The 72,089-nt window shown below is 34.4% G+C and overlaps 4 protein-coding genes across 5 annotated transcripts; all 4 read left to right on the plus strand.

The window, feature by feature from the left end:
- Positions 1–35,666: 35,666 nt before the first annotated feature.
- Positions 35,667–41,911, plus strand: LOC110780109 (probable LRR receptor-like serine/threonine-protein kinase At4g30520). 2 transcript variants are annotated; one of them, XM_021984535.2, is made up of 11 exons: positions 35,667–35,992; positions 36,082–36,217; positions 36,330–36,401; positions 36,570–36,713; positions 36,805–36,876; positions 37,249–37,308; positions 37,404–37,513; positions 37,605–37,739; positions 38,009–38,356; positions 38,654–39,033; positions 41,091–41,911. In XM_021984535.2, the coding sequence occupies exons 1-11, from the start codon at positions 35,902–35,904 to the stop codon at positions 41,478–41,480; spliced, it is 1,938 nt and encodes a 645-aa protein (XP_021840227.1). In that variant the 5' UTR covers positions 35,667–35,901; the 3' UTR covers positions 41,481–41,911. The 2 variants fall into 2 exon arrangements, with proteins under 2 accessions (XP_021840227.1, XP_021840228.1); XM_021984536.2 differs by having other exon boundaries at positions 38,012–38,356.
- A 447-nt stretch (positions 41,912–42,358) lies between these two features.
- On the plus strand, positions 42,359–45,891 carry LOC130467813 (protein FAR1-RELATED SEQUENCE 5-like). Its single transcript, XM_056836682.1, has 3 exons — positions 42,359–43,627; positions 43,933–45,367; positions 45,450–45,891. The coding sequence occupies exons 1-3, from the start codon at positions 42,828–42,830 to the stop codon at positions 45,669–45,671; spliced, it is 2,457 nt and encodes an 818-aa protein (XP_056692660.1). The 5' UTR covers positions 42,359–42,827; the 3' UTR covers positions 45,672–45,891.
- Positions 45,892–46,492: 601 nt separating this feature from the next.
- On the plus strand, positions 46,493–47,311 carry LOC130467329 (DNA repair protein XRCC3 homolog). Its single transcript, XM_056835813.1, has one exon. The coding sequence runs from the start codon at positions 46,493–46,495 to the stop codon at positions 47,309–47,311; it is 819 nt and encodes a 272-aa protein (XP_056691791.1).
- A 21,307-nt stretch (positions 47,312–68,618) lies between these two features.
- On the plus strand, positions 68,619–69,182 carry LOC130467330 (NAC domain-containing protein 78-like). Its single transcript, XM_056835814.1, has one exon. It carries the CDS (start codon positions 68,619–68,621, stop codon positions 69,180–69,182), a length of 564 nt encoding a protein of 187 aa, XP_056691792.1.
- The last annotated feature ends 2,907 nt before the right edge of the window (positions 69,183–72,089 follow it).

Genomic DNA, 72,089 nt, shown 5'->3' on the forward strand with positions numbered 1-72,089 from the left:
TTTTGTGTGGGCAAAAATGAATACACTGAACTGGCCATGAGTAAAAGGTGGATTATAGTTTATTATGATCGATGCTTAGGTTCACATATCGTCCCTTCACATGTCCAGTTAGCAAGAATTATCTATAGGCATCACTTCTTGTATGTCTTAATCTCTAGCTGTCAAAATATAAATTTATAACTGAATGCTAATTTAATTACTTGATTCAAATGTTTCAAAGTTGTGATTCTATCAAGTTCAAAGTGTTTCTGTAAGGTGATGTCCTTTTTCCCTGGAACTTCCTACAAGACTTGCAGATGAAATTAGGAACTTAGTCACTTATATGTATAATATTGCAGTTTGTGTTGTCTTTATTAATTCTTCAGTGTCAATTTTTTCTTCTCCCATACATAGGCTGAAACACGTTTCCTGAGTTTAACAAACACCTATATTTCCAGGATGATGCAGTGACCTTTGAACAGCTCCAGGAAATGCTCAAGTCCAACCACTTTCTGCTGGAAATCGGTCCAACAGTGGGCCTTTCAAAGAACGGCGTGCTTGAATGGTGCTTGAAATTGATTGCTTTGGAACCAGAGGAGGCCCAAGCAGAAAATGTTGAGCATCACTTTGCTGATCAACAGCCTGAACAGGGACCGAGTGCCAGCCAAGTGCTTGCACAAGCAATGGTCGCTAGGCAGCAGCTTGAACAACCAACACTTCGTAGGAAGCACCCTAAGTAGGCAGTGGTGACTGGAAAGCAGCCAGAGCAAGGAACCATTCCTAAAAAGAAACTGAAGCAGGAATTCATAGCTGAGCTCCATGATGCACAGGGAGTATTGCAAGGCAATCAGACGAAGAAGAGGATGAAGAGGATGACTCCTCTGGTAAGTAATTCAAGTGCATCATTAGTCGTCCCTTTTGCTTAGGATGAAGAAGCTAGATCCTCTGGTCAGTAATTCAAGTCTATATGTCATCCACCCTTTTGCTTAGCTAAGCTTAATCACTTGTAAAATAATTAGTATTGTGGTTGATCTACCTTGAAAACTTGTAAGATATAGGTAGTCTCTGCTTAGCCTAGAATCAAACCCTTTAGAATTTGCGCTTAATATGTTTACGAGCCCTACGCTTCATGCCAACAGAAATAGCTTCTGTTGCAATAGTATAGAAGGTGGGGATGAAGCCTCATTACCTAGAGGTTTTTAAAGGGGACAAGCACGTAGTGCGGTGTTCTCAACAAATACCCCTTAAATATTTTGTAATATAAACATAACTACTCTTGTACATATTATAACTCGGGCACTACGCCGAGTACTTTATGTTTTAATTTGCACGAGTACTTTGTATCTATCTTCCATAGATCAAAATATGATGGTCACCAATTCGTACGATTCCATAACTTCGTGATTGTTTGTGTCATCTTTTACCATTTGTAATTGTTGTTTGGCTTAATGGTTGGCTCGGAGTTTTACGCTACAGATTTTGCTTACTCGCTAATTAAATATACCGAACCGATTCTAATATCTTGGGAGGTAGCGCGCGGTCCAACAACCAGTAAATAATAAAACTATAAAAGTGATCCACGATTGTTGTTGTACTGTTGTGGTAATCGGATTCAGGTGGAAATCAAACTATGCAATTTCTACTTTTTCATCCCTCTAAGGCTTTAGCCTATATATAGGGGGCTCTACTCCTCTAGACTCTCACTTGTGAATCACATAATTAATGTACGTACGTAGATGATCTTTTTAGTATAGGCCTTGCCGTGCCACACATGTGGCTAAATTGAGCAAAGAATATTATTGGAATTTATAGGGTGTTTGATTGTGTATACAGTATACTGTTTAGTGGTTCCGATCCAGAAATTGTTTTGAGTGAGTTTTCTATTAAAAATTATTAAAAATTTAACTAAAATAAGTACTTTTTAATATGAATTAATGAAAATTAAAAAAGAACTTTTGAGGTGAATTAGAGGTGTCCTTTAAAAAAAAAGCTGAATTAGAGGTGTGTACATTTCAAACAGCTAATGAGAGTGTTTAAATACGAGATGTTTGGAAGAGAGTTTTCGGATGAAAAAACTAGTTTTCAAAAAAAAATCTAAAAAACATAATGCAAGAGTTGTTTGCATTAAATGTTTGAAGAAGTGAGTGTAAATCGACAACTTTTGTAAAATGTTGGCAGCTTGTGTATGGTGCAATATCGGTTTTTTATAAAAATTGTCAACTTAAAGGTTAGTGACCTACTCTCTTCTTTTCTTTTTGTTTGTTACGTATTCCTTTTATGGTGTTTCACAATGTTTGTTACGTGGGAGAATCTTTCCTTTTATAAATTTATTATATAGTCATTTTTTTTTTGCCAACTTTTAATTTTAATTTGTCCAATTTTTTCAACTCATTAAATTTCCTTACAATTTCCAAGTATGTTAAGTTAGCAATCTGTGTGCTTTTCCATTATTGGTTCATTTTGGATTGAGGTTTTACTTTGGTTTATTTTTTTTAATAAAAAGAAAAAAGAATATTTATTATACGTTAATAAACGTGCAAAAGTCCAAACGTAATAAACAAAACGAAACGGGGGAAATAGTAGATCTTTTTGAGCATTGCTAGGTTAAAGACCTCAAATTAATTGGATGGAAGTTATACATTCATTTAGGCTTTATTCTCTAGACCACCTGATCTGGTCTAAAGACGTTTCCAGAAATGCATATATTTGCCAAGTGACGCTCTCCCTAAACTCATGCTAGCGATCCACTTTCATTTAAAAAAAAATGAGAAATATGGTTTGGATAATATTTGAACATGCAACCTCCAATCTCAACACTAAAACATTATCCAAATGAGTTATAACCTTTTACGTGTTATATTTGAAAAATTAAAATTAAAATAATATATAATAATTAGCTTGTGAAAAGAAAATTAATATAATTTCATTAAAAAAATATAACAATTAATTGTTATACACATAATAACCCGGGGTATCACCCGACCCCAAATACTAGTTCATTTACAATTAAAATCCTATGGTTACGGAGTGAAAATTAGGAAGGAAAAACAAACAAAAGTGCAACAACCTGGAACAAAAATAAATAGGCCGTAAGATATTAAGGGTTCATCACATCCAATGAGGGCGAAAAAATCAATGTTGCATGGTGAAACTACTCCGTAATATAATGTAATTAAGAGCAAGATTAAGGGGGTCTTATCTTAAGATGTTCTTCATATTCCATGTCAGCATTTTATTAATATTAAATAATTATATTATTGTTAAGACTCCTTAAGATTCAATCAAATTTAGCTCTTCACCCATTAAATTATTTAAGACTTGTAAATTTATGTAAAATATCATTTTATTTTTTAATTTAACTCACATACCAAGTCTTAAATTGAGTCTTAATTTTTCAAGACTCAGTTTAAGACTTTGATAAGACTTGTCTACTTCAATGCTACAATTTCTATTGTCTGATCTTAAGACTGATGAATCATATGTCATGTCAGCACAATTCATGTCTTAAGACTTGAGGCTGATCATGCTCTAAGAGGGCGACGAGAGTGCAATTTGAATATTGCTCTGATCGATAGAATAAAATTACAATATTTACATAGGGGGGGGGGGGGATAGTCCTTAGTTGTGCTATAAAATTCATTGATAGTTTTGATCAAGTTAAATTTTAATTAAAGTTCGGGAGTGTGTTAAATCTTATTAAGGGTTATTAATTTCAAAAATTAGGCCCTAGTTTTTTTTTTTCTTTTTTTTTTAAAAAAATTTGTGGTTGAGTATCCATTGCTTTCGGCCTAGAAAAGCAAGAAGCCAAGAGTCAATAACCTTTAATTTTGCACTACATACATAAGAGTCAATAACCTTTAACTTTGCACTACATACATTATATATTGAGGGGTATCCCTTTATCTTTTGGGTTTCTTTTGTAAATGGGTTCCCCTTCTTTTTTCCCATCTTTGAGTGTAATCTTTATAGCTTTACAGAGCTAATCAAATAAATAATGGCACCCAAGTGTGGACTGTGGAGGGAAGAATTAAGAATATGAACACACATTCCAACGTACTCCTATCTATGTAATGTAGATTTGCACGGTCGGGTTTTGGATTAAACGCCTCCTTTTGCAGTGTTTTGCACCATTATGCATACTTTGAGTTATTTTTGATGGATAATTTTGTGCATAAAATATGGGGGATATGCTTCATCTTTGTTCTTACTCTAGCGGTATCATATTGGATCAACGGTAGTCCTTCGACACTCCAAACAAAAATAACTCGTTGGTTTTTGTCGGTTTTCTCTCGCTTTATACTCTCATTTTCAACTAAGGCTCTGTTTGGTTAGGAGTTATTAGTTGTTAGCTGATAACTGGTTTGACTACCTGCTAGCGGTCAGCTATTTACATTAATTGTTTGTTTAAAAGTGTTTGTAAATTAGCTGATAATTGTTAGTTGTTTAATATGTAAACTATCATTAAATATATTGACATACTTTGTTTCTTATTGATATTAGACAAATAGTTTATTGTGTTAATTTTTTTCTCTTTATTTTTTTTAATAAACATTGACTAAATAAAAAAATTATTTTAAAAAAATTATTTTAAATTTTTTAATAATATATATTTTTCAAATAGAGAATATTACTAATGATATTTCAAAGCATGATTGCAATATATCACTACAAAAAATTGTACTATTAACGACGGGAAATTCCGTCGCGAAAAGCCAATAATCGTTGATTAACGACGGGATTTCCTGTCGCGAACCCGTCATAAAAGGGGTCGTCGTTAATAGAAATTCCGACGTAAATCCGTCGTAAACCCGTCGTAAAAGACATTTGCGACGGTTATTCCCGTCATTGTTTGGTTGTTAGCCCCGTCGCAAAAGGCTTTTGCGACGGAATTTTTGACCCGTCGTAATTAGGTTGTCGTTAAAGATACAAATTCTTGTAGTGTATTTCAATTGATTCAAAGTACTAATATAAAATTTATTACAACAAAAAACGAATCTAGTAAATAAGGTGAAATGAAAAAGAAAGTGTGAGTAATGTTTTTAGGAGAAAAAAAATGTAGGGCACCAAGGTTGATAGTAGTTGTAATTATAAGCAATAGTAGGATGTACAAAATAGTCATTTTCATCCACTTTCTCAAACCTCTAATTGCAAAAAGCTTCTTTAATTTATTGAGCTTTTTCATCCCAAAACTCTCTTCCAAACACTTTCAATTAGATTTTTCTAAAGGTCAAACCTCTAATTCACCCTAAAAATCTCGTTTTCTCTCAAATGTCTCCTAATTAAACACCCCCTAAGTTGCGCTATATTCACCTGATTTTTCACTTATTTTTCTGAACTTATCATATCTGGACTTTTTTTAGTTATAAAGTGCATTTGACCAGCCTTACTTTTTCTAATGCGAATAAAGTGAACAAAACATGATCTAAATTTTATTAGGCTTAATGGCTCACATGTTTCATTTTTGGGAGCTTATAAGGGACGAAGGCACATGTACGCGTACGTAAATGTGTAGCGTTTGTATCCCATGATAGTGCTAGATAGAAAAGTTTGAATATGTATGAGCACATAATTTTTGAACTTTTGCTTTTACTTTGAAATTGTATATGAATGTAATAAATCGTTAAAAGGAAACATAAAAAGCTTGGGATGGGACATGGATTCGAGCATGTTGGTTTAGACCTTACACTAGATAAAGATTAAAGTCATGAGTGTCATTGAATTAAAAGTATTAGAGTTCGTAAATGACATCCAATCAAATTCATCATTTTTTGGACCGACTTGCATGCCTTGTTAAGTTCACCTTATATCCAATTTTTTAGAAAACTAGTTTCGATAAGATAAGTTCAAGAAAAATACTGCAAAGGTTAATCAAATACAATTAATTAATGATTAAAATAATTTGATAGTTACAATTTACTTTAGTTATAAATAATTTTCTGTTATCATACGAATAATTTTGATTTTTACTCCGTATAATTTTTCTTAATAATTATGTCAACTCAAATGTTACAAGTAAAAAAACTGAGGAAGATCCGTGCTTACTGCTTAATAACAATGCACTCGCATAACATACTCCGAAATGATAAAATGCTGAACGTTAAATCAAGATAGAGAAGTCCATTCAATCATCTCATACGAAGTAGTATAATAGGTCTGTAGCCCTATTTGCTATTGGTGACAAACAGGTGAATCATATTGAGCTAGATTGGTCTAGTCTAGTCATATTAAATTCAAATTTTGGTTCGCTAGAGTTATTACCATACTCCATACTCCACACTCGCTAGAGTATTTGTATGGAGATGGTTCAGATAATGTTAATTCGATTAAAGCAAATGTATTCCTGTCAAATCAATTTAAAGTTAGTAAAAAAAAATGGGATATCAAATATATGGGTCAATTTTATGAGATCAAACAGATAAATCCATTGAACTAATTACAAATTATTAAGAAAGACAATATATACTAACCATTGTACCGTCTATTAGTGTAGAAAATGGATAGTACATATTGGGAGTTACAAATATTAATGTGATATCAATATGATATTTATGTGATATTTATGTATAATTATGTATAGGCTCTTGGATTCCAAATTTCAATTGAGCGGTTACATTTCCTTGTAACTGTATATATATTTTGTTGTTGTTACGGAATACAAATCAAGTCTTTCTCCACATTTCCTATAACTTAACATGGTATCAGAGTCAATGTGACGCAAAGGTCACGGGTTCAAATCTCATTCACCCCTCATTTTAAAGTGGAATATTTCGCGCTAGGTATGAGGAGACCTATGTTGCATCCACACTTCAAGCCCAAAGGGCTTTTATGTGAGGAGGCGTGATAGAGTATAAAACTAATCTTAAGGGCTTCAATCATAACATTGGCGCTTTAAAGTACTTTCTTGGTATTGAGGTAGCTCGCGGTGAAAAAAGTCTTTTTCTCTCACAACGTAAGTATACTCTTGATATTCTTACAGAGGCAGGTATGTTGGGTTGTAAACCCATCGATACTCCAATGGAGCAGAACCATAGTCTTGCTACTGCACATGGTAATTCTACGATTGATCTGGAGCAATATCAATGTCTTGTTGGGCGCTTGGTATATTTGACAATCACCAGGCCCGAGCTTAGTTATTTTGTGCATACGTTTGCACAATTTCTCAGCGCCCCTAAGGTCGAGCATTGGGATGTTGCCCTTCGTGTATTGCGGTATTTAAAAGGAAGTTCGGGTCAAAGGTGTTTTGCTTAAAAAATGTAATGATTTGCGCTTAAATGCCTTTTGTGATAGTGATTGAGCCGCTTGTCCTTTAACTAGGCGCTCTTTGACATGCTACTTTGTGCTACTTGGGTCATCCCCTGTTTCTTGGAAGACTAAAAAGCAACCTACGGTTTCTCGTTCATCTACGAAGGCTGAGTATCGTGCCATGGCGGTCACCACTTGCGAGTTAATATGGTTGAAGTCCTTGTTGAGTTCTCTTGGGGTTACTCATTCACGTCCTATGCGATTATTTTGTGACAGTCAGGCTGCTATTCATATTGCGACGAATCCAGTCTTTCATGATCGTACAAAACATATTGAAGTAGACTGCCATTACGTTCGAGATGCATTGCAAGCGGGTACTATTAGTCCTACTTATGTTCCTTCGGGGAATCAATTGGCAGATATATTGACTAAGGCTTTGGGTCGACAACAATTCTACTATTTATTACGCAAGTTGGCATTATTGATTTACATGCTCCAACTTGAGGGGGAGTATTGGGAGTTACAAATATAAATGTGATATCAATATGATATTTATGTGATATTTATGTATAATTATGTATAGGCTCTTGGATTCCAAATTCCAATTGAGCGGTTACTTTTCCTTATAACTATATATCTATTTTGTTGTTGCTATGGAATACAAACCAAGCCTTTCTCCACATTTCCTTTAGCTTAACAGTACACACTGTCATGTTATTCATGTGAGCAGTGTGTTTGTTGTTCTGTGGCAGTCTTTCATTGGCCTTATTGGTTGATGTGTTGTCCTCTTTTAGTTTGTTGTTTTACCTAGGTTAGAATATTCCTAGGGATTGTAATGAGCATATATATATATATATATATATATATATATATATATATATATATATATATATATATATATATATATATATATATATATATGTGTGTGTGTGTGTGGGGGGGGGGGGGTGTGTGTGTGTGTGTGTGTATTCTTGATTGATGTATGCGGCTAACAAGGGAGTTGGTACACAAAATCAGTGTATTAACAAACCAAAATGAATAAAATGCAAGCAACAAGTTTGCTGTAAAAGCTTCCTAAAACTTCTGTCTTTACATGGTATCAAAGCAGAAAATACTCAAAATTCACTAACAAAACCAGTCTTTTCTTGAAAGATTAGATCTTTAAGCAATCAAAATGCTGGATTCTAGTGAATCTGATGCAAACCAAAGTGGAAATGCATATGCAGACCCTTACTGCTTGGCCAATTATGACCATAGTAGATCAAATCAGCAGCTTGAAATTATCATTTTTAATGGTGAGAACTATCTAATCTGGACCAGGAGCATCAGAATGGCATCGGGTTTAAGGAACAAGCTTGGGTACATAGATGGAAAGATTAAGAGGCCATCCGTTGATTTAAGGAAATGGTACATAAATAACAATCCAGCTGTGAGAGGTCGGATACTAGCTTCAATGACTACAAGCCTTGCAAAGAGCCTTGTGTACATGAAAACCTCAAAAGAGCTATGGGATGCAGTAAAAGAGAAGTATGGACAGATTAATGCTCCTCTCTTGTATCAGTTGAAAAAGGAACTCAGTGACTTAAAACAAGAAAATCAAGCAATTGAGAATTTTTATTCCAAGCTGAAGAAAGTGGGATCATATATCTTCTATTGAAGGTATATCCGAGTGCACTTGTGGTGGAATGACCAAGTGTACCTGTAACATGATGAAAAAGTTGGCAGATGCTGAGTCTCTCAACAAGTTGATTCAGTTTCTTATGGCTCTCAATGAGGGTTTTGAGAATATAAGGGGAAGCTTTCTTGCTATGGAGCCTTTGCCTCCAGTTAACAGGGCTTTCATCTTGTCCAACACCAAGAGAAGCAGAAGGAGATCACTGGAAACACGAATATCAACAATGAGATGAGTGCAATTAGTGTGAAGAAGCAATTTGTGAATATTTAGCAGAAGAGGGAATCGAAAGAAGCAAAAATGAGAAAGAAATGTGACCATTGCTCAATGAAGGGACACACTAAGGATGAGTATTTTCAGTTGGTGGGTTACCCAGATTGGTTCAAAAACCCTTCCAAAGCAAAAACAACTCAGAAGACAGCAACAAATGTGAACAAGAAGACCAATGAGTATGTAGGGGAGACTCCTCTTGACAAGAATGTTGAGCAAGGTGAAACCAGTGGATCAAAGACATATGCAACACTTATCTCTACTCTGATGCAAGAAGTGATGAAGGCATTGAGTGAGAAACAACACTTGGCGAACTTTGCAGGTAATCTCTTGGCCTCAAATGTAGGACATTATTTCCAACTTTTTGACCCATAAACTTTGATAATTGATTCAGGAGCTTCTGACCATATGGTTGGAAATAAGAACTTATTTGTTGAGACAAAACCTCTCAAATTTCTTGTGAAAGTAGGTCTTCCAGATGGCCAGGTCAAGACTGTGAAGGAGATGGGTTGAATAAGATTAACTCCTAAAATTATGCTGAAAATATGTTGTTGTTGTCTGATTTCAAACATAACTTAATGTCAGTTAGCAAACTGTTAGAGGATGATGTATGCTTGGTGAATTTTGACAAAAATGGGTGTGTGATACAGGACCCTATGAGTAAGGATGTGATAGCTCAAGGAAGGAGTGAAGAAGGGCTTTATAAGCTGGATTTTGGGAGAAATGAAGTGAAGAGTAGTAACTTGTTTAGCAGTGATATTGTTAGTAATAATGCAATGACTAGTATGAAGCAAAATTTAAGTGTATTACATGCTAGATTAGGGTATGTTTCTTTGTCTAAGATAAAAAATTTGAGTATTTTTCATTGTAAGAACTTGAGTGAATATTTTTGTGACACTTGTTGTGTAGTAAAGCATTACAGACTACCTTTTAAACCCATCAATTCCATTGCCAGCAGAATTTTTGAATTAATCCATGTTGATTTGTGGGGACCTTATAAGGTAAAAAATGTCACAGGTGCAAGTTATTTATTGACTATAGTAGATGAGTATAGTAGAGAAACTTGGACTCAACTTCTATCATGTAAGGAACAGGTTAGAAGTATTCTAAGTAATTTTGTGTTTTGTTGAAACTCAATATGAAAGCAAGGTTAAAACCTTGAGAAGTGACAATGGTACTGAAATTCTTCAGTCCGAATGTGGAAAAATCTTAGTTGAAAGATGTATAATACATCAAAGAAGTATTGCAGGGGTACCTCGGCAGAATGGGAGAGTGGAAAGGAACATAGATTCCTTTTGGAAACTGCAAGAGCAATTAGACTACATGCAGAATTGCCTAGGTATTTTTGGGTGAATGTATGCTTTCAGCCACATACTTGATCAATGTATTACCTAGTTATGTAATAGGGTGGAAAAACCCCTTTAAAAGACTCAATAAAAGAAAGCCAACATGTGAACATCTAATTATAGTTGGATGTTTGTGTTATGGTTCTCCTACTTTGAAGAAAACTGATAAATTTGGAGCGAAAAGGATTAGATCAGTTTTACTTGGTTATCTATATGGGAAAAAAGGATATAATCTTTTTGATTTGGAAATAAGAAAGACATATTTGTGTTAGTTATAAAAGTAAGAACAACTTAGCTGGATATTACGTATATACGAACTAAACAATTTGTCACGTTGTGGCCGAACCACTGCTTTAAAAGACAATTCTGCGCTACCTCCGATGCAGTAGAACACTTGCGGTTGCCCTCCAGGGTTAACACGACACCAAGGTTTGTGTGCACTCACAAGCCTCAGTTGGAGAACAGAATACTTGCCTAGAAAGAACAGAAGAGTGTTTGAGAATTTGAGAGAGAATGTAGAGAATACTTTTTGTGATGTGTGTTTATGAAAACCGGAAGAGAAGTATTTATAGGAAAGCAGTAATACACTTAAATTTTGCTTCATACTAGTCAAATTTTTGCTAGATTAGGGCACTAATACTTGCTTATGTGGATGATCTACTAATTATTGGAGATGATGTAGCAACCATAGAACATTTGAAGCTGAGCTTGCATAATGAGTTCACCATCAAAGACCTTGGTGAATTGAGTTTATTTCTTGGAATTGAGATTGAAAAAAATGATGATGGTCTATTGTTGAACCAGAGGAAGTATATTGTTGACATCCTCAAAGATGGTGGGATAGAGAACTTCAAAATAGAGAGGTTCCTTTTTCCTAAAGGAATTACATTATCCACTGATAGTGGAGAAGTTTTGGAAAATCCAGAGACATACATGAGAATCATTGGAAGATTACTTTACTTGAATATTCAGTGCAACAATTGTCTCAATTCATGCAATGTCCAAGAAAACTTCATCTTCAGGCAACTCTACATGTCATCAGGTACCTCAAGGGTACTATCCATTGGGGTTTATTCTATCCTAAAACTCCCGAGCTATAAGTTGAAGGGTATTCAGATGCAGATTGGGGAAGTTGTGCATTCAGTGCAAATCTCACTGCATATTGCATCTTTCTAGGAAAGTCCCTAGTTTCTTGGAAAACTAAGAAGCAGAAGAGTGTGTCAAAATCTTCTATAGAGGAAGAATATAGAAGCATGTCTCATACCACAAGTGAAATAGTGTGTGTGGATGATATCCTGAAAACTGTGAATGTGAGCATTCCTAAGCCAATCATACTCCATTTTAACAACAAGTCAACATAACACTTAGCTCCAAATTCCATTTTTCATGAGAGAACCAAGCATCTCAACATTGAATGTCATTACGTGAGGGATCATATAAAGAAGGGGTTCCTGGATACCACTCATGTTCAGTCCAGCTTGCAGCTAGCAGACATCATGACCAAGTCTCTCACTCGACATCAGCACAACTTTCTCTCTTTCAAGTTGGGTCTAGTGACAGATCCCCAACTCCAACTTGAGGGGGGGGGGGGGGGTGTAGAAAATGGATAGTACACACTGTCATATGCTATTCATGTGAGCAGTGTGTTTGTTGTTATGTGGCAGTCTTTCATTGGCCTTATTGGTTAATGTGTTGTCCTCTTTTAGTTAGTTGTTTTACCTAGGTTAGAATCTTCCTAGGGATTGTAATGAGCATATATATATATATATATATATATATATATATATATATATATATATATATATATATATATATATATATATATATATATATATGCTTGATTGGTGTGCGCAGCCAACAAGAGGGTTGGTACACAAAATCGTTGTATTAACAAACCAAAATAAATAAAATGCAAGCAGTAAGTTTGCTGTAAAAGCTTCCTAAAACTGTTGTCTTTACAATTAGTTATATTTACTCTATTCCAAAAACCTAAGACAAAGAAGTGTTATCTCAACCCTTTGTTGCCTCCTCTATATGGCTATATACTTAATATTAAGTATTTAACTCAAGCAAAAATATGTGACGATGAAAACTCAAATTCACAACCTCCCACTTGAAAAACAAATGAATTAAGGATTTAATTTTTTCATCTAACACATGCACGATTATTGTTCACCTTTTCATACCAACCTTATTAGATACGTTCTTAATTTAAAGAATAAGGCCCTGTTCTTCTGAACTTTGTTTGGCTGAACTGAACTGAATTATACTGAACTGAACTTAATGGAGCTGAACTGAACTGAACTGGACTGAACTTAATGGAGCTGAACTGAAGTGAACTGAACTAAACTTAATGGAGATGAACTGAACTTAATGGAGCTAAACTGAACTGAACTAAACTAAATGGAGCTGAACGGAATTGAACTGAACTGAATGGAACCTATTGAATAGTAAATAATAAATAATAAATAGTAAATAATAGAGAATAAATAATAAATAATAAATAATAAATAATAAATAATAAATAATAAATAATAAATAATAAATAATAATAATAATAATAAATAATAAATAATAAATAATAAATAATAATAATAATAAATAATAAATAATAAATAATAAATAATAAATAATAAATAATAAATAATAAATAATAAATAATAAATAATAAATAATAAATAATAAATAATAAATAATAAATAATAAATAATAAATAATAAATAATAAATAATAAATAATAAATAATAAATAATAAATAATAAATAATAAATAATAAATAATAAATAATAAATAATAAATAATAAATAATACTCCCTCCGTTTCTTATTGTTGTATCCGTTTGCATTTTAAGCGTTTCATATTATTGTATCCATTTAGAATCTATTCTATTTTTGGACATACATTTTATCCTAAAATACCCTTACATTTCTATCTAATTACCAAAATACCTAAAGATTCTACCCATATTCCCACCTAATTTTCCCCACCCATAATATTTAATTCTTTTTCCCTTCCCCATATACCCACTCTCTCACCTCCTTTATCACCCATCATTATCACTCCTCTCTCTTACCTTATTTCTTTATTATTTTCTCACTCCTTTATTTATTATAATCTCTTACACCCAATAATTACACTTATACCCATACAAACCAATATTCCAATTTTCTTAAAAACCACACCAGATTCCAAATGGATACATCAAAAAGAAATGGAGGGAGTAAATAATAAATAATAAATAATAAATAATAAATAATAAATAATAAATAATAAATAATAAATAATAAATAATAAATAATAAATAATAAATAATAAATAATAAATAATAAATAATAATAATAAAATAATAAAAATAATAAATAATAAATAATAAATAATAAATAATAAATAATAAATAATAAATAATAAATAATAAATAATAAATAATAAATAATAAATAATAAATAATAAATAATAAATAATAAATAATAAATAATAAATAATAAATAATAAATAATAAATAATAAATAATAAATAATAAATAATAAATAATAAATAATAAATATAAATATAAATAATAAATAATAAATAATAAATAATAAATAATAAATAATAAATAATAAATAATAAATAATAAATAATAAATAATAAATAATAATAATAAATAATAAATAATAAATAATAAATAATAATAATAAATAATAATAATAAATAATAAATAATAAATAATAAATAATAAATAATAAATAATAAATAATAAATAATAAATAATGAATAATAAATAATAAATAATAAATAATAAATAATAAATAATAAATAATAAATAATAAATAATAAATAATAATAATAAATAATAAATAATAAATAATAAATAATAAATAATAAATAATAAATAATAAATAATAAATAATAAATAATAAATAATAAATCATAAATAATAAATACTCCCTCCATTTCTTTTTGTTGTATCCGTTTTCATTTTAAGCGTTTCTTTTTGTTGTATCCGTTTCTATTTTTGAACATACATTTTATCCTAAAATACCCTTATATTTCTATCTAATTACCAAAATACCTAAAGATTCTACCCATATTCCCACCTAAATTTCCCCCACCCCTATTATTTAATTCTTTTCCCTTCCCCATATACCCACTCTCTCACCTCCTTTATCACCCATCATTATCACTCCTCTCTATTACCTTATTTCTTTATTATTTTCTCTCTTCTTTTTTTATTATAATCTCTTACATACAATCATTTTTCTTACACCCAATCATTACACTTATACCAATACAAACCAAGATTCCAATTTTCTTAAAAACTCCCCACTTTCTGAAATGGATACATCAAAAAGAAATGGAGGGAGTAATAAATAATAAATAATAAATAATAAATAATAAATAATAAATAATAAATAATAAATAATAAATAATAAATAATAAATAATAAATAATAAATAATAAATAATAATAATAATAATAATAAATAATAAATAATAAATAATAAATAATAAATAATAAATAATAAATAATAAATAATAAATAATAAATAATAAATAATAAATAATAAATAATAAATAATAAATAATAAATAATAAATAATAAATAATAAATAATAAATAATAAATAATAAATAATAAATAATAAATAATAATAATAATAAGTAATAATAATAAATAATAAATAGAAAATAATAAATAGAAAATAATAAATATTAAAATAATAAGAATAATAAAATAATTAATAATTAATAATAAATCATTAATTATAAATATAATGTTAAGATTTATAAAAATACTCATAATAATAAATAATAACTACAATAATCATAATTATTTATTAATAACAATAATTACATATAATATTAATAATATAATAGTAATATTTAAGTAATAACGATAATAATAATTATTATATACATGTATATAAGTAATAAATTTTAATTTTAATTGCAATATCAAGAATAAAAATAATTACAAAGAAAGATGAATCCGATCTTTTGAACTGAACTGAATTGAACTAAATGAAGTTGAACTGAACTGAACTTAATGGAGCTGAACTGAACTGAACTGAACTTAATGGAGCTGAATTGAATTGAACTGAACTGAACTTAATGGAGCTGAACTGAACTGAACTGAACTGAATTGAATGGAACTGCAAAAAAGTCCAAAAGAACAGGGCCTAATACGAAGTATAATTCAAGGGATAATGTAATACCCCGAATTTTTAAAACTTGATTAATTATGCCTAATTATTTTTATTTAGCTTAAAATCGTCTTAAATCCTAAATTCAAATTTTATTTTAATTAATTAACGAATTTTATTGCGATTAAATTTTAATATCGTTACACGCTTTATTTTAAAAAAAAATTATAATTTAATTTTGCGAGCTTAAACTATATTTTTATTTTTATTTCGAATTTTTTTTATAATTTCGGAACATTCTTAATTTACTTGAAAACTAAAATTATTTTATGTTATCGATATTTTATAAAAAATTATTTCAAACTTATTTTAAATAAGGATTCATATTTTTATCAATTTCTAATTATAGCAACAAATTTCAGAAATTTAGCCCAACTAACTGAAATTACCAAAATGCCCCTAAAGAGCAAATTGGCATCTTTCTTCTCTTACTGCTTGTTCCTCACGTATGAAGTTGGAAACAATCTTCCCTTATTTCAGTCTTTGTTCATTCCTTGGACCCCAAGGATTCCAATTTGTTCTTTACTCTACATGTATACAAAAGCATCCATAATTTCAGTTAGATTCCAATAAAAACAAAGTCCCCTTTCAAATTCCACCACCTCCCTTGTTGTGTTCCTGTTTCGGACCACCACTGCCTACCATCAACCACCACCATCAGTGGCTGTCGCCACCCTAAATCACCGGTCACCCCACCTGTCTTCATCGCCGGCAAGAAACCGACCCAAAACATCCACTCCATCTCCCCTGCTTTTCCCTCTTCGCACACCTCTGTTTCTTTCTCTTTTTCTCCTCCGGCGCACCACCAACGGTGCGACCACCACCCCTCAGCCACCTCCCTTGCTATTGCGCTACTAACCTCGCCGGAAAACCACCGCATCCACCCCCCGAAACTACCACACCAACGCACAAAAAAAAATCCCATGTTTTCCCCTGTTTCGCGCGGCCACCCTCCCCCTCCCTTGTTGTTTCTCCGCCGCGGAACCACCTCTGCCACCACCAACTCAGAACCACCAACCTCCTCCGTCCCACAGTTCTCGGCGAGCCACCGCTGCCTCCTCCCAGAACCACCCCAAAGCACCCCACAAACTCCCCCTTGTTATTTCCCATGTTTTGTGCTCCCCTCCCTCTCTCCCGCCGTTCTTCCGCCGCAAAACAACCACCATCAGCGCCGCAGCTCCGGCGCTGCGCCGCCCATCCGACAGCCTTCCTCCTTCCTCTCCTCCTCCCTTCACGCTCCCTGTTTCGCACCCCATGTCCCTGCCGAGTTCCCTTCCAGAAACCTAAAACCAATCTTGGTTTAAAAACCTTGATTCTATTTTTCCTCCAACCCAAACTTAAGTTGGGCCAAATTCACAATTTGGGCTTTAGGTAAGATAATCTAAATTTTCAGATTTTCGATTTATCAATATTCATGTTTTGATGAATTATTTACTAATAAAATTGGTATTGTTTTTCAAGTTTAATTATCGATTGTACTAAATAAATTATTTGCTTGAATTTACGCAACTTAAGTAATATTTTCATGAAAATCGATTTATGAAATATATAAATATATTTCGATTGAAATTTCGATTAATAATATTTTCATTAAATTATGAAATTATATTTATATTAAAATTCGTTATTTATAAAATTCTTGACTTATAAAGGTTATGATTTATAAAATATTGATTTTAAATTATTTATCGATTTGGTACTAATTCAAGGATTTAATATTTTGAAAGAAATTGGACTCGGAGCTCAGGACGAACGAACCAAGGAAAACAAAACCCTTAGCAAAGCGCGAAAGTGAGGTAACGGCTATTGCTAGTACTCGCAATCCCCTTATAAATGTATTATGAAATTATGACGTTATGATTGAATTTATGAATTAAATGTTTTGATGTGTTTTATGGATTGTGGGATGAAATATGATTTGATTGAGTTTTCTCATAAAATGATGTTTATGCAATGCCATGAAAGAATTGGTATTTTATTGATCCCAGGATCAAAATGATGTTTTATGATCTAAAAGAGTTATGTTGTTTCAACTGAAATACAAGCCAAGGCTTAGTAAAAATACATAAAACATGATAAAATAAAAGTGAAAGACCTGGTTTGTCTGGCGGTATATAAACTACCATCTTCCTATCTATCGGTCATGCATGCACCACGGACACCTGTCCATCCATGGATTACGAGCCCAGGCTCCCATGGTTTATGAGCCCAGGCTTAGGGCCCAGGCCCATGTTACGATGATGAGCCCAGGCTCTTATGGGCCCAGGCCCAGTGGAGAATTCCTTCACGGTTCGTACTTGCCGACAACTAGCATGTTAATTAAAAGTTATGAATGACGTTTTTCATTAAAAGTTTATGAATGAATTTAATATGATGTTTTATTAAATGTTTTAATTATTTTGTTCTCCCTGTGTTATTAAATAAAATGAGTTGAAATGAATTTACGTTGCTAGGGTAGTCGTTACTGAATCTTCGGCTCACCGTTTTGTTTTCCATTTTAGGTACTGCGGGGATCGATGGAAACGAGTAGATGCGAGAAATTTCACTTTAATAATATTCACCTAGTTTATGCTTAAAGTTATAATAGTTTAATTAAAAACTTTTAGTAAGTTATGTACTTTTATTTTGAGAATATAAAGGACTATTATATTAAATTGGAGGTTTTTATGTCTTATGTATGATGTTGCCTTGAAAGTTCCAAGACGGAATTACGGCAGGTAATGTCCCGACCAAATTAGGTTAATCCCGCTGCTAATTATGCTTTAATACTTGAAATAGAGGTCGGGGCGTTACAGTTTGGTATTCAGAGCAAAGGTTCTGGACCATAAGTGCTGAACCTTACGGGTTTTGCGCATAGTAGAATTCAATAGGCTTTAAGCAAAGAGTTTTAAGGAATAAGTTAAAAAGAATATGTTAAAATCAAGTCAAGTTAAAATGAAATGAGTGTGAGCGTAGGAACGCACGGGATAAAAGGGATTCATTTCTTCTGTTATTGATGTTTTCGTGATTGAATATGTTATGTGAAATATCGATTATCGAACTTACCAACGATGCCACGAACGAAGCTCACAACAAAGCGCAACATTCACGATAACGTCGCTCACAATGATGTTCCCTATGATGATTTCTATGACGAGCAATCTATAGTAGACCCCAAGGAGATGATGGAACGATTAAGAACTGCAAGTACGTTGTCAACTGAAGTGGTCAAAGATTCTCGAAAAACGAAAGTCACTAATGCGAACGAAAATGCGTCACTATTTAAAGTTTTCACCCTCGAATCCAATAATCTTTGATCGCAAGCCAATTCGATGGAATTTAAAAGACTAGATCAATCATACGGATCAACTACTCGAAACTATCGACATGCTCTAACGAATGGAAGCGAATATCGTGCGAAAAACGAATACTTGTTATTTATGTCGAGGAAAAGATCATTTCATTAAAGATTGTCCTAAACCACCTCCAACGAATACCGGAACATTAACCTCGACCAATCATGAACGAAACAACAACAATGCTAAATCCATCACGCTCGTCAAACGTACGTAATAGATTACATGATAAAAGACAAAGATGACTCCATTGCTGATATTATTTTGATTTAGCCCTCTCTCGCTTTAGAGTCGAACTTCCCTTGATTTCACGTTTATCGTCATATGTCATGTTATGAGTTCTCTACCCTAGATAGACTAGGCGAAGTTTAAAGCATTACTATGTCCTTGAAGAAGTTCAGTTAAGTACGGTTCGAACTCAAAGAATTTGTGGATATGAATTGTTTTGAGGATTTTTTATGGTTAAGAAATCTTTAAGGAGGGTAAAAATATTAGAGTAACAAGCAAGTATAAGGTTGTATTTCATGAGTGGTTGATCACTAATTGAATTGAGATTATTCGAAGTTTAAAGTGCTAACATTACGAACTAAAGTGATTCTTGAGTTACCTTTCCGATGAATATTTTTGGTGTTTATAAGTACAAAGGTCTATTATCTAAAAGTTGATTGATATGCCCCTATTAATGAAGCTAAGAAGTTATACATAAATGAGTTATGATAAGAGACCAAGTTGAGTTGACCCATGAATAAGATCTTGAGAATTTTACCAAAATAATCTATCAAGAATTAGTCTGTCGATAAGGTTTAATGATAGGGTACCGAAAGAACATAAGTTTGTGTTTTAAGTGGCGAGTCACCGATTAAATCAAGGTTATTCAAGGTTTAAAGCGTGCGAGTATAATTGATTTTTGAGTTACTATTCCGCACCCTTTATAATGATTGTTTTTGTGGTTGCAAGTACCTAAGTGTATTTTCAGATATGTTAGGGAAGCTAAGCTAGAATTTTGAAAGTTATGCAAGAATATTATGCGCAACCAAACGTGATTTATGGTGAAAAGATGAAAATGAGTTTACGCATGAAGCTTTGAGGATTATAACAAAAAGGAGTTATCAAGGATTAGTCTGTCGGTAAGGTTGATGTTATTCTTGGTTTACCTTTTTGCATCTTTCCTATGGATTATTTTGTGTATTTATCTAAATGGATGCTCGTTAATCTCCAAAGAGGAAGTTGAACTAGAGAATGTAAGGTTTTGCAAAAATGTTGTGAGGAAAAGTATGATTTATAGTGAGGACATGAAATTGAGTTTGCGTATAAAGCATTGAAATAAGTTATCAAGAATTCCGTCTATCAGGTTGATGATGTCAATGAATGTTATGAAACCCCAAGTGAATTGTGAATGATTGAGGAACGCAATGGAGTTGAGAATAGAAAATCGACAAAATGATATGTCTATAGAACCAGGTAGTCTGAACTGGGTTTTCTAGGAGCTGGATTGTTTCTGTTAAAGGCACACTTGATGGCTTAGCATTATCCGCAAAACACGAGACTTACATGACTTAAAATATTAAGGATAAATAACGAAGTCGCATGTCTAACAATGTAATTCCTGTAATGTGATTGGACTCGAAGCCCTGCAACGAACGTAGTCAACGAAGTTATTCAACGTAGAAGAAAGATCGGAGATCGAAATCAAAACGTATCGAATAAAGAAAGTCAACGACAAGATTCCTGCAGCAAAGGAGCCAATAGCAAATGGAAACGAAATATTATTCGCCTAAAAACGATATGATTTACGAATCACGATGTTTTATGAATAAGGTTAATTAATGATGAAAATTTTGGAAGCGATATGCGCTAATTGAGTCTCAAAGTAAGATGTGTTACCATCACTAGTATATGAATATTATGCTTATGTTAATTGTGCACGTTTCAATTAAGAATTATTTCTTTATGATAGCTTTATGGATTATGTTTACGCTGGCATGATTGTGTTGATAATAACTAAACGTTATACATGCAAGACATCTCCGATGGAAGTTCTCCTGAGCTCAAAGTACGAGATTGTGATAATAAATAACTTTTACAATTATTTGAGTATTGCAATTGATAGATAAGTATTTATTTTCATTATATATATATACATATATTTTCAGAATTATAATTTTTCATCGAATGTTACTATTTTTGGTGGGAAATATTTTCAAAACAGGATCTCGCAAAGTAAAATGAGAGCCTAGTCTATGCTAACAAGTTTGCCCCTTTTATGTTCTTTGCTCCTCGATCCTATTATATGAAATCAAGTGGAGATACGAAAGATGATGGCGAAATGTAATTGACCTTAATGACGATTAAGGATCAATATATAATTTTGCCCCTTTTGCATTCTTTACTCTTCGATTCTAGGTCTCGGGTTGAAGCGGAGTCCTAAAAGATGATGGCGGAATGAAGGCTAGACATTGTCGGGATTGGAATAAAATTATGATATCTTGGTTTTAAAATTTAACATCATACTTTATCCGAATGTTTTCAATTTTCAACAATCATTTTATACAACTAAATTTTCAATTTTCGAGAACGAAACTTTTTCTAATTTTCAACAATCATTTTATACAACTAAATTTTCAAGTTTCGAGAACGAAACTTTTTCTAATTTTCAACAATCATTTTATACAACTAAATTTTCAAGTTTCGAGAACGAAACTTTTCTAATTTTCAACAATCATTTTATACAACTAAATTTTCAAGTTTCGAGGACGAAACTTTTTCTAAGGGGGTAAGAATGTAATACCCCGAATTTTTAAAACTTGATTAATTATGCCTAATTATTTTTATTTAGCTTAAAATCGTTTTAAATCCTAAATTCAAATTTTATTTTAATTAATTAACGAATTTTATTGCGATTAAATTTTAATATCGTTACACGCTTTATTTTTAAAAAAAAACATTTATAATTTAATTTTGCGAGCTTAAACTATATTTTTATTTTTATTTCGAATTTTTTTTTATAATTTCGGAACATTCTTAATTTACTCGAAAACTAAAATTATTTTACGTTATCGATATTTTATAAAAATTATTTCAAACTTATTTTAAATAAGGATTCATATTTTTATCAATTTCTAATTATAGCAACAAATTTCAGAAATTTAGCCCAACTAAATGAAATTACCAAAATGCCCCTAAAGAGCAAATTGACATCTTTCTTCTCTTACTGCTTGTTCCTCACGTATGAACTTGGAAACAATCTTCCCTTATTTCAGTCTTTGTTCATTCCTTGGACCCCAAGGATTTCAATTTGTTCTTTACTCTACATGTATACAAAAGCATCCACAATTTCAGTTAGATTCCAATAAAAACAAAGTCCCCTTTCAAATTCCACCACCTCCCTTGTTGTGTTCCTGTTTTGGACCACCACTGCCTACCATCAACCACCACCATCAGTGGCTTTCGCCACCCTAAATCACCGGTCACCCCACCTGTCTTCATCGCCGGCAAGAAACCGACCCAAAACATCCACTCCATCTCCCCTGCTTTTCCCTCTTCGCACACCCCTGTTTCTTTCTCTTTTTCTCCTCCGGCGCACCACCAACGGTGCGACCACCACCCCTCAGCCACCTCCCTTGCTATTGCGCTACTAACCTCGCCGGAAAACCACCGCAGCCACCCCCCGAAACTACCACACCAACGCACAAAAAAAAATCCCATGTTTTCCCCTGTTTTGCGCGGCCACCCTCCCCCTCCCTTGTTGTTTCTCCGCCGCGGAACCACCTCCGCCACCACCAACTCAGAACCACCAACCTCCTCCGTCCCACAGTTCTCGGAGAGCCACCGCTGCCTCCTCCCAGAACCACCCCAAAGCACCCCACAAACTCCCCCTTGTTATTTCCCCTGTTTTGTGCTCCCCTCCCTCTCTCCCGCCGTTCTTCCGCCGCAAAACAACCACCATCAGCGCCGCAGCTCCGACGCTGCGCCGCCCATCCGACAGCCTTCCTCCTTCCTCTCCTCCTCCCTTCATGCTCCCTGTTTCGCACCCCATGTCCCTGCCGAGTTCCCTTCCAGAAACCTAAAACCAATCTTGGTTTAAAAACCTTGATTCTATTTTTCCTCCAACCCAAACTTAAGTTGGGCCAAATTCACAATTTGGGCTTTAGGTAAGATAATCTAAATTTTCAGATTTTTGATTTATCAATATTCATGTTTTGATGAATTATTTACTAATAAAATTGGTATTGTTTTTCAAGTTTAATTATCGATTGTACTAAATAAATTATTTGCTTGAATTTACGCAACTTAAGTAATATTTTCATGAAAATCGATTTATGAAATATATAAATATATTTCGATTGAAATTTCGATTAATAATATTTTCATTAAATTATGAAATTATATTTATATTAAAATTCGTTATTTATAAAATTCTTGACTTATAAAGGTTATGATTTATAAAATATTGATTTTAAATTATTTATCGATTTGGTACTAATTCAAGGATTTAATATTTTGAAAGAAATTGGACTCGGAGCTCAGGACGAACGAACCAAGGAAAACAAAACCCTTAGCAAAGCGCGAAAGTGAGGTAACGGCTATTGCTAGTACTCGCAATCCCCTTATAAATGTATTATGAAATTATGACGTTATGATTGAATTTATGAATTAAATGTTTTGATGTGTTTTATGGATTGTGGGATGAAATATGATTTGATTGAGTTTTCTCATAAAATGATGTTTATGCAATGCCATGAAAGAATTGGTATTTTATTGATCCCAGGATCAAAATGATGTTTTATGATCTAAAAGAGTTATGTTGTTTCAACTGAAATACAAGCCAAGGCTTAGTAAAAATACATAAAACATGATAAAATAAAAGTGAAAGACCTGGTTTGTCTGGCGGTATATAAACTACCATCTTCCTATCTATCGGTCATGCATGCACCACGGACACCTGTCCACCCATGGATTACGAGCCCAGGCTCCCATGGTTTATGAGCCTAGGCTCAGGGCCCAGGCCCATGTTACGATGATGACCCAGGCTCTTATGGGCCAAGGCCCAGTGGAGAATTCCTTCACGGTTCGTACTTGCCGACAACTAGCATGTTAATTAAAAGTTATGAATGACGTTTTTCATTAAAAGTTTATGAATGAATTTAATATGATGTTTTATTAAATGTTTTAATTATTTTGTTCTCCCTGTGTTATTAAATAAAATGAGTTGAAATGAATTTACGTTGCTAGGGTAGTCGTTACTGAGTCTTCGGCTCACCGTTTTGTTTTCCATTTTAGGTACTGCGCGGATCGATGGAAACGAGTAGAGGCGAGGAATTTCACTTTAATAATATTCACCTAGTTTATGCTTAAAGTTATAATAGTTTAATTAAAAACTTTTAGTAAGTTATGTACTTTTATTTTGAGAATATAAAGGACTATTATATTAAATTGGAGGTTTTTATGGCTTATGTATGATGTTGCCTTGAAAGTTCCAAGACGGAATTACGGCAGGTAATGTCCCGACCAAATTAGGTTAATCCCGCTGCTAATTATGCTTTAATACTTGAAATAGAGGTCGGGGCGTTACAGTTTGGTATTCAGAGCAAAGGTTCTGGACCATAAGTGCTGAACCTTACGGGTTTTGCGCATAGTAGAATTCAATAGGCTTTAAGCAAAGAGTTTTAAGGAATAAGTTAAAAAGAATATGTTAAAATCAAGTCAAGTTAAAATGAAATGAGTGTGAGCGTAGGAACGCACGGGATAAAAGGGATTCATTTCTTCTGTTATTGATGTTTTCGTGATTGAATATGTTATGTGAAATATCGATTATCGAACTTACCAACGATGCCACGAACGAAGCTCACAACAAAGCGCAACATTCACGATAACGTCGCTCACAATGATGTTCCCTATGATGATTTCTATGACGAGCAATCTATAGTAGACCCCAAGGAGATGATGGAACGATTAAGAACTGCAAGTACGTTGTCAACTGAAGTGGTCAAAGATTCTCGAAAAACGAAAGTCACTAATGCGAACGAAAATGCGTCACTATTTAAAGTTTTCACCCTCGAATCCAACAATCTTTGATCGCAAGCCAATTCGATGGAATTTAAAAGACTAGATCAATCATACGGATCAACTACTCGAAATTTTCGACATGCTCTAACGAATGGAAGCGAATATCGTGCGAAAAACGAATACTTGTTATTTATGTCGAGGAAAAGATCATTTCATTAAAGATTGTCCTAAACCACCTCCAACAAATACCGGAACATTAACCTCGACCAATCATGAACGAAACAACAACAATGCTAAATCCATCACGCTCGTCAAACGTACGTAATAGATTACATGATAAAAGACAAAGATGACGCCAACGCTGATATTATTTTGATTTAGCCCTCTCTCGCTTTAGAGTCGAACTTCCCTTGATTTCACGTTTATCGTCATATGTCATGTTATGAGTTCTCTACCCTAGATAGACTAGGCGAAGTTTAAAGCATTACTATGTCCTTGAAGAAGTTCAGTTAAGCACGGTTCGAACTCAAAGAATTTGTGGATATGAATTGTTTTGAGGATTTTTTATGGTTACGAAATCTTTAAGGAGGGTAAAAATATTAGAGTACCAAGAAAGTATAAGGTTGTATTTCATGAGTGGTAGATCACTAATTGAATTGAGATTATTCGAAGTTTAAAGTGCTAACATTATGAACTAAAGTGATTCTTGAGTTACCTTTCCGATGAATATTTTTGGTGTTTATAAGTACAAAGGTCTATTATCTAAAAGTTGATTGATATGCCCCTATTGATGAAGCTAAGAAGTTATACATAAATGAGTTATGATAAGAGACCAAGTTGAGTTGACCCATGAATAAGATCTTGAGAATTTTACCAAAATAATCTATCAAGAATTAGTCTGTCGATAAGGTTTAATGATAGGGTACCGAAAGAACATAAGTTTGTGTTTTAAGTGGCGAGTCACCGATTAAATCAAGGTTATTCAAGGTTTAAAGCGTGCGAGTATAATTGATTTTTGAGTTACTATTCCGCACCCTTTATAATGATTGTTTTTGTGGTTGCAAGTACCTAAGTGTATTTTCAGATATGTTAGGGAAGCTAAGCTAGAATTTTGAAAGTTATGCAAGAATATTATGCGCAACCAAACGTGATTTATGGTGAAAAGATGAAAATGAGTTTACGCATGAAGCTTTGAGGATTATAACAAAAAGGAGTTATCAAGGATTAGTCTGTCGGTAAGGTTGATGTTATTCTTGGTTTACCTTTTTGCATCTTTCCTATGGATTATTTTGTGTATTTATCTAAATGGATGCTCGTTAATCTCCATAGAGGAAGTTGAACTAGAGAATGTAAGGTTTTGCAAAAATGTTGTGAGGAAAAGTATGATTTATAGTGAGGACATGAAATTGAGTTTGCGTATAAAGCATTGAAATAAGTTATCAAGAATTCCGTCTATCAGGTTGATGATGTCAATGAATGTTATGAAACCCCAAGTGAATTGTGAATGATTGAGGAACGCAATGGAGTTGAGAATAGAAAATCGACAAAATGATATGTCTATAGAACCAGGTAGTCTGAACTGGGTTTTCTAGGAGCTGGATTGTTTCTGTTAAAGGCACACTTGATGGCTTAGCATTATCCGCAAAACACGAGACTTACATGACTTAAAATATTAAGGATAAATAACGAAGTCGCATGTCTAACAATGTAATTCCTGTAATGTGATTGGACTCGAAGCCCTGCAACGAACGTAGTCAACGAAGTTATTCAACGTAGAAGAAAGATCGGAGATCGAAATCAAAACGTATCGAATAAAGAAAGTCAACGACAAGATTCCTGCAGCAAAGGAGCCAATAGCAAATGGAAACGAAATATTATTCGCCTAAAAACGATATGATTTACGAATCACGATGTTTTATGAATAAGGTTAATTAATGATGAAAATTTTGGAAGCGATATGCGCTAATTGAGTCTCAAAGTAAGATGTGTTACCATCACTAGTATATGAATATTATGCTTATGTTAATTGTGCACGTTTCAATTAAGAATTATTTCTTTATGATAGCTTTATGGATTATGTTTACGCTGGCATGATTGTGTTGATAATAACTAAACGTTATACATGCAAGACATCTCCGATGGAAGTTCTCCTGAGCTCAAAGTACGAGATTGTGATAATAAATAACTTTTACAATTATTTGAGTATTGCAATTGATAGATAAGTATTTATTTTCATTATATATATATACATATATTTTCAGAATTATAATTTTTCATCGAATGTTACTATTTTTGGGGGGAAATATTTTCAAAACAGGATCTCGGAAAGTAAAATGAGAGCCTAGTCTATGCTAACAAGTTTGCCCCTTTTATGTTCTTTGCTCCTCGATCCTATTATATGAAATCAAGTGGAGATACGAAAGATGATGGCGAAATGTAATTGACCTTAATGACGATTAAGGATCAATATATAATTTTGCCCCTTTTGCATTCTTTACTCTTCGATTCTAGGTCTCGAGTTGAAGCGGAGTCCAAAAAGATGATGGCGGAATGAAGGCTAGACATTGTCGGGATTGGAATAAAATTATGAGATCTTGGTTTTAAAATTTAACATCATACTTTATCCGAATGTTTTCAATTTTCAACAATCGTTTTATACAACTAAATTTTCAAGTTCCGAGAACGAAACTTTTTCTAATTTTCAACAATCATTTTATACAACTAAATTTTCATGTTTCGAGAACGAAACTTTTTCTAATTTTCAACAATCATTTTATACAACTAAATTTTCAAGTTTCGAGAACGAAACTTTTTCTAATTTTCAACAATCATTTTATACAACTAAATTTTCAAGTTTCGAGGACGAAACTTTTTCTAAGGGGGTAAGAATGTAATACCCCGAATTTTTAAAACTTGATTAATTATGCCTAATTATTTTTATTTAGCTTAAAATCGTTTTAAATCCTAAATTCAAATTTTATTTTAATTAATTAACGAATTTTATTGCGATTAAATTTTAATATCGTTACACGCTTTATTTTTAAAAAAAAACATTTATAATTTAATTTTGCGAGCTTAAACTATATTTTTATTTTTATTTCGAATTTTTTTTTATAATTTCGGAACATTCTTAATTTACTCGAAAACTAAAATTATTTTACGTTATCGATATTTTATAAAAATTATTTCAAACTTATTTTAAATAAGGATTCATATTTTTATCAATTTCTAATTATAGCAACAAATTTCAGAAATTTAGCCCAACTAAATGAAATTACCAAAATGCCCCTAAAGAGCAAATTGACATCTTTCTTCTCTTACTGCTTGTTCCTCACGTATGAACTTGGAAACAATCTTCCCTTATTTCAGTCTTTGTTCATTCCTTGGACCCCAAGGATTTCAATTTGTTCTTTACTCTACAGTATACAAAAGCATCCACAATTTCAGTTAGATTCCAATAAAAACAAAGTCCCCTTTCAAATTCCACCACCTCCCTTGTTGTGTTCCTGTTTCGGACCACCACTGCCTACCATCAACCACCACCATCAGTGGCTGTCGCCACCCTAAATCACCGGTCACCCCACCTGTCTTCATCGCCGGCAAGAAACCGACCCAAAACATCCACTCTATCTCCCCTGCTTTTCCCTCTTCGCACACCCCTGTTTCTTTCTCTTTTTCTCCTCCGGCGCACCACCAACGGTGCGACCACCACCCCTCGGCCACCTCCCTTGCTATTGCGCTACTAACCTCGCCGGAAAACCACCGCAGCCACCCCCCGAAACTACCACACCAACGCACAAAAAAAATCCCCTGTTTTCCCCTGTTTCGCGCGGCCACCCTCCCCCTCCCTTGTTGTTTCTCCGCCGCGGAACCACCCCCGCCACCACCAACTCAGAACCACCAACCTCCCCCGTCCCACAGTTCTCGGCGAGCCACCGCTGCCTCCTCCCAGAACCACCCCAAAGCACCCCACATACTCCCCCTTGTTATTTCCCCTGTTTTGTGCTCCCCTCCCTCTCTCCCGCCGTTCTTCCGCCGCAAAACAACCACCATCAGCGCCGCAGCTCCGGCGCTGCGCCGCCCATCCGACAGCCTTCCTCCTTCCTCTCCTCCTCCCTTCATGCTCCCTGCTTCGCACCCCATGTCCCTGCCGAGTTCCCTTCCAGAAACCCAAAACCAATCTTGGTTTTAAAACCTTGATTCAATTTTTCCTCCAACCCAAACTTAAGTTGGGCCAAATTCACAATTTGGGCTTTAGGTAAGATAATCTGAATTTTCAGATTTTTGATTTATCAATATTCATGTTTTGATGAATTATTTACTAATAAAATTGGTATTGTTTTTCAGGTTTAATTATCGATTGTACTAAATAAATTATTTTCTTGAATTTACGCAACTTAAGTAATATTTTCATGAAAATCGATTTATGAAATATATAAATATATTTCGATTGAAATTTCGATTTATAATATTTTCATTAAATTATGAAATTATATTTATATTAAAATTCGTTATTTATAAAATTCTTGACTTATAAAGGTTATGATTTATAAAATATTAATTTTAAATTATTTATCGATTTGGTACTAATTCAAGGATTTAATATTTTGAAAGAAATTGGACTTGGAGCTCAAGACGAACGAACCAAGGAAAACAAAACCCTTAGCAAAGCGCGGAAGTGAGGTAACGGCTATTGCTAGTACCCGCAATCCCCTTATAAATGTATTATGAAATTATGATGTTATGATTGAATTTATGAATTAAATGTTTTGATGTGTTTTATGGATTGTGGGATGAAATATGATTTGATTGAGTTTTCTCATAAAATGATGTTTATGCAATGCCATGAAAGAATTGATATTTTATTGATCCCATGATCAAAATGATGTTTTATGATCTAAAAGAGTTATGTTGTTTCAACTGAAATACAAGCCAAGGCTTAGTAAAAATACATAAAACATGATAAAATGAAAGTGAAAGACCTGGTTTGTCTGGCGGTATATAAATTTCCATCTTCCTATCTATCGGTCATGCATGCACCACGGACACCTGTCCACCCATGGATTACGAGCCCAGGCTCCCATGGTTTATGAGCCCAGGCTCAGGGCCCAGGCCCATGTTACGATGATGAGCCTAGGCTCTTATGGGCCCAGGCCCAGTGGAGAATTCCTTCACGGTTCGTACTTGCCGACAACTAGCATGTTAATTAAAAGTTATGAATGAAGTTTTTCATTAAAAGTTTATGAATGAATTTAATATGACGTTTTATTAAATGTTTTAATTATTCTGTTCTCCCTGTGTTATTAAATAAAATGAGTTGAAATGAATTTACGTTGCTAGGGTAGTCGTTACTGAGTCTTCGGCTCACCGTTTTGTTTTCCATTTTAGGTACTGCGCGGATCGATGGAAACGAGTAGAGGCGAGGAATTTCACTTTAATAATATTCACCTAGTTTATGCTTAAAGTTATAATAGTTTAATTAAAAACTTTTAGTAAGTTATGTACTTTTATTTTGAGAATATAAAGGACTATTATATTAAATTGGAGGTTTTTATGGCTTATGTATGATGTTGCCTTGAAAGTTCCAAGACGGAATTACGGCAGGTAATGTCCCGACCAAATTAGGTTAATCCCGCTGCTAATTATGCTTTAATACTTGAAATAGAGGTCGGGGCGTTATAGATAACCTATACACACTACTAAGGTCTTGTTTTTTTCAACTAATATAGTCTGATTATTTATTCTAGTTTTTTGTATAGTCTGGTCTGAATGTTGTTTACAAGTGTATTTTTGTTTTTTCTGGCCAGGTCTGGTATGGTTTGATGTTTCTGGTCTGGTCTGGTCAAATAAGCAATAAGAATAAGGTGAATAGAACAAAACCTAATTATTTTTACCACTCATCAAACCATTGTGTAACACCTATATTCACCCATTATTGTGTTAAACAAAATAAAAATATTTCAATCTCATATTAAATGCAATATCCGTCGTATCGCCCGAGCTAATATTTAGTTAAAAAACAAAAACGCAAGACTGAAGTATGAAAAAAGGCCTTATACGTTATCGCCTTTTGTTTACAGTTTTTTTTTTGTTTTAGAAGATATAAAAAACCAAATTATAGAAACCACCAAAATAAGTTTCCAAATTTTCATTGTCAGTTTTCTAAATTAACATGATGATTACAGATTTATAGGGATGTCAACTTTGAAGTTCAGAATTCAACTTAATTCATATACTTCATACTTTTGAAAATCAAAAAATAAAAAAACCAAAAAATAAAAAACTTGGCTCGTTCAGTATCACTGTCAGTTTCTAGTTTATGATTTTTAGGCTTTGAAGTCAAGTGATTAAGATTAAATCATGAACTAAGAAATACTCATACTATTACCTATAGGTTGTAGTCTATATTAACTGTGTTGATTTTGAAAATTGACAACAAAAAACAAGAGACTACTTTTGTGGTTTTCATATTTTGTAAAAAACACAAATCTGGAAACAAAAAAAGGTTACGAACAAGCCCTAACTTTTTTGTTTTAGGTCAACAATTAGCTCGATTAAAACATTTCGTCTGACCATCTAACAAAAGAAATTACACTAAGCGGAGAAAAACCTTCCAATAATGGCCATGTTTGGCAATCGGCTGTTGGCTGTCGGCTATTTTACTTGGCTGGTTTGACTGACTGTTTAAGTTGGCTGCTTTTGTTGGCTGTTTGACTATTGAAAGTTTACAAATATGTTTGTAAAATCAGTTGTTTGCTTTTAGCTGTAACTATGTAAAATGACATTTAAGGACATTTAATGGCTTTTATTCAAGTTTTAATAAATACAAGTACTTCGTATTATGTATGGAGTATAACGTAATAACAAATAAATTAAATATAAATTAAAAATAAATTACTGTAAGAAGTACTATTAATTAGAATATTATTTTACTTATTAATTATTAATTAGTAATTAGTAATTATTAATTAGTACCTATTAATTTTAATTTTTAATTATTAGTTAATTAGTACTCCGTAAAAAACAAGGACAAAAAAGTAATTTAGATAGTGAGAAGCCAAAAGCCAACTTCAAAAAGCTAATAACACTAGCTTTTTATTTTTGGCGAAAAAGTTGGATTTTCAGCTAGCTAAAAAGCCAGTTACCAAACCTTATTTTTGGCTGTTTGACCAGATTAAAAAGCCAACAGCCAAAAGCCAACAAAAAAAGCCATCAACCAAACAGGGCCAATAAGTAAACGTACATAAAATTTCTCAAACACCCTGATTCCTATCGGAAAATGATTCAAAAAAGCCCAAATGAAAATGAGAACTGGGGTGAAAATATACACAGACAGAAACAAACAGACTGACATGAGCAAAACAGAACAAAAGACCATCTAATTTCAGGCTTCTGAACAGAAGCCATGCCCTTACTTGATCTCCCATGTCTACAACTAACAATTTCCCAAACTCACATAGTCACACTCCCACAGTCATACGTATTTTTCAATTTTTTTTTTTTTCTGTTGGGGAGTGTTAGGTGAATTTTATTCACCTCACATTGTTTTCATTTCCTATTTTAATTAACACAAAACAAAATAGTACTTGTGTGTTTTGTTTTCGTTTTGTCTCTACTACTATTTGACTTATTTTCCGTGTAGCTAATCCGAGGGGCCGCCTGCTCTATTGGGTTGTAAATGTCGGACCACTAAATATAATCTAATAAAATCGTCCCCAACTAAAAAATGGCGGGTAACCGAACCGATCTAATATCACATACAAAATGGCCAAATTGCAAATCAAAAATAATTCTGTAGGAGTATAATGTGAGTGTTTGAGCCTGTTTGACAATTTGGTTGTTGGTTGTCGACTATTTCACTTGACTTGTTTGACATGCCGTTTGTGTTGGCTTTTTTTATGTTGGTTGTTTAATTGTAAATTTTCTTGAAATGTGTTTTGGAAAGTTGGTTGTTTGCTACTAGTTATTAAAAAAATGTAACTAACAAAATGAAAAGCCAATCGCCAATGTAACAAAATATTATTACTATCTTTTGAGTTTTGACGGAAAAACTTAACAAAGGAAAAAGTCATTTACCAAACATATATTATGGCTGTTTAACTACATAAAAAAGCCAATGAAAAAGGCAACAAAAAAACCAAATCCCAAACAAACCCTTTAATTTGTATATATGTGGAAGATCACATACGTGGTCGACGCCAAAAATTAAGCTTAGACTATCAACAACGTGAAATTGAAGAGTTAAGCTAATAAATGGGGTCTAACCTTTTGAACTTTTCACCGTTTATGACTTATACCTTTTTTTTTTCACCGTTTGGGACCTCATTCCCCTTTTCCGGCCAAATTTAACTAGAGTACAATAAAAGGTTAGGTCCTTGGGTTAAAATGTTAAAGTAAATCAAAAGTTTGAGGACTAACCTTTTCGTTTTTTCACCTTTCAGGACCTGAACTTTCTTTTTTCACCTTTTGAGACCTCATTCAAGTTTTCATGTAATTCCAATTCAATTATTAAAGTTTCTAATCATTAACATATAATAAGTTCAAATTGAAAAAATATGTAACATAATTCATAAATTTAGCCCATATATAAATTGATTTGGGTATCAAATAATCTAATGAATAAAGAAGCAAATAATTATTTACAAGCTGATCATATTTTATATATTCAGTTATAGTGTCCAATGACAATAAAAGAATTAAGCAATTTATATAGTAGAGTACGATATTCATGGCAATTATACTCAAAGGTTTGCGGGGATGGTGGAACTAAAAATACACTACGGAATTTTCCGCCCCGGGACCCAAGTTGTTTGGAAGATCCGCCATTGATGGTATATCTTCACAATTATTTGTGGTTTGTTTGAAGAATATTAATAATGTGCACACAAAATAGTAAAAATAATAAAAATAGGTTAATTTTAAACGAATTATGATTTTGATCATACTAGTTCTTGATTGTTTTATGAGAGTAAAGACAATTGGATTATTGATGCTCATATTTGAAGAGGTACTAAAATGAATTATGCTTAACTCGATCAAATATAATCAGCAATTTCCGAATTAAAACTTCTGACCTCAAATTTTCTATAAACATATTCAAATCAGTTGTTATTGGATTACGTAAATTAAGTTTCAACTATTAAAGGTCTTATGAATGAGTAAATATTATCTATATGTTTGGAGAAGAGTACTATGTAGTTTTAATTGTATGATGGGGTTTGGGAAAGATGAATTATTATTATTATTATTGTTAAATATATTAATAACAATTATTACATAATAATTAATAAAAATAAAAATATTAATAACTATTATTATAATTATTAATTTGAGCGCTATTTTTTTTTTTTTTGCATTTTCTGATTTTGTTATACTCCGTAATAAATAACGTTGGTATACAAAAAATGGATATGAGGTCCCAAAAGGTGAAAAAAAATATTCGGGTCCTAAACGGTGAAAAAATCAAAAAGTTGGACCATAACCTTTGTCTTAATTTATTATTTGAGTGATAGTATGGTTAACGGAGAGTTAAACTATGGTTAAGTGGCCGGAAAATGAACATGAGTTCCCAAAAGGTGAAAAAAAAAGGTTGAGGTTCTAAAGGGTGAAAAAACCAAAAGGTTGGACCCCAACCTTTAGCTTAACTCTGAAATTGAAAAAAAATTAACGTAAGATCTTGCGAAACCTTCACTTTTATACAGTAAATTTTACTTGATAACCGAAAATAATACTTGTGTTGGGATACGTAAAACTCTAGATGTTTCAATTAATGTGATGGAACAAGAGAAGTATGTTCAATGATAAGTTAATTGACTAGAGGAATGAGAGTGACACGTGTTGAATTGACCCAACTTGACTAGACTTAAGAAGACTCCTCACTCAAATATAACTCGAATCATATACCGATATACGAAGTATAGAATACTCCCTCCGTCCCGGAATACTCGACCCGGTTTGACCGGCACAGAGTTTAAGGAACTTGAATTGACTTATTTAATTTAATAGGTAGTAGTTGATAGTGGAGTATTATTTTAATGTAGTTAGTGGGAAATGTGTAAAGGGGTGGGGTTGGGGAGAGTAGGGGTTGAATTTTTAATTATTTTTTGTATGGAGTAGGGGGTAGGTGGGTTAATATGGGTGGAGTGAGAAATAATATAATATTGTTGGAATATTTCCATTTTTAGAAACAGGTCAAGTATTAAGGGACGGCCCGATAAGGAAAACAGGTCAAGTATTCCGGGACGGAGGGAGTACTCTGTATATTACAGAGTATTATACTTCGAAGTACATAGTACGGAGTAGTATACAAGTATCCGTATGAGTATGAATTTTTTCTACAACTGGAATACTCCGTATAAATTACACAAAATAATACTTCCTCCGTCTTTTAATACTCGCAACGGTTGTTAGTTTCACGCATGCCAATGCACAACTTTGATCGTTTATATCTTAAATTTTCTTTATGCAAAAATTATAAGAAGTTGATAGTCAAAGTAGATTATATGAATAATGGCAAAAGTCCAAACGTTGCAAGTATTAAAAGAAGGAGGAAGTAATTAACTATAGCATCTTTAATTTTCTTTTATATTGTGGGATGCAGGATGCTACTTAAAAAATAAAAGTAGGGAGACTGAGAAAAGAGAGAAAAGACCCACGCAAAAGAGAACACTCCCCACAAACCAAGAAAGAGAAAGCAAAAGAAGAGTGAGAAAGAAAAGAAAGAAAAAAACAGAGCATTTTATTTATTTTTCCAATTTATTTCGATTTTGCTTTTTCTTTTTGCTTTGTTAAAACTTTCTCTCACGCTATGTAAGAATTGCAACGAACATAATCATTCTCATATTCTTCTGCTAAGAGCTTAGAGACAATAATGGCTTTTCACCTTATTTTCTCTCTCTTCTTCATCTTCTTCCTTTCTTCTCTGCATATTTCTCTCTCCTACGAACCCCGAAATCTCGAAGGTAATTTTATTTCAGAAAATTAAACTCTGGGGTTTTCTGGGTTTTTGCTTAATTTCTAACCCTTTTTTTTTGGGAATTTTTGTTGACAGTGCAAGCATTGATTGGCATCAAAAATCAATTGAACGACCCACATGGAGTTTTGAATAATTGGGATGAATTTTCTGCTGATCCTTGTAGTTGGGCCATGATCACTTGCTCCTCCTCTGACAGTACTGTTATTGGCCTGTAAATTAATTTCTTCAACCCCATTTTTTAAATTCTTTTTTAAGCTTATTTTATTTTGCTAAAAATGTGTGTAAAATTTTAAAATCCTCTGTTTTTTGTGTGAATAAAACAGGGGAGCTCCAAGCCAATCTCTATCTGGCACATTATCCGGCGCAATTGGAAACCTCACTAACCTCAAACAAGTGTAAGTAAACAACACTACTTGTAAATTTATTCGATTTCGCCCGAGCCAACGTGGACGGTATTAATTTCGAAAAAAACAAAACCCAAACTCCATTTTATCACATTTAATTCTGGGCTTAATTTAGAATTTTGAAATTCCTTCTAATTATGGTGTTTTTGTATTTTGTAGATTACTTCAGAACAACAATATCTCCGGCAAAATTCCACCGGAAATCGGCTTATTGCCAAAGCTTCAGACCTTGGATCTCTCCAACAATGGATTCTCTGGAGATGTCCCTAGCACTTTGGGTCAGTCGAATAGCCTCCAATACTTGTAAGTTTTAATAGCGAAAATTCGAGCGACTTTGTTTTTTTTTTAAGTGGTGTTTGTTTCTAAATTCTCATGTTGTTTGTAAATTGTTTAGGAGGGTGAATAACAATAGCTTGAGTGGTGCCTTTCCCGGCTTTCTAGCCAATTTGTCTCAGCTTACTTTCTTGTGAGTATTTTGAATTTCTTAGTGTATTTTGACTGATAATATAGCTATGCTACCTGGACTCGGATACCCATATCGGACACGGGTACGCATTCAAGTATCCGGCACGGCTATTTTGTGAAAAGTTACGTGATTTTGGTCCAAAATTAAGTGTCCATACTCATGTACGAATATTGAGTATATGACACGGGTATTTGAGGTAAAACGAAGAGTCCGGGTAACCGAGCTTCTAAGTATTATAGTTTTAAATTTGTTTTGTTTGTTTGCTTTCAATTTGTCCTTTTAAGGGTTGAACCTTCATTTTCAATCCTTAATGAAATTAGCAAGTGACTGATATTTTTGTATCTTTGTGATTGTTGGTTTGAATTTGTTTAGGGATTTGTCCTTCAACAATCTAAGTGGACCTGTACCCAAGTTTCCTACTAGGACATTCAAGTATGTATATACATATATGTTTGTTTCTATTTTGATTTTCTCTTTGTTGCTTGTTAAATGGTTGTGCTTATCCTTTGATTGTTTATGAATGATAGTATTGTGGGAAACCCTTTGATTTGTGGAAACAAAGCTACTACTACTGCTGATGGTTGTTCGAGTTCAGTAGTCCCTGTTCCTCTGTCTTTATCGGTTGGTTCATCCCCTGGTAATGTGAATGTCATTGAGTTTCTTTTGTTCAAAGTTGTGATGTTTTGGTAAATTGGGTACTAATTTTATGCACCTGAATTATAATGTAGGAAATAGGAAGTCTAAGAAAGTAGCAATAGCACTTGGAGTGACATTTAGCATTGTGTTGTTCTTCATTTTATTGGTTGGAATCTTCTACTGGAGAAGACAAAAGAGGCGTCTCCGTTTCATGATGAAGATCAATGGTAAGAACCCCATTTAAAGCGCGCGGTTGTATGTTTTTGTCTGCGTTCTGTTAAACTCATATAAGATTAGGAAAAAACGACTTAGCCTTTCATATATTATTATTGACCTTTCATATATTATTATTGACGTATTTATAATACACGGTTACACAACTCTAACACCACATAAGCTCTTAAAACATGAACCTATTAACATTAGGTAACTTTACATTACTATATGCACTATAATTCCTAATACGTTCTTAAAAGGGTTGGTTTGAATTATGTAGCAGATACTCAAGAAATGGGTTCAATAAGATTGGGTAATTTAAGGACATTCTCCTTCAAAGAACTTCACCATGCAACAGATAGCTTTAGCTCAAAGAATATTCTTGGCAGTGGAGGGTTTGGAAATGTCTACAAGGGTAAGCTGTCTGATGGTTCTATGGTGGCCGTGAAACGCTTGAAGGATATCAGTGGAACATCTGGTGAATCACAGTTTCAGACTGAATTGGAGCTCATCAGCCTTGCTGTTCACCGGAATTTGCTTCGTTTGATTGGCTTTTGCGCTACTACTCATGAACGCCTTCTTGTGTATCCCTATATGTCCAATGGAAGTGTGGCTTCAAGACTAAAAGGTCGCTAGCACTCTTAAATTTATTTCATTTTTGTTTCAAGTATCTTTCCTTGTATCACGACTTAGGGTGCGGTCTTTTCACATGATTTTCACTTATTTTTCCTGAACTTATCTTGTCTGAACTTGTCTGAATTTTTTTAAAACTTATTTGAACTTGTTTTTCCTAAATTAAGTGGAAATAAGGTTAACAGTACATAGCCTTGTATTAGCATATAGGTTGTCAAATTAGGAGTAAGAAATTCATGTATTTTCTATGATAGGTTTGTTGAGGGTATATATTTTTCGTTCTTTCTTGCAGGAAAGCCGCCATTAGACTGGAACACGAGGAAAAGGATAGCCATTGGAGCAGCTAGAGGGCTTCTCTATCTACACGAACAATGTGACCCCAAGATCATTCACCGAGATGTAAAGGCAGCAAATGTTTTACTAGATGATTGCTACGAGGCTATAGTTGGCGATTTTGGCCTTGCAAAGCTTCTTGATCATGCAGACTCTCATGTTACTACTGCTGTTCGTGGAACTGTTGGACACATAGCTCCCGAGTACCTCTCCACCGGGCAATCATCTGAAAAGACGGACGTTTTTGGGTTTGGCATCCTTTTGCTAGAGCTTATTACTGGTATGAGAGCACTCGAGTTTGGCAAGACTCTTAATCAGAAAGGTGCCATGCTTGACTGGGTAAGTACTCTTTTGCTCATCTGTATGCTTGATTTCCTTAAATTGCATGCTTCTCTTTTTTCTGAAATCATTACCTGAACTTGGTATCCCTTATACAGTTGTATGATGAACTTGGTTTGCCTTATACAGTTATACTTGAACATATACTTCCGAAATCATTTTTAAGGTGAAAAGAACAGAGTCATAATTACAATTATCTGAGTAGCAATGGGTTCTACTTATGCATAGCAGCATAAGTCATGTGGTTATGTACATTCCATGTACTTTATTATATTAATTAATCAATGCAATAATTTTGAGTGGGAGAGCAATTTGATTGATAATTATAGACAGTACAGTCATTAGATTGTGTATTAGTAAAACTGAATGATTACACCACTATCATAAATTTGACCACTTTATAATCGGCAAATCATGTTGATTACACAATCCTTTCCTATATTGGGGAATGGGGAGTGTTGTGCTATGCTTACATACTGTGGCTGACAAGGGCCGCCCACCCAATTTTGTAAAATAAAAACGTTTATACCTTATATTTATTACAAAAATTAGATTAATACGGATTAAATATTTCTTTTATTAACATGTCGACATCCCGATATCCCGATTTAAAATTCCTGGGTCCGCAAATGCTTACGTATCAAAGCATTTCCGAAGATTTTGAGGAGCCAGAGTCGGAGTCGGGGGCCCTTCTTAATCCACAATCTATAATAGGATAACATAATGTGGATCCCTCATGTTGCTACTTGGAACATAATCTATTCACTCAAAAGAAGCACCATAGGGTAGTATCAAATGATTGTGTTCCTTAAGATTAGATTATTAGTACTACTAAGCAGCAGTAATAATTAATTGTAGTAAATTATATGGGTATCTTCCTTGCACGAAGAGCTGGATTTTCTTTCTGTTAAAGTTGCTAGAAACATGTGTATCACATCTTTTGTTAAAAGAATACTTTATACTAGTCACTCCGTTGAAAGTTTAATGTAAGTATTGTTGTCTGTTCTCATACTGCGTTCAGTAAGTTTTTCTCTCTAATACTTCCTTCGATTTTTAATACTTGCAACGTTCAGACTTTTTACACTTTAACTATTGTTGGTGATTTATATATAAGATAAAACATAGTCGTGTGTGATCTTGTTAGATTCATCTCAATGCGTATTTTCAAAATGTCAAACTTTTATAATTTTTGCTTAAAGATAATTAAAAATATTATTGATCAAAGATGTGCATTGACATGCGTGAAAGTGACCAACGTTGCAAGTAAAAAAATCGGAGGAAATATTATTTTTGAGGCCTCAAACCCCACCCATTGGATTTTTTAATATAATTTCTCTCTTAAAATCTTGGCGCCTTTTTTCTCATGGTAACTTTCTTTTCCAATTGTTGCTAAATACTCATGACTTTATAGTTTATACTAGTCCCTCCATTGAAAGTTAACGTAACCATTGTTGTCCGTTATCATACTGCTTTTACTAAGTTTTTTCTCTATAATATTTTTTTTCCAACAAAAGGTCTTGCACACACAAAGTGTACAATAAATTTATTGTACACCAAGATGACTTTTATGCAGTTTTTTGTAACTTTAACCTACTTTTTTGTAACTTTTATATTATAAAAATAAAAAGTTGATAGATAAACATTTTAAAGGGTTAAATGATTAATTTATACATTATCAGTGATTTTGAAGAAATAATTTTTTTTCCAATGAAAAAATTTATCACTACAAAATAGACAACCTTTACATATATAAATGTAACTTTTAAGCATTTTGAGTCAACTTTTACTCCTGTGTACAATATTTATTGTACACCACTTATAAATAAGAATTTGTGTTTTTCCAAAAGTTAGGCCTTAAAAGTTAAACCAACCCATGGCCTTTTTTCTCTATGTTTTTTGGTTTTTATTTTTTATTTTTTATTTTTTATTTTTACGTTCTGTTTCATCTTTGCACCTTTTTTATCTCTATGTTAACTTTATTTTTCCAATTGTTGCTAAATACTCATGACTTTATACTCACATGCTAATATGCTATGCCTTTTTTTGCCTTTATATAGGTGAAGAAAATTCTGCAAGAGAAAAAAGTGGAGCTGCTAGTTGATAGGGAGCTAGGGACCAACTATGACAGAATTGAAGTTGGGGAGATGCTTCAAGTTGCCTTACTTTGCACCCAATACTTACCGGCCCACCGGCCCAAAATGTCGGAGGTAGTCCGTATGCTCGAGGGAGATGGGCTAGCGGAAAAATGGGCCGCAGCCCACGGGCAAGAGAATCTCAACATGGGAGGATTCTCTCACCCTAACAACAAAAGTTTGTCACGGGCCGGTAGCATGGCAATGGATCCTAATCACCCTCCACCCACAACCATGTTTGGGGCTAGTTTCGACGATGATGACGACGAGCATTCATTGGATTCCTTTGCCATGGAACTCTCTGGTCCAAGATAGTTTAAACAAAATCAGCAAACCTACAAAGAAAAGAAAAGAGAAGCATATTTTTGTCCTTATTATTAATTTGGAAAAAAGAGGTGTAAAAAGTTTTATAGGGTTGTTTATTTTTGTTATTTATTTTTGTTATTTATTTTAATTATCTGTATTAAATATATTAATTTCCTGTTTGAGGTAACTTGTGAATGTAAATATAATTATATAAATAGGGAAAGTATAATGTATAAGATGCTTATTTAGAGAGAGAAAGAGTGATGTAACATTGTGGTCAAAAGACTGAAAACTGTAGTAGTACTGAGATTTAGCCGTCTGCAGTCTGCGGACTGCGTGAGCAATAAGGTCAGTGGGCGACTCATGTTGATGTTGGTAGGTTGGGTTGGTTGTCATGTAATCTGTTAGCAGTACAATACATTGAGTACTATTTGAGCAAACACTGTCGTTTTCATTGATTCTTATGCACCAGATTGCAGATTATCTTCTCTTGTTTCAGTCAGATATCTTACTTGCCCATATCACTACTCCGTACTTGTGTGTGTTCACATTAATTTTGTTGAGATATACCTTCTCCGTTTGAAATAACACTTTGATTTTTGACACTATTTACAAATTTCAATTTGACTATCATTTGTGATTTATGTGTAAGAAAAAATATAGTTACCCTGGGGGTAACCTGACTGGACTTACCCTGCAATCAGGTAAGGACATGTCAGCTTGAAATATTAGGTTTTAGGGGGAAAACTTCTGTTTTAAGGGGGAAAATTTTTAAGGCTTTCCGCCATTCTTGCACTCAGCAGCGCGCAAGTTACCGCCGAATTCTCTCCCAAAAAAAATCCCGCCCAAATTTTGTAACCTATTCCTTAAAAAAAAAAAAAATAATAAGAATTCAACCTGACATTTCTGGAAAGAGGTAAATTTTGTTGAAACTCCATTTGATTTCTAATACCTTATCAGTTTTCACTGTGATATATTTCTTTAAAATAGAACAATTAAAATCGATTCTTTGGTATGTCTTTTTGTGTTTTTTCTTGTAGTTTATGAAATACTTTATTATCGATTATGTTTATTTATAGTTTATCAGATTGTCTGTATATCCTATAAATCTGGTTTAATGCGTTTGATTTGGAATGGCGGAGAAAACAATGTGACTGTTAATATGTGCAACAATTAATTATTTTATTAAATTTTGTATGTAATACAAGTGTACTTTATTTAATGTGTATGTAGGTTTAATAATCATTAAATTTGCAATACTTTTTTATAAATTAAATGGCCGATGATTTAATTTAATATGTATGAATATTAAATAATCTTGAACTAGTGTTAATTATTTATGTATTTTACAGTGAAATGGTTAGTATAGACCTAAATGGTGAACCAGAGGCCGACGATGGTACTGTTGTCAATTTTACTACGCCGAACCCCCCTAAAGAAGGAATGCGTTTTGACTCCGGTTTTGAATTTAGTGAATTTTGTCACCGCTATGCTTACAACGAAGGTTTTGAGATGTTTGTGAGTAGTGATGAGATAAAGAAAGAGTATAAGGATAAGGGTGTAAGTAAGAAAGGTATAGGAGAACTTGAGGCTAAGGCGCATATGATGCAACGAATAAGATTAAAATGCAAGAAGGGAGGTGTTAAAAAAAGCGAGGGGTCTAATGTTACAGGTTGCAAAGTCTTTGTTTATGGTTCATGTAAAAATGGAGAGTTTATAGTTGTTAATTGTCATTTGGTGCATAATCACCCTCTAAGCCCCGAATGTAGTCGAATGATGGTTAATTACCGTAGCATTGATGGAGCTACCTTCGATAGGATAATGATAAATGAAAGGGGGGGTGTGAGCGTTAGTAGAAACTTTGGCACTCAACTGATTGAAAAAGGTGGTTTTGATAATATTACGTTCAACAAAAGGGATGTTAGAAATGCCATAGCTGTTGAACGTCGTAAAACAATGTTTGAGGAAGGAGATGCTGCCAGTCTTGAAAAGTATTTCAAATCACAACGAGAATTGAATAGCGATTTTTATAGTTCTATGCAACGAGATGAAGACGGTATTTTAAAGAACGCATTCTGGTCTGATGCGCGTAGCAGAGGAACTTGCAAATACTTCGGGGATGTGATTAGTTTCGACACCACCTTCTCTAGCAATAGGTACGTAAATGTATATCGTACTTTTATTAATTAAGTCAATTATTATTATTTTTTTGAAATATATTAGGATGTCATAATGGTTATTGTGTTGGTTTAGTTGTTGTTACTTATTAGGGTTATATATGTATGTGTTTAGTGTATTTTATTTTAATATATTTATGCATGTTGGTTTGCATGCTGATCATCACTAACGTTAATTAAAAATTTGTTCATTTGTATTAGCATGTCGTAGATAATTGGTTACGTGGTAGTACACAGTTCATGATGATTATATGTAATATTATTAAATAATTTCAATCAAGCAGGTATCGTATGCCGTTTGCCCCTTTTGTTGGCGTCAACCACCACGGGAAATCAATTGTATTCGCCGCCGCTTTAATATCACATGAAGATACTGAAACTTTTGTTTGGGTTTTTGAGGAATGGTTGAAGTGCATGGGAAAGCCTCCGAAGGGCATTTTACCCGACCAAGACAAGGCAATAGGTAAGGCAATTAGCCTAGTTTTCCCAGGTGTTCCACACCGTCTTTGTTTGTGGCACATGCTACAGAATGCCTCTCGGAACCTTGGCAAACTTGCTGAATGGAAAAGCATTGATACACTTATTAGAACGGCCGTTCATGATATGCTCGATCCTGAGGAGTTTGATGAGGCTTGGTGTCTTGTGATGGACACATATAATCAACGTAAGGGCTGGATGCTGGATGCTTACGATAACCGTCAACAATGGGCTCCAGCCTACAATAGAGGTAGATTTTGGGCCGGAATGTCATCAACACAGCGAAGTGAAGGTATGAATCGTTACTTCAAAACTCAAGTAGACCTAGAATGTGGATTGCTGCAGTTCATTAAAAACTATGAGTTTTGTATGAATATAAAGGCAGAGGAAGAAAAGGAGGATAATTTTGATTGTGTAGATAAGCCTCCTCAAATTGATGTTGACAAGAGTGTGTTAGCTGAGTACGTTTTCCATAAGGTTTACACCAACGAAATGTTTGCTGATATCGTGCGTGAGCGTAAAGGTTTAACCCACACAAATGTTACCAAAATTGATGCAATAGGATCACTTATGTTGTATAGAGCTGATGAGAAACTGACCTCCCCTCATTGGAGGAAACGGTTCAAAAGCTACACCGTTAAAGTAGATAAGGTTATAGGAGAGGTAAGTTGTTCATGTCAGTTGTTTGAATTTAGAGGTATTCTATGTAGGCATATACTCAAAGCCATGGATGTGGAGGATTTTCAATTTATACCTGAGAAATATATACTAGATAGATGGAGGAAGCAAGTTAGGTCTTATGAGAGCTTGAGGGTTTCATACTATGATCCGGAGGAATCAAGACGGCTAGCAAAAGCTAAAGAGCTATCTTTAAGGCACAATTATTTGAAAGAATTGGCCATGCATAATGACGTTGCATACAAGCTGTATACGGAAGCTACTAATATTGTTAGGCTAAAAATGGAGGATGCGGTGGGGATACGTAAAACGGGTGACCAAGGAGATACGTCTATTGTGTGGTGGGATCCTGAAGCACGTAATGTGTTTGGTCGTCGTAGGTTAAGGCCAAGAGAGTGTAATGAGCGTGCTTTAAAAAGGACAGTTCAACCCGTTCAAGATGATGTGATTAAAACCCCTGTTGATAAGAGGCATGTTGGTAGGGCAAAGAAAGGACCTTGTTCAATTTACGACAAATCTAAGAAGAAACAAGCATGTACGCACGCCGAGATTGCAGCCAATGAGGTACTTTTAAGTTGTTTTATAATTATTTTATTAGGTTATTATTTGAACTATTAAAATTTAATAAGGTTTACTCTCATTGTAGGAACTTATCGGCTCCATGTATGGGCATATTCCTAGCTACCGGGCTAGGCAAGAACATGCAAACAACGTCAACGATGAACGCGTACATCCTTACTACAATGGACCTGTGTTTGACGACATTCCCGAAAGTTCGCAAATAAATTTATGTGAAGATATATCTCAGACTTTCGATTACAATACATATGAATGGCGTACACGACTCGGCGGTCGACTTACAATGTAGTTGTTCTTATGTTGTATTTGCTTTAGATTTTGTGGGATGTGGGAATATATTCATTGATGTTTGCTTTGCATTAAACTCGGGCAGTCTACTTTTACATATTCAAGTTAATCCAAAATGTTGCATGCATGGATGTAATTTAAGGAAATCAAACTTTTTGTCATTAGCGTGTAAGACTTGTATTAACAAAATATTTCCAGAAGTGGTATATTGTGTTGAAAAATCCAGTGTTGTTTATCTAATTTTCTGTCCAAAATTAATGTTGGTCCATTTCAAAAACCAAAAAAAAACGGGGGGAATGGGAGCTGTTGAATAATATGTTCATATTGCGCGTATCAAGTGTCGAACCTCAGACCAAAGGGGTAGCGTTGCTCTATAATAATGCAGTAACCATTGTGACGTGAGGTCGAAGCCATTGCTCTTACTGGTGGTTTAATGTACATATATTGTGGTCTGCTTAATATCCTCACCTGTTTATACAACGTTAATTAATGAAATTCCCCTTTGAATACAAACAATAATATATATATGTTTTATATAATTAAATGTAACAAAATTAATGCAGTTAGAATATTAATTCATTTATTTCGTTCACACGTTAGTTGAACTAAAGTATGTAACACATTGGTTCATACTAAATAATTATAGATAATTTTGAAATTCATGGTCATGGTGTTGTGCACCTATGTTGAATTGGGGACATGATTTCTACAAGTAATTAATTATCTCGTGGACTCTACATTTTATTCTGTTTACACCTTATTTGTATATATAGGTTTTTATAAACATAATATTACTCAAGTAAATCAAATTAAAGCAGAGAAATGTCAAAAGCAGTTTCAAATGAAAAAACAATTGTACAGAAAATTGCAACTAGGTGCAACGCCATTGACAGAATTATGCAAGGCGGTGTAAGTGTTGGAGAAGTGACTGAGTTGTGTGGGGAGAATGCAACCGGTAAAACTCAACTTTGCCTGCAAACCAGTATTGCATGTCAATTACCTCCGTCTTTGGGTGGAATGTTTGGAGCTTCCATTTATATCCACTCAATTGGTCCATTTCCTATTCGTCGTTTAACAGGTATAATGCCCCACATTTTACAATCTCCCATAAATCAAATTGATAACCCTTGTGATCATATAACAACCAAGCAAGTGGAATCCCCGCATGAATTACCTGATGTTCTTGATTGGGTTGTAAAACTGATTAAGTATTCACATAACACATGCAGGCATATCCGTTTAGTTGTTATAGACTCAATCGCTAGTATTTGTGCTAGCCATTTTGAGAACACGGTTGAGGGGTTAGACTCACGAACACAATTATTACGTGCCATTGGATACGGCTTACATTCCATCGCCTCTACATACAATGTTGCTGTTATCGTTGTTAATAATGTTGTTGATGTGTTTCCAAGCGACCGTGATTCGTCTACAAACTTTATGATGTCATCTGGTCGGAAGGTTCGGCCCGCTTTGGGGAAAGGATGGACTCGAAATATTGCAACAAGGTTGTTTTTATCCAAAGCACTTAATCCCGTCACTCAAACGTCTGATAGATTGTGTAGTGTTTTGTTATCTCCTACGCTCGAGTTAGATGCTTGTAGGTTTAAAATAACAGAGAAGGGAGTCCGAGATGAGTAAATTATGTAATTTTAAAGTGTATCCATGAATATTCCTGCTGCGTTAGTCAAAAAATGTTCGAAATGTATTCATTGTAGGAGTGCTGACGTTGTTATAAATAAATACATACGTTGAAAATGATCGGTCGTTAATAAAAATACCACAAATAAACCATCCAAAATAAGTAAACATAATTCCAAAATACACTCAAACAAGTATACAAAAAGTGGTCTTATTCATAATGAACCAACGTTTTGGGTGATTGTGTTCAGGACCTCATCCACGCCTATGTCGTTGACGGAGCTGCCGATTAGTCGTCCGAGGATGTATTTCCGGGCGTCCATCTCATTCTTTTGATAACACTACACGCAGATTATGATATTGTTATTATCCTCAGAGGATGTTTTTGAATAACAAGTTGTTTACATAATAACCTTAAAAAAATTGAAGACAAATTAACATACCTCCATCCATTCCCAAGCATCTTCACACGACAACAACAAAAAAATCATACACAATAACCCTCGATCTTCTGAACATTTTTCAGTTATTGGATCCTTTTCATATAAGACACTACTCTTAAACGCTTTATCAAAGGTCAAGACATTTGATCCATGAATTGGTTCCAGGTCGCTAAAAATCGGGCCCTGCAATAACGCTTGATTCAGTATAATATTATCTACGTGTTAATGTGTAAGATTATTTAGTTTGGAAATCACTTACAATTTTGTTCACAACGGTGTGCAAAAAACACATGTCTGTCATCGGTTTTTTTCTTGGATCAAAAGCATGGATACGAGCAGGGCTCAGTTTAGGAATTTCCCTAGTTATCCTAATCACCATCCACCGACCTTTAAACGCGATAGGAGCATATGTCTGCGCAGGTGAACCCCTCTAAAATTAGTTTACAAAAGATTAACAATTATACTCATCGGATCCTGAATACTATCGTAAGATTTACCTTTCTCACTACATCCAAATCAATGCCCTTGTTCATGTCATATTTGATCCTATTTCCCATCATTGATAGTGTTTCCACGTAGTCTGCCGACATGTCTTCTGACTCCATCAAGTGACTCTGCACATAACAAATTGTTAGCTACAACTGAAGCTCCAGACACCAGTTTGTATTATGGAACAACAATTACTAGACTTACCAAGTAGTCTGGATGTAGCACGTAATTGTTAAGGCCATGCATTTGAATTATTTCGCCGTTGAGAAAAGAACACCATGCAGACATAATCTAAAGTATTGATATACAACTCAATTAGTATGATAATAAGTTTAGTACTAGAAAAAAAAATTAAAAATTCATGTACCTCCATTGTTATTCTTCCTTTCCTTTTGAAAGCGTCGTAAAGCATTCCTCTAGTGAGCTCAATTACACCGTCTCGATACAGAACCTGGTCCCTAAATTTGTTCGCAGCGAGTAATTGTTCTGACACCTTTTGTTGTGTTGGGTCAATCCTTGTCAAAACTTTCTTATGCCCTCTGTGTCTTAGATCATCATCGGACTGTGTGTGTTCATCACTATCTTCATCGGACTCTCCATCGTTCCTCTTCTCCTCATCGGATTCTCTGTCATCTCCATTGTTTTCATCGGGCTCTCCGTCATCTCCCTTGTCCACACCACCATCTGTCGACTTCCCACCCTACAATTTTATTAGCGTCAGTATACTTCCAAATATAGGACACATGTTATATATTACGTGACGCATAACAAATGTTTGTGCACTGACCTCCATCCGGGAAGGCTGCCTCCGTCGTTTTGGACGTAAATTTGTTTTCAGAACCTCTGTTGGTGGTCGGGCTGCTGGACCTCCCTTCACTTCAACTCTTCTTTTTAGCCATGGTGGTAGCTCGGACAAATTTCCAATTGGGTAAGGTTTCCCGTACACGACATCACGAACAACCTTAAACACGCACACATCAATGTTAAGTAACTCCTTCATTTTGGAGTAATTTATAAAGGTATAAGTTTGTAGAAGAAGTGTGTTACCGGTGCGTGACCGTAAGATCCATCTGGTCCGGTGTCTCTTGATATTAAGGCATTTACCTCTTTGGTCTGCCAAGCACCGAGTCTGGGTGAATCCATCTTCCATCCTTTGATTGTTTTCGGGTAATTTATTCTATCTAGATATGCAATATGATAATTGACATGTGAGTTGGCTATATTATGTATTATTTAAAAAATTCAACATTCAAAGCGGACTAATAATAAAACCCTTACCAACAAAACAAAGGGAGAAGCTCTTCCAGTCTCCTTCCCACGACCAACCATCCAATCGTATACGAAGCCACACCAATTCCAATCATGAGGGTTTTTTATACATTCGTCCTTAAGAATGTGCAACAACTTTGGCGTAACAAAGTTGTATCTATTCATGCAGAAGAGACTACCGAAAGTCAGTAGTATAAAATGCCTTAAAAAGACGTGTTGATTATCGACTTCCAGTACTGCCCTGTTGAATAGCTCAGTGTAATCAATCCCAAAGTTTTGGTCGTACATGTCCTCTAACTGAATTAGCTCAGGGTCATCGAATCTCATTTTATCAAATTCTAAATGGCCCATAGGTAGCCCAGTAATCCAACCTATCATCTCCTCGTCTATGACAATGTGGTAATCATCTCTAATATGCAACGTTTGTGCTTTCCAATCCCACTTACTTTCTAACCAAGTCATGAAATACCTATCTACCTTCGTAATTTTCAAGTCTAACACGGACCCAAAACCAGCAGCTTCAATCCAATTTTTCCTAATATCACAACAGTTACTGACCAAATCAAACACCAGACCCGGATACGCTCTCAATGCGGTGTGCTGTGAAACAAATAATTACGCCGGACTAATGTCAATTTTCTCTACATCTAATACATACACAAAATCAAAGCACTCTAATTGATATATGTGAACTTACCTGTGGCTTAGCTTTGCTCTCCCCCTTCCCCCTAGGAGGCCTACCAGGCCCACCTTCAATCCATCTCCCGATTGGTTTGGGTTTAGCAGCCCTTTGTTCATCGGTCATTGGTGGCCTCCCTCGCTTGCGGCTTCTAGGTAGTCCATTACGACGACTCCCTCGTTGGGGCTTAAATTATTTAAATTGATTTTAGTACAAATGAATTGGTAAGACAAAAAATTCAATTAACATGTACAAGTTGTGCAACCTGGGGGATATCGGTCGTTCGGTTTAGAGTGTCCCAAATTTCGTCCTATATTGTAGAAATTTGAATTAATTACCAGCTATATAAATTTAAAGCATGCCATTTGAGCTTGGGGGGTTATAACTAACAACATATTAAAGTTAAAGCATACCATTTGAGCTTGGGGGGGTGGGATTTCAAAAATAGTAGACCCACTTGTACCCTGATTGTCCTCAATTCCACTAAGTAATGGAGATATATCCTAATATAGATTCATACATTATTTGTTAACAATTTTTCTAATTCACAGTAAAAAAACTACCTTCATTGCACAATAATGTATAAAGATTATCAGGAAATGTGCAATACCTCATTTGACTTTTCCGACCGTTCGCCTGTTTGCTCTACGTTTGTCTTATTCGTCTGTTTCACCGAATCGGAACGGGTTTTCCGGCGATGCTGGGTGGTGCCTTCTTCTCTAGTTTTCCGGCTACCTTGGGTGATGCCGACTTCTGGAATTTTAGGGTCAAGTTGAGATGCATCGTCTTGGTTTGTAACAGCTTGGGTTGTTGGGTCTGGCTGGGCTGTTGGGTCTGGTCCAGTTGTTGTACCAGCTTCGGTTGTTGGGTCTGACCCCACCAACTCGGACACATTCGTACCGGCGGTAACCGGGGACTCCTCCATGTCGGACAAACTAGACAGAATATCAACGCAAGTTTCAAGTACAGACTCAAAATTTGATGTTCCAGGATCTTCTTCCCTACACATTAACTAACAATGAACATTATTTTTGGAATTAAAACATCTTAAATTATAATTTTGGGTATAATGAAATGTGAAGATTTTATACAGATCCGAAACAATTAAAAACCAAATTAAATAACTATAATTAATTGGTTGTAAAAACAATTCGAAAATGTTACCTGATTGAGTAGATTGATAGTAGTTTGGGGTTTGAAGCAGAGAAATTCAGTTCATGTAGAAGAGAGAGAAAAGGGAAAAAAAGAGACAAAAAAAAAATCAGTTTTTATAGTACCCCTATTGTTTATTATTTAACACCGGAAATAAAAAAAAAGTTAAAAAATAGTTAGCCTTGTTCTTCAAGGCGACCCAAATTAAAATTAAAAAACGTTGACCTTGTTCTTCAAGGCAACCGAAATAAAAAATTATTATACAACATTTATTAATTAAGACCATTTATTATAAAGGGAGTTATGGGAAGTTATCTAATAAAGGTGTGTTTTTACCACTATTTAGTTATGGATACAGCTTTGCACATACAGATCAAATTAAATTGCAATACGGGCCAAGGAAAAACGAACACTAGTCACCAACAAAGTAGCATGGTCAACCTAGAAATCTAATATGGTTTGTGATTGAATGAAATAAGTCGCAAATTTGTTAACACAAACATAAAGCACGAAAATTAGGACCCTACGGTATTCGTTAGGCGTCCACGTGCACACCAATTAGTTAACAGCTTTAACAAATTATGTGACACATGGGTTTTGCGTTATGTGTCAACGTGCTCACCATTTTGATAGCAACTAAAACAATTCACGGATCATTGGATTCTACTACATACTTTCAACGCATGAAGTAACGCTTAACTGGCGGAGTTAGTTACCCGCATACGTAACTTCCCACGGGTAACATTCCACAATGGTTTTGCGTTATGTGTCAACGTGCTCACCAATTTGTTAGCAACTAAAACAATTCACGGATCACTGGATTCTATTACATACTTTCAACGCATGACGTAACGCTTAACTGGCGGAGTTAGCAACCCGCATATATCGCTATTAAATACTTTCAACGTATGATGTGTAACTATAAACCACAATATCACTAGAACTTAGCTAATTATTGTGTACGAGGTCACAAATTATTGTGTACGAGGTCACAAAGTAACGCTTAACTGGCGGAGTTAGCAACCCGCATACATAACTTCCCACGATAATTCCACTAGGGTTTTGCGTTATGTGTCAACGTGCTCACCAATTTGTTAGCAACTAAAACAATTCACGGATCACTGGACTCTATTACATAGCTAATTATTGTGTACGAGGTCACTAATTTGTTAGCCAGAACATACTATTATCGTATCGTCTAGTAATTGTGTTTAAATTATCATGGACATACAGTTATAACAGATAAGAAACTTGGATATTCACGCAATAGCGTAGTATGTGGCCAAATCCAACCTTGTATTAAACTATAAGAACTTATAATTTAACGTTATAACATAAATAACACGTGGAATTATTTATAATAACGAAATAAATATAGATACAACCACAAAATTATACTTTATACAGACAATATCCGTTGTAATTTAATGAATCAGAAACTCCACCTAATATCACTTTTAACACTAGTAATAAAAGCCTATTCCACCTAAGTTGTCACTGTATTGGTCAGTCCCACCGCCCAACAATGTACTTGGCGGGAAACACAATATAGAGTATTAGAAATTCTGAGATAAAACAAAAACATTAACGACAAATCCAATACATGCAAATAATATATTTCGATATTATTTTTTAAATACCATTAATAATTAAAACCAGATTAACAAAACATTGTACAAGCAAAAATAAATTGTTGTGTAACTATACATTGACATACTTTCCCGCCAACATCAATGCTATATATACTAATTACAACTACCATGGTTTCCATTCATCAAATACATCCATAACTCATACAGTTAAACAACTCATCTATCCACACTATTTCGCAATATGGTGAGCACAAGGAAACAAGCATCAAAGGGAATGAAGGCATCCGCACAAGGTGCAAACAACCCGATTAAGGTTTGCGGTAAAGGTAAATTAATCACTGTTCAAGTTCACTTACATGACTTGAAGTTCGTTTACAAAAAAACTTACGTAACATTGGATCTCATTGCTCATTTTTGTTGTGTATCAGATGTACCACCAACACGGAAATGGTCCAAATATATGGAAGTTGAACTAAAACAAGAACAATTTAGAATTGATTGGAGGAGGTTTATGCGCCTGTTGGTGAAACGTTTAGGTCCTTCGGAGATTTCCAAAATGCTTAGCGAACTATACTACGCACCAAATGTTAGCGAAGTCTTTATGGAGGAACGGGATTCATATCTTTTAGAGAATTTTTCGTGGCAAGATATCGAGCCAAACACAAAAGGCGAACGAGTCGTTGCTGTGGCGAAGGCGGACGACAGACTTATTAAACGTGAGCCGATAACGGAAGATACGTACGCATTAAGAGCAGGGAAACAGAAAAAAATTGTTGTGATCGATTTAACTGATGAAACTGATTAGTTGATCTGAATGTTGTTTTTTAAATAATTAATGTTGGATATTATTTAAAATCCAGTGTTGTTTTTTAATTGTTCTACAGCAGTTACTGTATTGTACTTTTATTAATTAATGGAATGTTTATTGTTAAAAGTTTCTTTAATTTGTATCATTATACGTATCTCACTCAGAGTGATGAATTACTCACTTGGTTAAACCTTTCAAACCGGTTCCAGGTGAACCCGAGCATCGATTCGAATCACAGCCCCTGTCTGTTTTGGGAATCTTTTGTACAAAAAATTATTTTTACTATTATCTACTTTTGTGAGTTACTCAATTTGTCTTTGAAAACATCACCATCAACAAAGAAATTTCCAGAAAAACCGGTAGCACTTTTCCCCCAATTTTTTTCATAGAAAACCCTAACTTTCGCAATCTAAACCCAAAAAAATGGAAAAAGTCGCTGCAAATTTGAGGTAAGATCTTCAGTTTTATTTCATTGTCATTTTTTGTTGGTTGCTCATTTAAATTGATTTCTTGTTCACTAAAATCTCCAAAAAATTGCAGCAAACAACGGAAGTATAACTACGTTTTCCTCAGCATCTGGCATCGGGGCAAATTCGTTTTCCATCCAATCCGAAGTTACGAAAAAGGCCATAATGAGATGTATATCATTCCTAAATCTAAACTTGAATACAATTATTTGATTTTTTTAGTTAACGCACTGGGATACGAACGATTCAAGATCTGGGTTGTTCCAGATCTAAAAAAATTTAAAAAGGAAGGAACTGTGGTAGCAGACGCAGAGCATTTCGACGAACTGATACAGGGTTTGGGGATGGTCCAAGTAATTATCCAGCCCACAGATGACTTAGGACAAGATCTAACAATGGCCAAGAGGAAGATGTTGGTTCCTGTTGTTCATACCAGCCCAAAAAAAAAGGTAATTTTTTTGTTTCCTTTTTTATTTTGTGCACAAAAATTTGTTATGCAATTTTATTCTTGGTTATCTGCAATGTTTAGTATTTCATAAAATGTTATGCAGAATTAATTTTGGTTACCTACAATGTTTAATTTTAATTTAGTGGCAAACTGAGGAATTGTTTTTTTTATTTTTATTTTTTAGTACACAAATAAATTTGGGTTATGGAGATCTAAGTACATGATTTTATATTCTAACAGAAGCTTGGAATGAGTTGTGGTGTTAATCAATTTGCAAAACTCGTAGCAAAGTTAACAACTTACCAAAGAGAGTGGGTTGTGGATATGGGTTTCGAGGAATTACTACACATGAGGGTAATTAACATTGAACCAAAGTTCGGTTTTTGGATTACTTCAAAGTTTGATCCTGAAACATTAGAACTAAAGATAAGGGACAATTACAAGGTTAAATTAGATGAGGAAATGGTTTGTTGGGTACTAGGTTTGAAATCCGGTGAACATCTGATCAATCCTACAAGATCGGAAATGTGTGTTGATTACCACAACAAAAGGCAGGAGAAGAAAAATAAATATTATGGTGCAATCAAGGAGTCGGAGGTGTATTCACAGATTATTCAAGGTGACCCAAACGAACAAAAATTCAAAACCCAATTCCTGCTATATGCACTAGGAACAATTCTGTGTCCCATGAGGGAATGTGGTTGGATTAGCCCGCTTCATGCAAACGTTTTAGAATATGCGACAAAGGCGAGTCATTGTAATTGGGCAAAGTACTTTTTAGATTGGCTAGTGACTTGTGGCCAGCACCTACATACACCGGAAGAGGGTTACGGGGGATGCACCCTACTGCTACTTGTAAGTGATTATTAACCAACTTTTTCCTTGCAAATATTTTCAATCTAAATTACTAATCTGTGTAACATTTTTCAGATAATATACATCGATAGATTGGCATGCTCAAGCGTAAACCTCAATATAATACCAACTGCGTGTCGCCTACGGATGTGGGACCAACACAATGTCAACAGACTCCTGAAATACGACCAAGGACCAAATGGTGAATATGGTTTTGGTGAAGTGGATGAACAATTCACCTACGGAGATGTGTGATCATAGCGCAACAAGTTGGTCACTTAATCTTTATTTCATTTAGTAATGAGACTTCATTTAATTCACTGGTTCTACATTTTTATAGTTGTACAAGTGTAATAATCGTGTTTACTTCTTATTTGTTTCGTTTTATTTTTGGGACAAATATTGTATGCCAATTACATACTCGTTTTTTTTTTTTTTGTGTGGAAATTATGTGTGACAATTAAGGGAGTATATGAATTTAAAACAAAAAGTCCAAGAATACTCAAAAACACAACGGTAATATATTTTGAATAAGAGCACTATAAATTGGAATCATTTCAGCCCATTTTTAACAAAAACACAATACACTATTCCAACAAAAATTACAAGTCATGGTTGTTGAGGATGGAGCACCAAAATCATCAAGTTCAATTAGAAGTAGTCCTTGTAAAACTCGGTCTCAAGTTAGATGCCATCACGGTTATCCAGCAAAACTGCAAGTGTGCAAACACACTAAAAATGCGGGACAAAGATTTTACTCGTGCCCGACTTGGAAGGTACGTAATTAGTGATTCAGTGTATAGTTTCAAAATAACGCACATTTGTAATTTATTTATTTGAATCAGGATGATACTTGCGGTTTCTTCTATTGGGAAAATGAAATAAACAATAACATAGTGCAAATGTTACAAGATGACAACTACAACCTCCGGGAAGAGATCATGCGCCTTACAATAGAAAACGAAAACCAAAAAATGGAGAATAGGTTGCTGAAGTGTACGGTCACAAGCTTTGAAGGGAATAATATGAACATGGTGAATCAAATTGTTGAAGCAAAAAAGGAGAAATTATTTTATACCATTTGTTTCATGTTCTCCATTTTGTTACTCATTATCTCGACTAAGTTTTGACTAATGTACCATGTACGAATTTTAAATGTTTAATTTCAAAGTTCAATTGAGTTTTCATTTTAATAATTTCTTTTTATCCTTTATTTTTTTTTACCTTTCATTACATATGCCTAGGAGACATAATAATTACCTTTACCATTTGCGCTTTTCAATGTCACAAAATACCTTTACTAGATTTGTTACGTTTTACATAAATACACGCATGTTGATTATTTAAAATACAACTTGAATTAACGACAACATCGTATAATAATAAAATTAAAACATTATAATTAAAGAACATATAAGATATATTAATGAAGGTTGGAATAGAGGAAAGAGGTCCCAAAAAGTCAAAAAAGACTCTTACACAACCAACACTACAACCTAAACACTTCCCAAGTTCAACGTGTCAAATCACTTCCCCCAAATCTCTCCTCTACAAAAACACTCCATCCCTTCACAATCTTCCACATTACTCCACCCAAAACCAAAAAAAACCTTCAAAATTTGAAAAAAAAATGGAGTCTGACTTGGGATACGAGGTTCACAATGTTGAAGATCAGGGGAAGAACGGAAAAGACGACGGCACGGTGGAGGTAGACCCAATTTCTTTGTTGGAAATGAAGGAAATAATGCCCTTGGTCCAAGTATGCATTCTATGTTAAGTCTAATAAATGCGGTTCAGTATTAATTAACAAGTTAATAATTCAGTGAGATCAAGTGAGCTGAATGCCTAGCTAGAGGCCGCTTTAGTTCAAGTGGAATTAATGATATTAATCCACAGCTTACTCTTGACTGAACCCGTAGGGTCACACAAATAGTACGTAAACGGATCAAGTATTTAATAGCATTAAATACTCCATCTATGAATATTCGGAACCGACGGATCTTGGTTTCAGTGGGAGCTAAGATCGTCACAGGCAAGGAATGAATACTCCGGAAACGATGATATTGCCGGAAACGGAAATATGGATCGTATCGGAAATATAAATATTATCCAAGTCGTAGATGTTGCCGGAAACGGAAACATGGTACGTGTCGGAAAATATTATCGGAAATGGAAATATTGCCAGAATCGGAAATATTGCCGGAAACGGAAATATTGTCAGAATCGGAAATATTACCGGAATCGGAAAATAATTCCGGAAACGGAAATATTAAATATTTGTTCGAAACGGAAATTAATTCCGGAATCGGAAATATTAAATATTGTTCGTATCGGAAATGAATTCCGGAATCGGAAAATTTAATCGGAAGCGCATCGTACGAATAAGCATCGGACGAGGCCTGCCGGACGAGGCCCAGCACGAAGCCAGGCCATCGCCCAGCAAGCCAAGCGCGCCGCACAAACAGCCACGCCAGGCCCAACGCAAGGCCAGGCCCAGCAGGCTGCGCGCAGCGCGCACAGCGCGCACAAGCACGCGCAGCGCACAGCGCGCACAGCGCGCACAGCACGCGCAGCGCGCAGCGCGCGCGGGCGCTGAGTGGGCTGCTGCTCGCGCGCACGCATGGGGCCCATCGTGGCTGCCGTGCGTGTATGTGCAAGTGTTTGTGTTCATGCACGTTTCCTAAAACATGCAGAGTTCGGTTAATGATTAAATTCCTAATTCTATTTGATAAATTAATTAAATTAGAGTTCTTGTAGGATTCTAGGTTTAATTAACTTGTATCTGAATAGGATTTCGATTCCCTTTCCATACCGCTGTAAATATGAGGCTAGGGCTCACAATTTATAACACAAGTTTCAAAGTATTCAAAGTGAGTTTTTGAGAGAAAAATTCAGTCACACATTTGCCTATAAAGTGCCGAAAATAATAGTATCTTAAGGGCGATTCTAGTTGGTCAATCTTAAGGCGGATCCGGACGTGCTGTGGACTATCTACGGAGGGACGACACTTGGAGTCCTAAAGACTTGTTCTTGTTCGGTTCGGGCGCAGCTAGGGAAGGCACGCAACAAAGAGTATGCATCTAATCTATGCTAAATGATTATGTGTAAATAATATGTTTTCCTGGGTTTATGGTTTTTTCCGCATGATTTATGAATTGTCATATGTATCATAACCTAACAGTGGTATCACGAGCCCCTTATTATTTTCATAATCTAAATTGCATGAACATGGTTAAATATTACAAATTTTCAAGAATTAAAAGGGGTGATTAATTTTCGTAATTGTTAATTAATTGCAAATTGCGTTTATTTAATTATACGTACGCAGTTTTTCGGCAGTTTCTTCGTTACTCATCCGAATTGAGTGATTTTTGTGTCAATTCCGCATGTAAAAGGCATTCTAAAATTTTGACAAAAAGAGTATTTTTCTGCCGAACCCAGAATTCTCAAATTCGAAGCCTAACTATGACTTTTCGAAGGTTTTAGTTTTTCGAATGCAAAATTTCGTAAATTTAAGATGTTAAATTAAATATTTGCGATTCTTGTTGATAAATCTTGAATTTTTGATTGACCTACTGCATATGTTTAACAAGTTTGAATGCCTAGTCTTGTTAATTATGCAATCTAATTTGTAATTATGATTAATTTGTTGAAACTTAGAATAATTTAGAATTAATTTGATTTTCATAATTAATTGTAATTTAATTAGAAACCTATGATTAAAAACCACCATAAAAATTGTAAATTTACGATAAATTTTAAATTTTTATGACCTAGACTTGAATCCATAACAATCGGAAATCAATTGGATAATAAATTTTCGATTTTTCGCCCTAAAATTATGAAATTAATATTATTTATTAATTTGTCATTAATTTTAAATATAAATTTTAAATTTTATGCGATTCGTTCATATAACTTGCACGCACGAAGCAATGGACGCTTCGTGTTACCCTTAAGGGGTGTTGTATAATGCGGGCATGCGACGACAAGCAAGGGAGCTCGTCGCCCATGCGGCACGAATGCAATGAGCAAGGGCGTAGTGCACGAGCACAAGGCAGCAGCCCTGCCTTGTGTCGTGTGCCACGACCAATGGACGAATGGGCATGGGCGTAGGGCGAGCCAAGGCAGTCGCGTGTGGGCAGCAAGCGAGCTGCTCCACAACGCGCGCTGCCTCGCACAAGAGCGCGCAGCCTCGCGCGCAGCGAGCGCAAGCTCGCGTGCCACGAGCGCTGCGCCTAGCATTGCTCGCGCGCACAGCGAGCGATGTCGCCCGCCCAGCGAGCGATGTCGCGCGCCCAGCGAGCGATGGCTCGCGCGCCCAGCGAGCGATGTCGCGCGCCCAGCGAGCGATGTCGCGCGCGCACTGCGAGCGATAGCCCGCGTGCGATGAGCGCTGGCGCGCGCAGCGAGCACCAATGCGTGCGGAGGCTTGCGATAGGGATGCAGCAGCTATGCGACGAGCGCATGGGCTGCGCGCGCATGGCCAGCAATGGATGTGTGCGTGCGGCCCATGGGCGTGCAACGCGTAGGGTGTTTGCGTTACGATTAGATCGTTTTGAATGTTTAATTTGAAAATTTCAGTTCACGTAATTTTAATTAATTTTAAAATTAATAATTTAAATTATTTTCTTGGATTTTAATTTTGAATATTATAATTATAATAAATGTTATTTATTCTAATTATTTTACTAAAAATAAAATCATGAATTAATTTAAATACGACTGAAATTAAATTAAACTTTTTGGATTCAATTATAAATTTATATGTGCTTTAAATTTTAATTAAATTTGTATGTTTCCGGTTAGACTAGAAATACATTTTTATGTTTAAAATTGGTAAAGCATATGAATTTATTGGTTTAAGTGGGAGCGCTTTTTAGTCATAAACTCTTGATTAGGTCTACAAATCCTTAAGGTTAAAACAACTTGATTAGAATTAATAAGGACTGAATAATTGGTAGATTATTGGTGCCCTTGATTAATTGCTGCAAATGTTTACGTGATGCATAATGTGTTTTACTAACCAGCTATGTGGGCCATTCATGATAATGAATGGGTGATTGGTATATATTGTATATGTACTGTTTTGCAGGTTATGAAGTGACTAGTATGGCCAAATAGGATAGAAAATATGGTCTGCGTACCATTAATTTGAATGTAATTGGTCTAAAGTACCAAAGTTATTTTTCAATTCAAATATGGTCTGCGAACCATCAAATAGTTGTAATTAGTTATAGCTTATCCTATTTGAAGAAAATGGTGCCTCCCACGGAGATTTTCAAGACGGACTTTGAAGTCAAAGCTTCAAGATGAAGTCGGGCCATACTAGATCACATTTATCTTATGCATGCTTTAAGTTATTTATTGCTTCAAATATGTCTTAATTATGCATAAGATTGTGGCTTGATTATGTTGCATGATTAAGGATTTTAGTTCACTTAAAATCTAACCAACATAGTAAGAGCCTTAAGTTCCAAACTTAAAAATTGAGTTAAAAGGTGCCATGCCAAAATATACACTTGCTTGGATATCCTTTACATCAATCTAGTAATAGTTTTCGCTCAGCGAGGTGTTACTTATTGGTCCTAAAGGGGCAAGGTACACAAATAATTGTGAGTACATGTTAGTTTTGGTGAAACTCAACGATATAAGTAAGGAGTCCTTTTATGTCGTGGCAAAATCGATAGGTTTACCTAATAAGTTCTTAGACGTACCTATCAACCAAGAATAGTTTCTAGACTATTAGCAAAAGGCTTTTGCTTACCTAAGATGTTTTAGGATTAAGTCGACAAACTGTGCTTAGTTCTTCAATGATTTTAGGATCTTGGAATCATTTTATTCACACCTGCCGGAACAATAAAATTGAATAAAATGCTAATAACTTGTTTGAATTGCATGGTTGCTTTAATTTCAAGTTATTATTCTTGATAAATGTTTAGACTTTGCATGCTTCAATGTATGTTTTAATTATTGTTTATAATTAAATATCTTGCACTGCAGTAAATCCTTTTAGAAAGGTAACAGTAAATTTCCTCGATTGGTAGTGAATCCAAGAACGATTCACGGAAATGAGAGAAAGTGAGCAATTTAAAATGTACGTTTCTTATATCGACTTTTATGGTTGTTTTCGAATATCAAAATCGAATGGCAAACCAATTGGTGCTTGTGAATTCAAAATACAATGTAGTTTTGAAGCATTGAGTTTAAACGCTCAGCCTTACCAATGGTTAACAACCTAATATCTTTGTCCATTTATTTCTCGAATGAGTCTAGTCCCTAGACATTCGAATAGATCGATGCTTAGAGAACTTTAGAAGCTTCTGGTAAGATCATCTAGTTGAAACTTAATATTCAACATAAATTAAATGTTAAGAACCTTGTTGGGGTGACATTGGACATGTCTAACAAAGTATAAAAGTCAACACTAAAGAATTCAATTCTTAAGACTATAAGAAAGGGTACAAGAAATAGGAAAACGAGGAACAAATGAAAGGAATTTACGATTCCGTTTCTACCTATAAGTTTATGTTTAAAGAGAAGTGACCTAGCAATCAAACTTCCTTGGTATCATATACCGCTTGAGGTTCTTACTTCGGTAATAAACTCAAACAATGGAAGCTAGGATACACTAATGACCTACAAGTGGGAAATGAAGCATGGAAATGCTACATTAGTTGTAGGGTCATCTAGTTTGTTTTAAGTCCTTTCAAAGGCTGGAACTTAATGGCTATTTTGTTCCATAATCAGCATACCTAAATTTCTGCTTCAAACACAGAAAGACTCACATTCAAGAAAAACAAAAACAATGTTTGTTTGTTTATTTGAATGAAATGGTCAATTACAGGTTGAGTCAATATGCTTGATTAAAACAAACAACTCTTTAAAGAACTTTACTAGGTTCAAATCAACCTCTTGATTTGAGTTCCACTAATCTTTGGCATTGTTGCTTAGACCATATCAACAAGTTAACATTCAAAAGCTCTATTTTGATAGACTTTTGAAAATTGATTGATTTCTAGATCAATTTAAGACAACTAGTCTTACTTGTTGAAAGTAACAAAAGATATGAACTATTGTTAGAACGCCTGGCAATAGAGTTCAAAGCTAAAGAAAGATTTTATGACTTTATTATTTCACATGGATTTGAGTGAATATAGGTTTATTTACTCAAATGTGATATAAGTTGAATCTGTTTGGCTAGTTCAAAGATTCAGAAGTATAAAATCCACTTGGCAAGAAATCATAAAGATCTAGGTTAGATCATGTTGATGATTACTTGAGACCAAATATGATCATCAATGATTGTGTGTTGTAATTTCACAATCTAGGTCCATAAGATATGGCATATCTTAGTTGGAATAATCGATGTCAATTGGTACTTGATTCGATTAATGATGAATCATAAAAAACTTTTCCTATAATTTATAAAACAAAATGCTCAACTACCACCAAACTAAACCAAATTCGTCAAAGCTATTGAAAAGTAATTTCAGAATAACTTTTCATAAAATATATCTAGAGAGTTCCTAAACTCAGTGGGAGCTTAGTGTTTGTCATTCGACAAACTAAGGCCCAAGTATAGATATATGTTTCATTGTGATTTATTCAAATGAGACACAAAGGTATTGTTTCTACCACGAATTTTTGAGAACATAATGTTTGTTTGCTCGAAATAATGTCCTTTTGGAGATTCGTTTCCAAAATAACAAGTGGGAGAAAATAGACCTCGAAAGTCTTCGAGGCGAACAACAAACATAAACGGACATTCCGAGGCTTTTCGAAGTGCTTCAGAAAATCCGAACTTATTCTTTAAGGACTTTAGAAGTGATTTTAAAGAATAGACATCTCTTAGAAGACTTTACAAGTGCTTCAAGGAGAACAGAATATTCAAAGGACTTTCAAGTGGCTATTGATATTCTATTGTTTGATGTTCTATACCCTAGTAGGCATAGAGTTCAAGTCACTGAAACTATGAGATTCTTCTATTAGATAGTAAAGAAACATAGAGTTATGGTCAATGAAACTATGAGATTCTTCTATTAGATAGTGAAGAAACCTACAACTTGCAGTCAAACTATTATCATGTAGATTAATGAGTTTGTGACTTGTAAGAAAGCTATGACGAAACCCAGATTCCCTAAAATGGTTAGAGGCCATATATAGACTCAAATGTTTTAAATGGTTAGAGGCCATAAAACATACTCAATGTTTTGATGACAAAATTGAAATTTTGTTGATTTGCAAGAATAGGTTCACACCTATTGGTTGCAAGTTTGTTTTAAGGATAAAAACCATCAAACATGAAATTGTGTTCACACACAAAGCGAGATTAGTTGCTAAAGGTTACAAGCAAATTCATGGTGTGAATTGTGTTGAAACCTCATGCATAATCGTAATGCTCAAGTCTATAATTCAAGCAATGATTGCATATTGGTACATATAGCAATTGGATGACAAAACGTATTCCTCAATCAAATGTTGGAATAAACTATGTACATGGCATGTCATAGGATTTGTGGATCCAAATAATGCTTGAAAAGGAAAGCTAGCTTATGAAATCTAAGTCCAGATTTAAGCAAGCAATTGGGAATTAGAACTGTATTTTAGTGAAGCTAATAAGTATTTTAGTTTCATAAAATGTACATGATTCTTATAGATATATAAGAAGTTTAGTGGGAGTACATAAAACTTAATTGGTCCTATGTGTATCACACACATATCTCTCTATTGTGAAATAACATTCAAATGCTAAATACTTAGATTTGAGATTATTCATCAATGACGGACCATGGCGAAACTTAGTGCATACTGGGTATTAAGATCTGGTTACAAAGATCTTATAATATTGTTTTAGATTAAGTAATGGAATTTACTAAATCAAACACGAAAGACTCCATTGGAGATATTCGACCCATATGAATAAATCTAAGTAAAGGATGTTTGAACTATGTATAAGTATTTACTAAGTTAAACATCAAAGAGTCTAAATGAGATTCTTAACCTATATTATATGTCAAAGAATTTAGCTGAATTTAGTATCTACTGAAACTAGATAAGCTAAAGTTACATGAATAGAATTCAATTGAGAAATATTCTGCAAAAGAATTTATCATGTATGATATAATATGAGGATCGCCAAAAACGTATCGTATGACTTTAGGCATGACGAACATATACCAATCTCTATTGATCTAAGTGAAGATCAACTAGATTGAGATCAAGAACACTTATGGTACTTGAAAAGGTACATAGGAATAGTTCTTGATTCAAGGAAATAAAGATATGCTAAATATTGATGCTACACGCATAAACACTGGCAAAGGATCAAGCAAGACCCTTTGGAGTTAACCCTTGACAAGGACGAGATAAAGAGCATCATGTTTCGAAATGGCAACATGGATTGGAGACCATGCGTTGTTGCGTGGGAAATTAAAATATTAATTTCTATGTTCTAAGATACAGCTGGAAAGTCTTCCACATATCTGTGAACTGCTTGGATAAGCAAATCCAAATAAAGCATCACTAGCAACCTATACAGTTGAAGTAAAAGTAATTATTGCCTAAGAAGCAATAAAACAGGGTTGTTTAAAGTTCTTCACTGAACTTGGGTAGATCACCTATCTGCTGGGTTGATGGTTCTTCATTGAAAAATGCGTAGAACCACTCTTGAAGCAAGAAAAACGTCTGCTAACTTGATGGTTCTTCATTACAGAATGAGTAAAACCACTATCGAAGTAAGAAAGACTAGATCACATAATAAACAAACTCGAAAAGATCTTATCATCATATCTCGAAGGACATTCGATGAAAAGGATATTAAGATTGGCAAAGCATGATAACTAAACCTATGCAACAAGTGAGAAGCAACACTCACGTTGTAGCACTGGAAATCAAGCATAGCTTTGAATTCCATGAATTGTTTTAGAAGATGGGTTTGAGGCCCATGGTTATAAAACATTGGGGTTGAACATTTATCATATATGAAATGTATTTTCATATTCCATTTAATCTTGGTTTAGTATTAAATGATGAGTCCCTTCAAATTTGACGAAATATTCAAGATAGACTGTCAGGACCAGTCCTGTGACTAAGAAATGTCTATCAAGTGAACTTGAATGTCAAAGGTTGAAAATGGTCCCTAGTCGGAGTTTTCTATAAAATTGGACGCATAGAAAACGTTAGACGATTAGAATGCAAGATGACTAGTAGTTCTGTTTCTTGAACTATGTGGACATGGCAATGTCATAATCATTTGCATAGATACTTACTTTGGGAAGACTAGTATCGGACGAGACCTATGAAACTTTACTGTAAGAGATGAAAGTCTGTCATAAGTAAATTTCATTAAATTATTAGACACTAAATCCTCAATACCTGAGTGATTTGAAGATTACTTGTTTGAGAACTGGTTGCTTTGACGTTGACCAACCGTCGCACCGTAAAAGGAGGCTATAAAGGCAACGCTCAGGTAATCACCTATCAAACGAAGTCTAATCTCAAGATCGCAAGATTGGGATTGTCCTCCCATAAATCGGGATGAGATGCTTAAAAGTTGTACAAGGCCACTCGGAGAGCTAGAAACTGTGAAATGCATGGCCGTGCTCGGATGAATCATAGGCTATGATTATCTGTTTATTTGATCAGTTGAACTCTGAAACCGAGGAACACCTCTGGACATAATAAGGATGACAACTCTTACCTTATGTTCAAGAGCAAGCATCGAGCGACAAAGGAATTAGGAAATGCACACTTGTCCCTAAGGACAAGTGGGAGACTGAAGGAAATAATGCCCTTGGTCCAAGTATGCATTCTATGTTAAGTCTAATAAATGCGGTTCAGTATTAATTAACAAGTTAATAATTCAGTGAGATCAAGTGAGCTGAATGCCTAGCTAGAGGCCGCTTTAGTTCAAGTGGAATTAATGATATTAATCCACAGCTTACTCTTGACTGAACCCGTAGGGTCACACAAATAGTACGTAAACGGATCAAGTATTTAATAGCATTAAATACTCCATCTATGAATATTCGGAACCGACGGATCTTGGTTTCAGTGGGAGCTAAGATCGTCACAGGCAAGGAATGAATACTCCGGAAACGATGATATTGCCGGAAACGGAAATATGGATCGTATCGGAAATATAAATATTATCCAAGTCGTAGATGTTGCCGGAAACGGAAACATGGTACGTGTCGGAAAATATTATCGGAAATGGAAATATTGCCAGAATCGGAAATATTGCCGGAAACGGAAATATTGTCAGAATCGGAAATATTACCGGAATCGGAAAATATTACCGGAATCGGAAAATAATTCCGGAAACGGAAATATTAAATATTTGTTCGAAACGGAAATTAATTCCGGAATCGGAAATATTAAATATTGTTCGTATCGGAAATGAATTCCGGAATCGGAAAATTTAATCGGAAGCGCATCGTACGAATAAGCATCGGACGAGGCCTGTCGGACGAGGCCCAGCACGAAGCCAGGCCATCGCCCAGCAAGCCAAGCGCGCCGCACAAACAGCCACGCCAGGCCCAGCGCAAGGCCAGGCCCAGCAGGCTGCGCGCAGCGCGCAGCGCGCACAGCGCGCACAAGCACGCGCAGCGCACAGCGCGCACAGCGCGCACAGCGCGCAGAGCACGCGCAGCGCGCAGCGCGCGCTGGCGCTGAGTGGGCTGCTGCTCGCGCGCACGCATGGGGCCCATCGTGGCTGCCGTGCGTGTATGTGCAAGTGTTTGTGTTCATGCACGTTTCCTAAAACATGCAGAGTTCGGTTAATGATTAAATTCCTAATTCTATTTGATAAATTAATTAAATTAGAGTTCTTGTAGGATTCTAGGTTTAATTAACTTGTATCTGAATAGGATTTCGATTCCCTTTCCATACCGCTATAAAATGAGGCTAGGGCTCACAATTTATAACACAAGTTTCAAAGTATTCAAAGTGAGTTTTTGAGAGAAAAATTCAGTCACACATTTGCCTATAAAGTGCCGAAAATAATAGTACCTTAAGGGCGATTCTAGTTGGTCAATCTTAAGGCGGATCCGGACGTGCTGTGGACTATCTACGGAGGGACGACACTTGGAGTCCTAAAGACTTGTTCTTGTTCGGTTCGGGCGCAGCTAGGGAAGGCACGCAACAAAGAGTATGCATCTAATCTATGCTAAATGATTATGTGTAAATAATATGTTTTCCTGGGTTTATGGTTTTTTCCGCATGATTTATGAATTGTCATATGTATCATAACCTAACAGGAAAAGGTATGAAACTAGCTCAATTCACTTTGACATAACTGATCTACCTTTGTAAGTTACACTCTTGAGGTTAATTGTATGTTTCTTTTGAATTGATGTTGAGTTTCCAAGTTCTATGCCCTTATTTTTGCGTAATTCGAAGTATTTTCCATGGATTTTTCGACTGAATTTTGTTTGGGTAGGTTTATTCTTAGATGTAACATTCATAAATCTAAAATATTTTGGGAATTCAGCTGAATTAGGTACTTAATTCAAATTGGGGGTTTGATTTTACCATGTAATGACCTTTGATTAGTTGATTATATAGTGTGGTTGATAAAATTAATCGACAAACAGTACAAATATGAGGGTTTTAATTGAGATAATTGAGATCATAATCTTAATACAATTTGGTATTCTTCCTTAGTTTGTTTTATAAATTAATTGGATGACAATGTACAAGTCATAATAATAACATTGAATTCTTTGAGGAATTTGCTAGTTTACCAACCTAAGCATGCACACAAAAGGGGAAAGGGGTAAAACAAAAAAAACATACTACTTTTGGTTCACATTTAAAGTGGGGGAGAAGTAAACAATATGGTGATATTTTAGATGTAGTAGTGATATTAACTAAACAATGATTTGTCAAATATTTTCATTGACAGCTGCCACCGGGTTTCCGATTTAACCCGACGAAAGAAGAGTTAATTATGTTCTATTTACCGAAGAAATGTTTGGGCCAAAACATGGGTCCGAAATGCATAAATGACGTAAACATTTATGATCACTCGCCTTGGGAATTACCATCATTGTCATACCTACATTCTAAAGACCGTATTTGGTATTTCTTTTGCCCGAGAGTAATGCAAGATAATGGTAAGACCCCTAGGAAGACTCTAAAAAACGGGTATTGGAAAGAAACGGGCAGGGTAACCACACTTACTCATAAGCAATATCATGTTGGTGATCTTAAAACGTTCATCTACCACATAGGGGTGGCACCAAAAGGAGAACGTACTAATTGGGTTATGAAAGAATTCAACTTAACCGAATACATGATACAAGAAATGTGTGTGGTAGATAACTCATACGTGCTTTGCAAAGTGTATGAAAAAAGTGGTCCGGGGCCAAAAAATGGAGCAGAATACGGGGCTCCATATGACAAGAGTGAATGGGACAACAAGTTTGATAACCAAAACACACACACCTGTCCTAGTGTGTATGTTAACCAAGTACAAGGAAGTGATCCTAGCAACTCGAATTGTGGTCAGAACATCAATGCTAGTGAAACCAATGCAACAAACTTTGCAGGCATCGACCCTACTTTCAACATCGAAGAACTGCTAGAGGGTTTCACAAACCAAGAACAAACCACTACGGCAGATGTGCAAATGGAGGATGCATTCACGATTGAAGAACTAGTCTAGGGTACGCAAAACGACAACAACAACAACACCTCAAGTCTAGTTCAAATGGAAAGTGATATAGATGATCTAATGGGTGATCCAAACCAAGATGACACAACTTGGATCGATGCGATGGTAGAACCTAGTTTCACGATTCAAGAACTTTTTGGTGGTCCGGATATTACTCTTGATGAATTTCTTGATTTGGATTTTGGGAAACTATGAAGAACTTCACCAAGGTATATATGTCTAAAGGTACAAAATTAACTACTAATTGTATTAGTTTCTCTACTAATACTAACTAGAGTACAACTTTTGGTGTATTGGTGGTACTTGAACATTATTTTGTATTGGTGCTAGTTGAACATTATTTTGTATTTTGGTGTATTGGTGCTACACACAAGTATGGCTTGTAGCCAATGTATAACTTTTTGATCATATGGCTGCCTTTAGTTTGTTGGGCAAAGGTACAGGTAGATGTAGTCTGTTGTTCTATGGGAAATTGGTCTTTTGGTGACATACTTCATTTTGTGTTACACATTTGGTGCTTAAATATTAGCCCAGAAAATTTATTAAATTCTGGATGAAGTTTATTTTATACCTACATATACTTTATTTACAACATAATTGGAGTTGTATTGCAGAATTAAATAACACACTTCAAGTGTAACAAAAATATTTAACTTTGGATGAAATTAAATTCATAAATGTATAAACATTAATTATAACATATTTGGACTTGTATTATTGATATTATACTATAGATATAAAGGTCAAATACATTTTTGACAACTACATAGCAATGGGTTCGCCCTCATGTCACACTGGTTACACACTTACACCTATACTAAAGCATTGATATCACGATAGACGCGGGTTCGATTCTTGTAAACAGCAAAAGTAAAACACTCCCCCCCCCCCCCCCCCCAACCTCTTTTTTTGGATCTGTTCCAAAACAATTCAACGTCTTCAAAAAACATTTAGTCTTTTTTTTATTAATTCCATACACCAAACAAATTAATCGATTATTAACCATCTTTCATTCCAGAAAATATATGAATTATATACAGATATACAGGTCAAATAAATTTTTGACAACTACATAGCAATGGGTTCGCCCTCTTGTCACACTGGTTACACACTTACACCTATAATAAAGCATTGCTATCACGATAGACGCGGGTTCGATTCTTGTAAACAGCAGAAGTTCAACCCTCCTCCCCCCCCCCTTTTTTTTGATCTGTTCCAAAACAGTTCATCGTCTTCAAAAAAAATTTAGTCTTTTTTTTATTAATTCCATAAAACAAACAAATTAATCGATTGCTTACAATCTTTCGTTCCAGAAAATATATGAATTATATACATTTTTTTTTTAATAACTTCGATATCATCGAAATTTCATAAATAACAAAAAAAAACTACATCTGAAAGAAATTCCAAGAACTGCAAAAACAAAAATAGCCGCACAGAAACGAGGATTGAAAAATAATTAAAAACCATAAGCAAGAACAGCAGTGCTTTTCATTCTCATCTGCAAACTTTCAATGAAAATGGTGAACATTGGAAATAACGAAATTTACCACAGAAAATAAAAAGGTAAAAGTTAATTCAATACTTTGAATTTCAAATTCAAAATGGGGTTTCAAAAATTTGGTGCTGAGTTGGATAGAAGTAAGCTGACTGTGATATGACTAGGATTTTAATAGCCAACCACAGCCCAGGGTAACATTACTAGAGTTACCCAGAGGGTAACTGTGGGTTTTTCGATTAATTTTGTTGAGATATACCTTCTCCGTTTGAAATAACACTTTGATTTTTGACACTATTTACAAATTTCAATTTGACTATCATTTGTGATTTATGTGTAAGAAAAAATATAGTCGCACTGGGTCTTATTTGATTCGTTTCGATATGTACTTTCGAAATATCAATTTTTTAAAATATTTTACGTATACAAAATTAGAGATATTAATGTCCAAACATTTAATTGGCAAACGTAAAAATGTAAATTGTCCCCGTTATTTCGAAACAGAGGGAGTACCGTACTTGTACAGTTGTAACTTTTACCGAGTAGTTTGGTTTGTTCTAGTTTGGCCCTTCTTTTCATTGGTGTTTAAGTTATTTTAATTAATTTGTCCGTTTATGTTCTCAAGTCTCTTAAAATTGGTATCAAGAAGACATGTACCAATTGTAGAAAATTTGGAGAAAGTAGTACTATGTAGGCCAATACAAATAACAAATGCGGCCGAGAGATTCGAGCCTGGTACCTATCATATCAGACCTTCAATACTAACCACTAGGTCAAAACCTCTGGTTTATTGTGACTCATCATTGTTGTCAATGTTTCACAACACAACACCAAAGTACTCTGTATACTTTTGGCAAACACAAACTACTAAGTCAATACCTAAAGTAATTTTTTTAGGGAATCCAACAACGGCAAGCACAAACTCTTAAAAGAAAATCGGAATGCGGCATATAGTTTGTAAGGCAAGTGTAAAGTTAACTCAGAATATTTAAAATGTACTTACTCCGTTCATAAATAATTGCAATGTTTGTCACTTTTACGCATGTCAATGCACAATTTAGATCGTCAATATCTTAAATTCTCTTCAAACAAAAATTATAAAAAGTTGATATTTTGAAAATACGTATTGAGACGAATCTAACAAGATCCCACATGACTATGTTTTATTTGACATATAAATCACCAACAATAGTCAAAGTGAAATATGTGAATAGTGTAAAATTACCAAACGTTCCGAGTATTTATAAACGTAGGAAGTATATGATATATGTAAAACTTGTTTATTTTTTTAGTGATAATTTTTTGTCTCTTTAATAAAATTACCCATTAAAAATCACTTATAACCGTATAACTCTTTAACAACTTACCCATCAAATTAAAACTGAAATAAGTTAAAAAAT

The sequence above is a fragment of the Spinacia oleracea genome, chromosome 2, assembly GCF_020520425.1.
Source record: "Spinacia oleracea cultivar Varoflay chromosome 2, BTI_SOV_V1, whole genome shotgun sequence".
Classification (NCBI taxonomy): domain Eukaryota; kingdom Viridiplantae; phylum Streptophyta; class Magnoliopsida; order Caryophyllales; family Amaranthaceae; genus Spinacia; species Spinacia oleracea.

Coding starts and splice junctions, on each gene's coding strand:
- LOC110780109 (XM_021984535.2), top strand. CDS start 35,902: ATGGCTTTTCACCTTATTTTCTCTCTCTTCTTCATCTTCTTCCTTTCT. Junction 36,402..36,569: donor CTCACTAACCTCAAACAAGT/GTAAGTAAACAA, acceptor TGTATTTTGTAG/ATTACTTCAGAACAACAATA. Junction 36,877..37,248: donor TTGTCTCAGCTTACTTTCTT/GTGAGTATTTTG, acceptor GAATTTGTTTAG/GGATTTGTCCTTCAACAATC.
- LOC130467813 (XM_056836682.1), top strand. CDS start 42,828: ATGGTTAGTATAGACCTAAATGGTGAACCAGAGGCCGACGATGGTACT. Junction 43,628..43,932: donor ACCACCTTCTCTAGCAATAG/GTACGTAAATGT, acceptor TCAATCAAGCAG/GTATCGTATGCCGTTTGCCC. Junction 45,368..45,449: donor CCGAGATTGCAGCCAATGAG/GTACTTTTAAGT, acceptor CTCTCATTGTAG/GAACTTATCGGCTCCATGTA.
- LOC130467329 (XM_056835813.1), top strand. CDS start 46,493: ATGTCAAAAGCAGTTTCAAATGAAAAAACAATTGTACAGAAAATTGCA.
- LOC130467330 (XM_056835814.1), top strand. CDS start 68,619: ATGCAAGATAATGGTAAGACCCCTAGGAAGACTCTAAAAAACGGGTAT.